The 72,089-nt window shown below is 40.2% G+C and overlaps 1 protein-coding gene across 1 annotated transcript; it reads right to left on the reverse strand.

Annotated features, from left to right (window-relative positions):
* Positions 1 to 14,528: 14,528 nt before the first annotated feature.
* LOC145417097 (ionotropic receptor 21a-like) lies at positions 14,529 to 50,776 on the reverse strand. The gene is made up of 6 exons (XM_080285887.1): positions 50,603 to 50,776; positions 48,937 to 49,202; positions 48,561 to 48,698; positions 47,963 to 48,152; positions 39,265 to 39,453; positions 14,529 to 14,537 (listed from the first exon to the last, which is right to left on the reverse strand). The coding sequence occupies exons 1-6, from the start codon at positions 50,774 to 50,776 to the stop codon at positions 14,529 to 14,531; spliced, it is 966 nt and encodes a 321-aa protein (XP_080142013.1).
* Positions 50,777 to 72,089: the final 21,313 nt, after the last annotated feature.

Here is a 72,089-nt window from a genome sequence, read left to right on the forward strand (position 1 = left end):
GGAAGAAATGAAACTAATATGAATAAAAATGCAAGGAGGCCAAAACAATGAGTGAATTAGTTAAGAAACTTCCAAGGAACGAGAAAAGGAAAAGGAAGGTAAAAAGAAATTGGAAAAGAAAGAAAAAGAGAAAGGAGAAATTCCCTTCAAATCAAGAAGAAAGAAAAAGGAAGAAGAGAGGAGAAAGAATAGAAACAAACACTAATAAGAAATATAAGAAATATAACCTATTAAAAGAAGAAAGAGAGTAGAAAGAGAAATAAAAAAGAATAATACGTAAAGAAGTCACCGGCGACCTCTACAATGGAACTCCAAGCACCAGTCCGTGGTCGCTCCATCTTACTTCACCTTGACTCCTTCTTCCATTGTTGTTTCATTGCTGTAATATAGTGAAAAAATGGAAGTACAGCAGAAGTAAAGGAAGGAAAGAGAAAGGGAAATAAGAAAGAAAAAGGTAGATGGAATGAAAGGAGATTCAGAGGAGAGAGAGGGGAAAAAAAAAAAATAATTGAGAACAAAGTCTAAGGATGAATGGGGAAATAAAGAAGGAAATGTAGAAAAAGAGCGAAGTAAATGAAGCAAAATGAAATGAAATTAAAAATGAAGGAGAAGGATAGAACAGGGAGAGAGAAAGAAAGAAAACTGAAGTACAAATGGTGAGCCAGTTTAGACCAAGGCAGCTCCACCTTACTTAGTTTCGCTTCCTATATCTCTTTTATCTTGTTATTTTGAAATATAGTGAACAGAGAATGGATAAAACCAGTAAACATAATATGTGAGAGGAGAGGGAAAGGAAATAACATACGAAAAAAAGCATAAGATAAAAAAAAGACAGGGAAAGAGAGAAAAAAAATGAAGAATGAGAATGAGAATGAACAGAAAGAAAGTAAGGTAAAAAAGAAGAGAATAGGAAAAACTTTGAAAAAATAGGGGACAGAAGCCAAATAAGAAATACATGAAGTAAACAATGAGATCGTAAGAAATGGAAAAAAAACGGAGACGCGTTAAGGTGTGAACTGGGCACAGGTGCACTGATAGAGCCCCAGGCCGCTGCATCTTAATTCATCTGGCCTCCTACCTCTCTTGTAGCTTGTGATGTTGTAATGTAGTGGTGGCTTTGATGTAATGTGCCTAATGCTGGTGGTGTTACAAGTGAGAAAATGATGATGGAGGTGGTGATGATTGTGGAGGTAATGTAGGTTAATTCTGATTGTGCTAATTACTGTATAACTGTATGGATAATAAATGTGATGATGATAGTGCTGGAAATGGTGGTTAATGTGGTGGTGATGGTGATGGTGGTGGTAATAATGATGTACACAACATCAGTGCTGGTGATAACATCATTTCATCTCACCTCCTACCTCTCTTAAAGCTGGTGATGCTGCAGTACCTGTGTACTATAGAATAGACAATAAGAAGATTGTTGTCGCTGTTGTTGTTCTTGTAGTTAAACCATCGTCTGTCTGACCGAAGCAGACTCATCAGCCGCAAGCAAGCATACAAACAGGGAACAATAATTAAGCTGAAAAAGAAAGAAAAATGAAATAACTAAAACGACTGGGAAGGAAAAAACAAGAGGGAATTAACAAAACATAAGTAAGAATGGGAAACATATAGAGAAGGTCATAAAGCATGAGTGGATAACTAATATGATGGAAGGAGTGGAAAGAAAACAATGAAAGACAAAAAAAAATTAATAAGAAAAATAGAAATGAAACGGACAGAAGGAGTGCAAACAAGAAACAGGGGGCAATAAGCTGAAATGGAAGGAAGGGAGAAAAAAGAATATGGATGAAAAGGGAAAAAGAAAAGAAAAGAAGCCACAGAATGGGGGCTGAACTATTCATTTGTGTCCCAGGTGGCTCCACCCTACTTCACCTTCACTCCTACCCTTCTTGTTGTTTTATTGTGGTTATAGTGAAGAAAGACAGTAAGAATAAATAAAGAAACTGATTGAGGAAAAAAATGATAAATGAGAGGGAGAGAAAGGAAACGAAAGAATGAATGAAAAGGACAAAGAGAAAGAAGAGAAAGGAATAGACAAACAAGAAAGTGGGAAACAAAGAAGTAAACTGAGAAAACAGGAGGAAAGAAAGACGAGAGTGATGCCAAATGTGAAATACAGGACAAGGATTGAAAGCAAGGGTGTAAATAGTAAAAGGAGGTATAAATGGTACATGTGTAATCTGAGTACACCTGTAGCAGTGTCACAGGCCACTCCACCTTGCTTCATCTCGCCTCCTTCCTCTTGTACCTTGTGATGCTGTAATATCGACGAGAAAGACAGAAAGATAAGTAAAGAGGAGAGAAAAAGAATGCTAAAAGCAAAAAGTGAAAAAGAATGAATTTGAAAAGAAAAAGTAGCGACTGGGAATTAGACATGGATCAGGTAAAAAAGAGAACGAAACCTAAATAAAAAAAACTATGAAAAGGGGAGAAATAAAAGTAAATGAGCTAATTCTAAAAAGCAAAGGAAGAAATAATTCGGCGAAAGAAAATAAAGCAAGTAAAACAGGATGTGCAAAGGTATGATGTGGAAGTGTAGACAGGTACAGTAGTCCAGGCCGCTCTACCTATCTCCATATCGCCTCCTGCCTCCCTGGGTGTTTATAATGCTTTAATACTCTGCCCATCATAGCTTGGCATAAAATTGCCATCTCTCCATCTTGATTGCTGAGCTATTACAAGAGATGAAGACTTGAATATGGTGCAATACTCTGTCTGCTTAAACATGGCGCAAAATTGCCATCTATCAATCTTGAGTGCAGAGCTGGAACTCGAAATTAACACTGGATTTCTTACTATATTCTGAACACTTTAACATTGTATAAAATTATCATCTCTGCATCTGCGATAAAGAAATCTAGATTATTGGTCCTGGTCATGATGGAGTGCTACTGAAAGGCATATAGAGCCTCAGTAGTCTTAATCTACCATTCACCTGGGGGAAATTCATTACAAAACTGACGAAAACCTTTGCCAAGTTAAAGGTGGACGAACTGTAATGGTGACCTAGATCTAATGTAGATAATGGTGATGATGTTGATGATGATGATGATGATGATGATGATGATGATGATGATGATGATGATTGATATTTTTATGATAAAGCAATAAACCACAATGCACAATCATGTTGATAATAATGATGCCGTAAATAATGATGGTGGTGATGGTTGTAATGACTGTGATGATGATGATGATGGAGGTTGGTGTTGATGATAATGATAAACGTACCTGTATGCATGATGATGATGATGATGATGATGATGATGATAACTGATATGCTAGTGGTACTGATGGTTATGTATATTAGTAATGATGATAACCTTACTTGGTCCCACATCCTACTTTTCGTGTAGCTTGTGATATAATGAGGAGAGAAAACAGAGGGGAAACAAAAATATAAAAAAGAAGGAAATAATTGGAAAACAATGAAATAAAAGTTGTTAATGGAGAACGCAAATGAAAGAAACGGCTATGTAGACGAGGAAAAAAAATAAAGGGATAAAAAGAAAACAGGGGAGAAAAAATGGAAAGGAAGGGAGAAAGAACGAAAGAAATAAGATTAAAAAAGAATAGGTATATAAATGGAAATTACAGAAAGAAATATAAGGGAAGAAATGGTTAATTATAATAAAAAAATATCAGATGAATGCAGGTTGTAACTCAGGCCGGGTGTAGTGGAGTGCCAGGCCGCTGCACCTTACTTCATATCCCCTCCCACCTCTCTTGTACCTTGTGATGATGTACTATAATGCAGGAGAAGTGGGACCTGGAAAGAAAGAATATGATGATGGTGGTAATGATGACGATTATGGTGGTGGTGGTGATACTGGTTGTTGGTTATTTTTGATGGTGATCATTATAATTCGGAAAGTGATGATAATAATGATGATGACAATGGCGATGTTGATATTATAAAAGTAGTTCTACACAACCAATAATTGCGATGATGTAAGTAACGTTCAGTAGTGATGTGGGTTAACTTTGATGATGATGATGGTGATGATGATGATGACGAGGATAACGAAAATGATGATGATTTTGGAAAAGCTTAGATCTTCACACCTACTGTATAACCTAATGGTAAAGTATCATTGATCTTGAATAATGATGTCAGTTTGCTTTGATAATGATGATAGTGGTGGCGGCATTTTCTCACATATTAGCGGCCCAACCCGGCCCGACCGTAATGCTTTTGAGAAGCTTGTATTTCAGCAACCACAGGGTTGATCACTACGTGGTTTGCACCATATGACAGCTCAATTCTTTAAGATTTGTTTTTGACAGGTTTCATGACACCCAGGTGGTGCACGTGGCATGCACCTTGTGCAGCATGTCGAAAATCTTCAGGGGAGGGCCACAGGACAGATAGTTTGTAGGAAAGGCATGAAACTTGGTAGGTAGACAGCCATCAATAAACTCTAGGCATCCTCGGGGTGTAAGGCCACATTTCAATGCTTTCGGATTTAAATGGCCTCACTCTTACCTCGCCGACAAAGGCGTTTTACTGGTGGGTGTGGCGGCGGTGAGGTAGAGTATAATTATGAAAACAAGAGATGTCTTTGTTGTCTTAAACTCTGTGCCTCCGATGTAGAGAACCAGGTCGTTGGACTCTGCATAGTCTCATCTCCTTGTTTTTAATCTACACTAATTTATCTAATCTGCAGTTGATCTTATGCAGGTCAGGGCAGACTCCTGTAACTGGAGGTGTTGGGTATCGTCTACATTAACACCTGCTCTACTAAGGGGATCTTACCTGAATAAAATCCTATGATGTTAAATAAAAATTACGTCATCGTACTGGAGGTGAGTAATGTCAGTACATTATGTCCAAGTTGAGCAAAGTAGCCAACCAGGCCGCTGCACCTTACTTCATTTCACCTCCGACCCCATTGTAGCTTGTGATGTAATATAGTGATGGCTGTGATCTGATGTACCTACTGCTGGTGGAGGTGATGGTGATGATGATGATGATGTTAATTATGGTATTGGTGATTCTGCTGGTTAGTTATCTTAGTTGCAATGATGGTAATGATGCTGATGGCTATCTAGGTTAGTTTCGATGATAATGGTCACGTTATGGTCAATGATAATCAATCTATTGCCAGACGCCATAATCCCATAAGGGGTGGCCATTTGACTTTGAGTTATTTGTTTTACGGGGAGGGGCACTAACCCTCCACCAACCCACTTGTTGACGCGTAGGGAGCACGTGTATAATGATGATGATATTGATGATAATAATGATGATAATCATGATGATAATGATTGTGGTTTTCGCCGTAGTGGTGGTGTTGGTGGTAATAATACTGATGTCCAGCAGCTTACCCGAATTTCCTGTGGCCTCCTACCCCTCTTGTAACGTTGTTGTTGATGCTCAATCCCAGTCTGACAGCCGAGCAGACCGATCAATCGTAGGCAAGCGACCGGCCCTGCAGAGGTATCCCGTGCAATGTACCGAAGTTTCTTTGAGGTGGACAGCGCTTCACCACAGCTAGGCACATGGAAAAATGTGAAGGTTAAGTTCCTGGGTGGGCTCCAAGTTTGCGCTTCTCCACCCAGCTAGCACGAGCACCATATAATGCTTCAAATCACCCCGCTGCCTGGTTATATGGTTGTCATTCAACGTCGCAAATGACTTCATAGGCTACATGAAACCACTGGACTTGTCACTCAGCGCAGAGTTACTTGAGCGTAGAGTTACTTGAAGATGAAAGATGTGCAATATAAAGTGACAGGAGGGAAAGGGAGAAATAGGAAGAGAGACGGGCAGAGAAAAGTAGAATGAGAAAAGGGATGAGAAATGTATGTAGCACTACGTCAAGTGAATGGATGATGGTCGAACCACCTACCCTCTCTTTTGTCATTGTGCAACATAATGGAAAAAGGCAACAATAAGGACAAACAACTGAAAAAAAGAAAGTAAAAGAATAATTATGCTTAAGATAAAAGACTCCATACGACGAAAAAAATGAAATAAAAAGAATAAAAACAAGACTCAAAAGAATAAAATAGTAAAGAAAAAGAGAGAGAACTAAAGTAGAACATGAATCAAATGTAATATACAGAGAAAAAGAAAGAAGGTAAAAAAAAAAAAAAAAGGAAATGAGAAGATGGACCAATAAAGGAGCATGGTGATGTGTAAGGTGGAACTCCAGACACCTATATTTGTGTCTCAGGCCTCTGCTCCTTAAGTCACGTTGGCTCCTACATCTGCTAATGAATTTTTGCTGCGAAAACAGAGGGAAGAAGGAAATAAAAAAAGTAAAGCACAGAAGAGGTAGAGGAAAGGAAGTGTCAAAGAAGAGTAGGAAAATGAATGGATGAAGGAAACTGAGAATGAAAGAGGAAGATAAGAAGGATCAGAATGAACCAATCATGAATTGAATGGAAAGGAATGAAAGATAGGTATTAATGCCTCTCCACCCTTCATCATCTTACCTCTTTTGTTGCTTATGGTGTTAGTGGAGACAGCAAGGACGAAAGATAACGAGAGATGAAGAAAAGGGGAATGTAAGGGAGGCAAGTGAGAAGGAAGAAACGTAGAGCAGCAAGAAATAAGAAATCGAAGACCCCGCAATGAGGAAATATAGATAAGAGAGAGAAAAAAAAGTATGAACGGTAGAATGAAAAGGAAAGAACAAGGCAGGAGTAAATATGGAAGGGAGAGAAGGGGAAACCAAGAAAAAGAGAAAAAGTAAACAAGGAAAAGAAGAGGGAAATGAAGAAAAGGAGACAACAGAAGCAGGTAGGGTGAAGGTTTGAACTCAGTCCAGGTGTAGTAGGAGTCCCAGGCCGCTGCATCTTACTTCATCTCGCCTCCTGCCTCTCTTGTAGCTTGTGATGCTGTAATATAGTGGTGGCTGTGATCTAACGTACCTAATGCTGGTAATAGTGATGCTGATGGCGATGGTGATGATGATTATGATGGATGTGATGATGGTGATGTAAAATAGGTTATAACTGACGAGCCTAATGTTAAATGTATGGATAATGATGATGATGATGATGATGATAAGGATAGTGGTGATAGTGGTGATGGTGGTGGTAGTGGTGATGGTGGTGGTGATGGTAGTGATGTGGTGATATGTAGGAGTTTACTATGATGGTGAATATGATAATGATTACAACGATGTAGGCTCTGATGAGCAAAATGTTAATTGTATGGATGATGACGATGATGATGATTTGCAGTAAGTTACTATGATGTTGATGTTGATGGTAGTGGTGATATGCAGTACGTTACTATGATGATGATGATGATGGTGGTGTTGATGGCGGTGGTGATATGCAGTACGTTACTATGATGTTGATGTTGATGGCGGTGGTGATATGCAGTACGTTACTATGATGTTGATGTTGATGGCGGTGGTGATATGCAGTACGTTACTATGATGTTGATGTTGATGGCGGTGGTGATATGCAGTACGTTACTATGATGATGATGATGATGGTGGTGTTGATGGCGGTGGTGATATGCAGTAGGTTACTATGATGTTGATGTTGATGGCGGTGGTGATATGCAGTACGTTACTATGATGATGATGATGTTGATGTTGATGGTAGTGGTGATATGCAGTAGGTTACTATGATGTTGGTGTTGATGGCGGTGGTGATATGCAGTACGTTACTTGTTGATGGCGGTGGTGAGATGCAGTACGTTACTATGATGATGATGATGTTGATGTTGATGGTAGTGGTGATATGCAGTAGGTTACTATGATGTTGGTGTTGATGGCGGTGGTGATATGCAGTACGTTACTATGATGATGATGGTGGTGGTGTTGATGGTAGTGGTGATATGCAGTAAGGTACTATGATGGTGGTGTTGATGGTAGTGGTGATATGCAGTACGTTACTATGATGATGATGATGATGGTGGTGTTGATGGTAGTGGTGATATGCAGTAGGTTACTATGATGTTGATGTTGATGGCGGTGGTGATATGCAGTACGTTACTATGATGATGATGATGATGGTGGTGTTGATGGTAGTGGTGATATGCAGTAGGTTACTATGATGTTGATGTTGATGGGGGTGGTGATATGCAGTACGTTACTATGATGATGATGATGTTGATGTTGATGGTAGTGGTGATATGCAGTAGGTTACTATGATGTTGATGTTGATGGCGGTGGTGATATGCAGTACGTTACTATGATGATGATGATGTTGATGTTGATGGTAGTGGTGATATGCAGTAGGTTACTATGATGGTGGCGTTGATGGCGGTGGTGATATGCAGTACGTTACTATGATGATGATGATGTTGATGTTGATGGTAGTGGTGATATGCAGTAAGTTACTATGATGTTGGTGTTGATGGCGGTGGTGATATGCAGTACGTTACTATGATGATGATGATGGTGGTGTTGATGGTAGTGGTGATATGCAGTAGGTTACTATGATGTTGGTGTTGATGGCGGTGGTGATATGCAGTACGTTACTATGATGATGATGATGTTGATGTTGATGGTAGTGGTGATATGCAGTAAGTTACTATGATGTTGGTGTTGATGGCGGTGGTGATATGCAGTACGTTACTATGATGATGATGATGGTGGTGTTGATGGTAGTGGTGATATGCAGTAGGTTACTATGATGTTGGTGTTGATGGCGGTGGTGATATGCAGTACGTTACTATGATGATGATGGTGGTGGTGTTGATGGCGGTGGTGATATGCAGTAGGTTACTATGATGTTGGTGTTGATGGCGGTGGTGATATGCAGTACGTTACTATGATGATGATGATGGTGGTGGTGTTGATGGTAGTGGTGATATGCAGTACGTTACTATGATGTTGGTGTTGATGGCGGTGGTGATATGCAGTACGTTACTATGATGATGATGATGTTGATGTTGATGGCGGTGGTGATATGCAGTACGTTACTATGATGATGATGATGATGGTGGTGTTGATGGTAGTGGTGATATGCAGTACGTTACTATGATGTTGGTGTTGATGGCGGTGGTGATATGCAGTACGTTACTATGATGATGATGATGTTGATGTTGATGGCGGTGGTGATATGCAGTACGTTACTATGATGATGATGATGATGGTGGTGTTGATGGTAGTGGTGATATGCAGTACGTTACTATGATGATGATGATGATGGTGGTGTTGATGGTAGTGGTGATATGCAGTACGTTACTATGATGATGATGATGATGGTGGTGTTGATGGTAGTGGTGATATGCAGTACGTTACTATGATGTTCATGGATATGATAATGATGATGATGATGATAATGACGCTGATGTTGGTTACAATTAACAAATATCTAATAAACAAATAAAAAAAAGATAAAGATAAAGGTCATAAATTAGAAAGAAAAAAAAACGACAGAAGGCTTAATGAGAAAAATAAGGAATGTAACCAGAAAACTGAGAAAAAAAAAAAAAACGGCATTATCTAAACTGTGTCGAACTCAGTGCCCCTCTGTTACAATGTCAGGTCGCTCCGCCTTACATCACCCTGGCTGCCACTTCGCTGGTAGTTTTATTGCTGATACAGCGAAGAAAAAAAAAAGCGTAATAAAGAAAAGGAACAAATGGGATGCTTAGAAGGAAGTGAAAGACAGGGCAAAACAAAAGAAGAAAGGTGGGGAGCGAACGACAGAATTTGAGACTGACAGATGAAAAGCAGGACAAAGAAAAAAGAATTTAAAATTAAGGGAAAGAGAAGTTGATTTTAGGTAAAATTAACACATTCATTTTGATGACGTGTGTGTGTGTGTGTGTGTGTGTGTGTGTGTGTGTGTGTGTGTGTGTGTGTGTGTGTTATCAAAATATCTAAATTCGATTTTAACCAAACAGGTGGATGAATTGTTGGTCAGCGAATGAGATCTAGTTTTAGAGAACAGCAAGTCAAAGGTCAACATCACAGAACTAGGTTAAACACTGACCCAGCAAAATCAACTAGGACAGTCTTTTTCCAGTTTTGACCAAATATGGATGGGTTAAATATTGGGTGAGAATGAAATATTTTTCTTTTGACAAAAACCAGCCTGAGGTTAAAGACACAGGGCAGTGTCAATGTTAGACATGTGTTTGTGATTGTCAACAAAATATCACATAGAGATTGTTCTTACTTTAATCAACAAAATATCACATAGAGATTGTTCTTACTTTAATCAAACCTAGTTAATGACTGAAGGTAATCGAAGGAGTACACCTGTTGTTTTTAGGGACAATAGTGTTGTAAAAGGTAAAGATGACAGGGCAAGGCCAACTTCAATATTATGTCCGATTCAGAACAAACTTTGTGGAATGGTTGAGGCTGAGGCATGAATAAAAAGATTCGACTTTGAGCACAAACAGTCAAAGGTCAAGGTCCCAGGAAAAGGTCAAAGTTCATGGTCAGAGGGAAAAGTCAAAGGCAACGGTTGTAAGGCAAGGTCAACACAAACAATACAGATGTAATTTGAGTAAAAGTTGGTGGAAGGGTTAAGGATTAGACAAGAATGAAATCCTCTAATTGTATTTGTAATCTGTGGCAGGTGGAGGTCACAGGGCCGTGTCAAATATTCGGGCCAAAGACCAGATGGTGGTCGCTGGAGTTGCAGGGTTCCAGTGCTTCTCTTTGTTCATTTTATTCTTGTCACCCTAAGACGATTTTGTTCAGTTTAGGAGCAACTTTCCCAGCCAGAGGGGTTAGATAAAGCCTTCATTAAACCATTTACTACAAGAGGTCTGCACCAAGTTTAATATAATCGTCTGCAGGCACAAAGAATGACACTGAAAAATATGTCATCTGATGGAAGGATAAAAGTAGCCTATAACTGAAAGGCACAGCAGACAGGTATAGATAAATAATTAGGTAGATACGCACGGAGGCAGACAGACAAAGAGAAATAGATATAGGCCTATACCAGAAAAAAAAAAGAAAAAAAAGAAAAAGAACGATGGTGAGGTGACTGAACCCCAGCCACTCAGTGTCGAGCAGCGAATCGATCTATCTCTGTCCTCCGCGCCTCCTGATTACCATTCTTCCTTCAAGTATAATATTATGCTTTTTGTCATCATAGTACTTTTTATCGTGTCTGCCTTATGATTTCTTCATAATTTGTTTTACGAATTCTCTTTACTTACACACACACACACACACACACACACACACACACACACACACACACACACATGATACAGAATGCCTCAGTAATAACCCTACTCCTCCACCCAACATTACACTTCACAAACACATACCCGGTAAGTTACAAAAACACACAGCCACCACATCCATGGAAAACCTGCCGCCAAACTACCGTACATCTTTCCTGAACCACCATCAGACATCCACCCCTCAGATCCTACCCTACCCAGAGAGACACCAGGGCACTTAGACAGACTACGATGTGGCCCTCACCCTTCCCTGCTACAATACCAACCCAACATACAACTGACAAACAATCCACTATGCCCACACCGCAATGCAGCCACCCACACCACAACACACTAACCTCATGCACCTCACTGTCACAACACAAATCATCCTTCAACAAAAACTTGCACCCACCCAGCCAGGTACTGGTGTGTGGTGATTATTTCTTGAAATAATAATTCACCCTTGGGAACGTCGTCATTTTTGGCTTTTCCTCGGGAATACATAAGATAAAATGATATTCACGTACTCTTTGTATGCCATACTAAAAATTTAAATGGAAGGAATTGTGGAGCTGCGTGATTGACAAGGAAAGCACCTAAACATTCCCACACATTTCGTCATGCAACCGTCGGTTTACAAATCCAGGTCCCTGTTCCATTTCCAGGTGCCAACAGACTGGGGTAAAAACACCCTACCAGTGGTGGGCCTGGGTGTCGAACTCGCAACTTCAAGTGTACTGACACAATGATCGCCTTCAGTAATGTAGGCCAGAGTTGTGACAACATTCTTTACGTTAAAGAAGCTGAATAGGTTGTCTGCTAGTTGACCAAGCTTACCAAGGGTTTGACTAACACAAAAATTCCATTGTCTTGAAAAAAGTTCCTAGTATCACTGCAATATTTGACAACAACATTGCTTACGTTGAATCTGCTCATGTCATAGTTGTGTTCAATGATCCTTTTGTTTATAGCCCTAATCATGTCACCAGTCCATGCAAGGAACACTGTACAACCCAGCCCTCCGTCTATTTACGTGTCTTTTTCACCAGGCTACTTGACGCCATCCACGTCCATATGGCCCAGTCGTGTCAGTCCCCGTTCATTCACACCAGGTTTACTCACATCCTTTACATCCATTCAGGTCAGCTCAAGTCCATTCAGGTCAACAGAGATTTCAAGGCTTTTCAAGTCCAGTCAAACCTAATCAGGTCAATTTAGGTTTATCTAATTCATTTTAGAACCATTTAGGTTGCTAGTTCATTTATCACAGTCTGGCTGGGTGTACTCGTGTCTCTCAGGGTAGGGAATATTCTGAGGGGAGTCTATCTACTGGTGGTTCTTGAAGGATGCTGTTTGGGTGCAGGGTTTGGATGGCTGCGGTGGCCAGGGCTGGGGTCAATTCATTTTTGTCATTTCAATTCAATTCTAATTCAGAATATAATTTGAATTAATGAATTCCAGTGCAATTCAATTCAATCGTAAAAAGGAAATCCTCAATTCCAGTTCTGTTCAGTTTATTATGGTCGATATTTCATTCAATTAAAATGTTTTCAACTCAATATCAGTTTTAATCTACCCAGTAACATTAATCTAACGGTTACTTCACTTGATATAGTTTTAACTTTTTTGTGACAGCAAACTGTATATTTTACTGTTTATTTGAGTATATTGTAAGTTAATTATTGTGCAATAATGAATTCGCGTAAAACAGTATAAAAAAATATTTTATCAATTCAGTCATCAGTTCATATCAGTTCATTGATATCAAATCCAATTCATTTCAGTTAGTTTTATTTTTTATTTTTCTCAATTCCAATTCAATTCCAATTAATATTTTTTTAAATCAATTCCAATTCATTGTTTTTTAAATCAATTCCAATTCAGATCCAATTCATAGTTTTTTTTTTAATCAATTCCAATTCAATTCCAGTTCAATTCATAATGGACCCCAACCCTGGCGGTGGCTGTGTGTTTATGTTTGTGAATTACGGTGGTCAGAGACCAGACACAGGTCAGCAAGTCCCACCCAGACGGTCATAGACCAGTCACAGGTCAGCAAGTCCCACCCAGACGGTCATAGACCAGTCACAGGTCAGCAAATCACACCCAGACGGTCATAGACCAGTCACAGGTCAGTAAGTCCCACCCAGACGGTCATAGACCAGTCACAGGTCAGCAAGTCCCACCCGCACGGCCAGATGGCCAATGACGGGTCAGCAAGTGCCACTCTGGCACCAAAATTTAATACAACGGAAGGTATATTTAAGCGTCTAATTCTGCAACATTTTTATTAATAAATTAGAAACTGTGAGGATTCGAACCAGCGCTGGTAAGTACGTGGATACAGCAGCTTACCGACTGAGCTATCCAGCCACCCCAAATTTAATACAACAGAAGCTGTATTTAAGCGTCTAATTCCACAAGATTTTTATTAATAAAGTAAAGCAACTACAAGTCTGCGATCTAGTCCAGCGTCTATTAATTTGTAGTCTCTCACCTCACCCATCATGTCACCGGCCGGTGTGAATAGAAAAAATACACTTTCAGAATTGTATATGAACATTGTTACACTTGCTGTTTACATATTTTTAGTGTAGTATCATGGATATTTACCCAGTAAAATGCCAGCGTCTGTGTGCAGCAAGGTCTACTAAATGAAGGCTACTTGAGAATAAAGGAATGGTTGTTTTGACTCAGAGTGATATGTCCGCGAATGAAAAGACATGAAATGAGGGAAGAATTTTATTAACTCGGATGCAGTGAGAGAAATGAGGGGGAAAGGGAAAAATTGAAATCACTGGTTAACTTTTGGTACACGTGAAAAAAAAAAAAAATAATATAACCTAACCCTTGCATTGTTTTGCAGGTCATTCTTCACGCCTTGCCATCACACTGAGAAACATGAAGGATGAAAATATCTCAGTACTTAGTACAGACAATAATTGTGAGAATATCTAACAATATAAAGTAACTGGGGTGACATTCACAAAAAATACAGTGATGAGCCTGACTGCCATATTGTCAAATATTCTAGTCCGTTCGCCTTTCCTGCCTCCCATTCACCGGTGGTCATACACGCTTGTATGTGACCTAGTGGACTGAGGTGCATATCGTCTTTCCTGCCTCTCATTCATCCGTGTAATCATACACGCTTGTATGTGACCTAGTGGACTGAGGTGCATATCGTCTTTCCTGCCTCCCATTCATCGGTATAATCATACACGCTTGTATGTGACCTAGTGGACTGAGGTGCATATCGCCTTTCCTGCCTCTCATTCATCGGTGTAATCATACACACTTTTATGTGACCTAGTGGACTGAGGTGCATATCGTCTTTCCTGCCTCCCATTCATCGGTGTAATCATACACACTTTTATGTGACCTAGTGGACTGAGGTGCTAAGCATCTTAACTTATGAGATCTGAAAAAAGAAAAAGACATGAACATATAAAACACAAAATTAACAAACCATTGGTCCTTTTATAGTTTAAATACAGAAGAAAATACTTCTGCAAAAATGCATAAATATATAAATAATTCACAAAAATATAACTCACCAATCGGAAGTAAAATCCCCCTCCCAGAACACTAAGCTGACCAGACTAGAGTCCTGTACTGCATAGGGCTGGTAAAGGAAGGTGTACAACGACAACAAAGGACAGGTCAGACACCGACAACGGAACAAAGAGTAATGAACATCTGAAGCGGAAAAGAAACCATGTCAGTCCACTAAATATTGTTTGCAAGATTTAATTCTGGATTAAGCTTTTGATTTAACAGTTTCTCTTTCAAAAATGCATCTCCATGACTCCAAAACCTACCAGTATTTTGAAAATCATTCTCTGTGAAATAATGATAATTGTTCAGTGAGTAAAAGGACAAAAAACAATAAAAGAAAAATGGAAATGAATTTCGGAAGAAGAAGTGTCTAAGGTAAATGATTAAAAAAATACAGACTGAAATAAGAAAAGGGGAAATAAAAGGGGGGGGGGGATTCAAAACCAAAAAAGAAAATAGGAGGACGAATGAAAACAAACACGTAAAAAAGGATGTGTAAAGGTACGATGTGGAAGTGTAGACAGGTATAGTAGTGCCAGGCCGCTCTACCTATCTCCATATCGCCTCCTGCCTCTCTGGGTGTTTACAATGATTTAATACTCTGCGGATTTTAACTTGGCCTAAAACTGCCATCACTCCACCTTGATCTTTGAGCTATAACAAGTGATAAAGACCAGAATACTGTGTAATATACTGTTTACTTAAACATGGCGCAAAATTGCCATCTCTCAATTCTGGATGCAGAGGTAGAACAAGAGATTAACACTGGATGTGTTGCTATATTCTCGCCAGTTTAACATAACCTAAAATTACTAGGTTTCCAATGTTAATGCTGAGCTGTAACAAAAGACTCTATAATATGGTCCTGGTCATCAACAAGTGCTACTGAAAGGATGTAGAACCGTAGTAGCCTTAACCTACAATTCACGTACGGGAAATTCACTGCAAAATGACGAAAACCTTTCCCATGTTGAGGTGGACGAACTGTAGATGTGGCCTAGATATAATGTAGCTAATGGTCATGGTGGGGATGATGATGTAGGTTATTTTTGATGATAAAACAATACATGATTGGCTAATGATGTTGCCAATGACTGTGTGAATAGGCCTAATGATGGTGGTTGTAATGATAGTGATGATGATGGAGACTGGTTTTGATGAAAATGATAATAATATGAATAATGCTGCTGCTGATGACGATGCTGATTAACGTGCAAGTGGTAATGAGAGTGATGTTTATTAGTAATGATGATGATAACCTTACTTTATCTAACATCCTACTTCTCGTTTAGCTTGTAATATAACGAGGAAGGAAAATAGAAAAGAAAGACAGAAAATATGAAAGAAGTAAATAAATGGAAGAATATTAAAGTTGATAACGGAGAAAGCAAAAAAAAAAAAAAAATGACTATATAATGGAGAAATAAATAAGATGATAAAAAGAACGCAAGGGAAAAAAAGGAAAGGAAGGGAGAAAGAATGAAAGAAATAACATTAAAAAACAAAAGGCATACAAATGGAAAATAGAAACCAATATAAAGGAGGAAATAAGTAATTATAATAAAAGTGTAATAAATATATGCAGGTTGTAACTCAGTCCAGGTGTAGTGGAGTGCCAGGCGGCTGCACCTTACTTCATATCCCCTCCCACCTCTCTTGTACCTTGTGATGATGTACTATAATGCAGAAGAAAAGACAACTGAAAAATATAAAAAAATGGTGATGGTGATCATGGTGATGGTGATCATTGTGGTGGTGGTATGATACTGGTTGTTGCCTGTTATTGGTGCTGATACGCATGATTATGGTGGTGGTGAGGAAGATATTAATGACAAAAAAAGGAGACGTCCAACAGCAGTTGAACTCCTGGCCTCTGGTGCAGAGACCCTGGCCGTTCAACTCTACCCAGTCTCATCTCCTCCTTACTTCCTCTTGCCTCCCACCTCTCTTGTAACTTGTTGATCAAGCCCAGTCTGTCTGGCCGAGCAGACCCATCACCCGCAGGCAAGCTCCAACCCTGCAGGGCCTTTTCGTGCAGTGAATCGATGTTCTCTTGCGAAGGACAGAGCCTCGCCACAGCGAGACTTAAGGAAAAGTCTGGAGGTTTGGTTCCTGGGTGGATGCCAGATTTGCATTTCTCCACCCAGTTAGAAGGGGCACCATACCTGGCCCCACATACCCCGTCATTTAGATATATGGTTACCACCCAGCGTTGTCACCAGTTCCTCAACTACATGAAAGAAGTAGGCTTCACACGGTGTGGTCACCTAAAGTAGAAAGAAGAGCAATAAAATGTGACAAGAAAGAAAGGGAGAAGTTAAAAAAGAGGAGGGCAGACATAGATTGAATGAGAAAGAGGATGGAAGAAGCAGGCAGCACTACATCAAGTGCGTGGATGATGGTTGCCACCACCTACCACTTCTTGTAACCTGTGATTCTGTAACGTAATGGAAAACAGTTGGCAGCAAGGTGAAAGAAGTAAAAGAAGAGTAGAAGAAAAAGTATGATTAAGATATAAGAACGTAAAAGACAAAAACAATTTATAACAGAGAAAGAAATGAGATAAGAAGGAGAATGAAGGTAAAAGTACAAGGTAAAGGTGGGAGCAGACGCCATGAGGCGCTTAGCCGCGGTGGTAATCTCGGAAACATAGGCCTTTGAGCCTGTGGCGGGTTGCTCACCCAATATTCTGGGATACAAGGCCACTGCATCATCCAGGTTACCACAGTTACCTTCCCTAGGTGTTACGCTTGGTACTCATTTTATCTGCCAACCCACAAGGGCTGGATGGACACCTGTGTCGAGGAGAAAAATAGAAGTAAAGAAGAAAGAACTAAAGTAGAACAGAAATCAGCAGTAGCGGAATGAAAAAAAGAGAAAGAAAATGGGAGATAAGATGGACCAATACAGGAGCATCCTAGTGCATTGGGTGGAACTCCAGCCACTACATTTGAGTGTCAGGCCGCTCCACCTTACTTCACGTTGGCTCCTACTTCTCTTGATCAATTATTGCTGCAGTATGTGGTGAAGAAAGAAGGAAAACAGTAAAAGAAAAGCAAAAAGAAAGAAAAAGGTAAAGTGAAGACAAAGAAAAAAAAACATGAAAATGAGAGAGAAAAGGGGAAAGGAAATGACAAAGCAAGAAATGGAAAGAATGAAGGAAACTGAGAAAGAAATAGAAATATAAGGACAACGAGAACGAACCAGACCATGAAAAGAAGGAAAAGGAAAGAAAGTCAGGAAGAAAGAAAACTGTGTATAAACTTGGTACAGGTGTAGTAGAGTTCCAGGCCAGTCCACCTTGCGTCATCTTGCCTCTTACCCCTCTTGTTGCTTATGGTGATAGTGGTGAAAGGAAGGACGAAAGAAAACGAGTGATGAAGAAAAGGAGAATGTAAGAGAATAAAGTGAGGAGACAAACATAAAAGAACAATATAATACCCATTCTAGGTGATTTCAGTGTTCACCACCCGCTTTGGCTCTCCTCTCCTTTCACTGCTCCACCTCGTGAGCAAGCCTACATCTTTTCAATCCTTAATGACTTACAGCAACTTGTACAGCACCATACTCGTATCCCTGACCGTCTTGGACAGAGATCCAACGTGTTTGACCTCTTCCTTATGACCACCACAATTTTGCCTCAGGAGTGAGAGAGAGAACGTTAAGGAAATGCTAACGAGGCGCTGGTGGAATGAAGGATGTGTGTGTGTGTGTGTGTGTGTGTGTGTGTGTGTGTGTGTGTGTGTGTGTGTGTGTGTGTGTGTGTGTGTGTGTTGTTATAACCACGACAGGTACAACACACCACCACTAAGCAATTAACCGTAAAGACAAGTACCATCCGAGTCGTAAACGAGGACTGAATTAGGGAAATAATGATCACAGGTTTCAGAATGGTTTTAGTTCCGACTTTTATTTCTATTATTTCCTACCCTGTGAACCTGATGGTTGATATTGGTGTTGGCTTTTACTGTAGCATTCTCTTTATCAATGTACTTTGCCGAGAGAGAGAGAGAGAGAGAGAGAGAGAGAGAGAGAGAGAGAGAGAGAGAGAGAGCAATGCGTAGTGACGGGAAAGAAAGCAACGGAAGGAAAGCGGAAGAGGAAGGGAGACAAATTACCCTGCGCTATTTCAAACCTACCTACCCTACCTTACCCCCTCTACCTTACCAAGCATTAAAAGCAAACACTCTTTGTATTCTTTTAACCACTAATGTCGGGCATTTTTGCCGCATAAACAATGATCCAGCCAAAATCTGACGTGTGATCCGACACGAACAGCTTTATCACTTATGTGGCCTTTTTTTTTTTTTGTTACAGGTTTCAGCTTCGTTGTCGGATACTTTCATATATTTAACCTCACCATTACGATTGTCTGCCCTTAGCTGAATATCGGAGTGTGACTGGCAGAAAAAATAAATATAAATGACACTATTATAATGAAAGGCAAAATAAATATTGCTTCTAACGCCTTCACAGCCAGATGTCTCCTTCTATGCTGAATAAAATCATATGGCGGCAGCAAGAATTATATGAAAAGTTCTCATCCTACTGAGTGAAAACTTGCGTCAGAGAGACCTGACAAAATTACCAAACGTGATAAGTGCAGCTATACAATGGCGGTCTGTAGTTTGTTTACACAACCTTGAAACTGTTTCAGATCCTAATGATATTTGACTAACGAAGCAGCATTATTCAAGCACGTTTGAAGGACTATGATCTCACTCCATTACTTCGGAATCACACACGTGTAAAAGGGTGACTGACCGAAAATTCTAGTTAGCTCTTGCATTAGAGAGTGGGTTAGAAACAGTGGTGCTGGTGTGTGGATAGTGTGTATGGTGAGTGTGTAATGTAAGTAATATAAATTGTCCATCCTGTCGTGTCAAAATCATCACCATCACCATCATCACAAGCCTGCATCTGTAAATGCAATATGTAATATCATTACCACCACCTTCATCATAAGCCTGTACCAGTTGCAGCAATAACTCATACATTGTCTTCTGCAGGATAGTGTTAGAGGAGTTTTAGCAAATAAAAAATCACATACAAGAGAGGTATGAATGGGGATGGAGTGTCTGAACTGAGTGATGCATGTGAAAGTCGAAGATTATTTTGTATTGTGTGTGTGTGTGTGTGTGTGTGTGTGTGTGTGTGTGTGTGTGTGTGTGTGTGTGTGTGTGTGTGTGTGTGTGTGTGAGAGAGAGAGAGAGAGAGAGAGAGAGAGAAGACACGGTGCTAACATATTTAGGCATATAAAAGGACATACTACCAGAACCCCGTTTAATTCCTTTAATATCGGCTGATGACATGTTTTTACTCTGCCTTGCGCCAAACAAGTTCGCTTGCCACTGGGAATCCTTCTGAAATCTAAGACAGAGTTTGGATTTCCAACCCTACTCTTGTGGTGCACATAGGTCGTGAGACAAACACGCCACCACAGAGTCACCGTAGCTCCACCACACTGTATTTCATCCATACATGCAGAGCTATTGCTCTGACTTCCTCTGCCTGTCCATCCATCCTGTCACTCCACCCCATCCTGCCAGTTCATAGGTCATGCCTCCCTAGCTCTCTTCTTTCCCGCCTTCCTTCCACCATTTACTTCTTTCTCCTCGTTACTCCTTCTTCTCTTCCTCTCTTCCTTCACCCTCTCTCATCCATTCTTCTGTTTTCCCTCTTTGTCCTCTTTTTCCTTCTCCTCCGTCTCCAGCTTTGAATTTTCCCTGGCACCTGGAACCTAAACTTATGCCTAAAAGTTTACAGGAAAAAAGTGGGCGGGGGAGAGCTTAGAGAGAAGGACTTTGGCATCCGAAATTAAGTTCAGGTTATTGCCATGAGACTGCTGGACTTTTAATGAACTGCATTATATCTTTGAGGCGGATCTTTACAATTAAATGAGAAACTTGGAAAGAAAGTTTCACATAATATACTTCTGTCTTCTTTGCCCAGATGGATACTGTTTATGTCAACTACATTTTGTAGTCATTTTATCTGCATAACTTCACAATATAAGAGAAAAAATATAAAATTATTATCTGGAAATTACATATATATGGGGATATGCTGGAAAAACGTTGAAGTTTCTGCGAATTATGTCACGGGCTGGGGTTTGGTCAGAGTAGGTACTTGATGACACATCTAGTACTTGAGTTCACTTATTCTTACATTTCTATGAAAAGAAAATTCTTGTCAGTAAAACACACAAAATATTGATTAGATGGATACACACAAATTATTGATAAATCAGGGTAGGTGACTGGTGGAATAATGGCCTCTCTCTGTTTTCCGGAGCTGTCAATATGAAACCTAATGACATAGGTAAGCGTGTAAGAGGCAACGTGGACAGGGAGAGATTGGAACCTCTTCTATACTCATTTCATTTTAACATGTCCTAAAGGTGAGAACTCTTCGTCTTCAGTGTCGAGAATGTAATAGATTAACAATAGATTATGATGCTAGTCACGATGAGTCCTATGGAAAGTTTTAGAGCAGTATATTTAACTTATTTTATCATCAAATTACGTTAAATAAGCCACAAAAGGATGAAAATATCGGCTGAGTTAAGGTGAGTGAACAACAGTAAGAGTTTACTTAGATGGGTGAGATGCGAACGATGGATGACTGAGTTGGGGTGGGGGTGGGGGGTTCTGGCTGGCTGGATTTGTTGGTCAAGTGGTGGAGCACTTGACTGTTACTGGATAAGACACGCAGCGCAAAATAATTGATATTAGAAGTCATAGTCTTCTATGTACATGAAAATATCTGTTTCTCGTAAAGTGAGCGTGATAGAGCAAAAGAAGTGGATAAGTTATTATGAAGGCGCGCTCGCGCGCTCGCACGCAAACGCACACGCACACGCACACGCACACGCACACGCACAGAGAGAGAGAGAGAGAGAGAGAGAGAGAGAGAGTCATATGAAGGACAGATTTAATTCTCTAAAATATGTCTCTGCATCAATACATATTAGGTCCACTACATGACTGGATCATTCCTGAAGAGTAATGGTCATATTTCTCCCTTCCCCATGCTGGAGAAGTATACATGAAGAAAGTGTGACCGTAGGAAGATGAAAGTACAAGCTGGTATTTACTGACCAACGGTATATATGTTCCGAGTCTGTATGTCATCGGCAGAATCGACTGAAATGCAAACAAATGCAAGCATCTGAGTATGACATACAACCAACACCCAGGCCGCCACTGCCAGCACTCAAACCCTGGTAAACAAATCTGGGCCCTCTTTCTGGGCACCAAAATATGAAAACTGTTTAATGTATACAAGTCGGTGTCCCTACCGGAGCACCGCTATGTAAGAAATTTCTGGTATTTACTAATAACAACTCGTAGGTCGTTACTCGTTTATAAGGTTGTTCTTAAGTAGATCAAACAAGTCTCATAGAGTTAGGTGAAACGTAACTTAACCTTAACTCACCTACAATAACTATTTCTCTTCTATCTCATAGCTAATCCCCCCTTGAATTGGCCAATTCGTAAAGGATACTTAGCTAATGAAGAGGGAGTGATCGATAACCGATGACGATGAGGCTGCTTAGTGTAATTGCTTGAGCAAGCAAGCGTCCTTATGGTGCGTATGTACAACCTAGCTTGAGAGTGACAAGGAACAGAGTGAGTGAACGCGGCAATTCTACCTCCCTCATAGAACGGTAGTTGCCAACTTTTAGTTATTTACAGTACTAAATACAGTCAAATTACATCATGATATGTACAGGGCAAATCTAACAAATTAATCTTAGTTCCACTTAAATTAAAGTTAGACCAATTATTCCCTTTAACTATGTAAATATCTTAATTCCACATCTGCCTTAACAGGGGAATCTTTCCCTGCTTGCCACGTCACCTATTGCGCAGACGCAGCTTAGGTCAGTGGAAAATACCACATAATTACATGTATTTACAATGCATAGTTGTCCACAGGGGTTAAATGCAGTAGCATTTAATTTATCAATAACAAGAATTATTAAAGAGAACGTCGTTTCTGGGTTATTAAAACCGCTTGAATAATTAACAACAGTCTCTACGTCCTCTGCCTTTAACCAGGGATAAACTATGATAAATTTAGAGAGCGCAACTGCTCTGGGGGAAAATATTTCCCACAGTTTTGGGGCCGGCGGAAAATGATACGTTGTATCATGTAATATGACCCTTAGCCAAGAGCTCCCTCCATAATTCTCGAGAACCCTGTGCTGCGGCCCTACTAGGTCGCGCCTCTTGACCCGTTTGATCTTCACCATTCTCTGGATCCGGAGTGGTTGCTAACTCAAGGGGTACCAGTTTATCAATAGTTTTTATACTGGTATGTCCCCTGCATTTTATTTTTACGAGTCTCAGCACCCCTTCAGAATCTGGGTGTGTGGAGATCACTTTAGCTAATGGCCACTGGGATCTTGGCTGTTCAGTCTTCACTAAGACCACATCTCCTATGTTAATAACTGATTTGTTGCTGGCAGCTTGATCTCCATAAAACCTCTCGCGTAGGCTCAAAAGATACTCTTCGCTCCAATGTCTATTCCACGTATTCAGCACCCTTTCCAGACGTTGATATCCCTCCCGAAGGTGTTGTCCTAAATCATTAGTTTCTATGTTAGGATCATCAACTTCTTCCTGGATATCCACACAAGGCATCGGATGGAGCTTCCTGCCATGTAACATGTGAGCCGGTGTTAAGGCCTCTAGCGAGTCGCTAGTGTCATCTTGATAAGTCAGAGGTCTATTATTAATCCTGGCTTCAATTTCAGTTATTACTGTTCTTAAATCTTCTCTCGTGATCTTAGTTCTATGTAATGTTTTCCTCAGGCAGTTCTTGACAATACCAATCATTCTTTCGGTAAACCCATTTTGCCATGGAGCTCTTGGAGCTGTGAACTGCCATATACAATTTCGGATTCCCAGCGCCGACTTAACCTTTGGGTCGTTCATTATGTTCAACAGTATGGGAGCTGCTCCAACGAAATTAGTTCCGTTGTCGCTTATTAACTTGCCAGGACAAGACCTTCTAGCGGCAAATCTGCGAAAGACATTGAGGAATGTCTCTGAGCTTAGGTCTTCCGCTAATTCTAGATGGACTGCCCTTGTGTAGGCACAAGTAAATAAACAAATGTAAACTTTATGGGGAGTTTCCTCACCCGTAACAGTTATAGCCCCTGTGTAGTCCACTCTTGTTATATGGAAGGGCCGACTTATGCACACCCTTTCCTTCGGTAGAGCTGGTGGTCCTGGGTAGATATAAGGTCTCTGCTCATACCTCCTACAAATGATGCAGTTTTTGAGATATTTTTTAATAACCTGTCTACCCTTAGGAATCCAGTACCTTTCCCGAATTTGGGCTAAGGTCTGCGGTACACCTCCATGGAGAGTGGAATCATGGGCTTCCTTTATAATAAGTTGTACAAAGCATCCACTCTTAGGTAATAAAATGGGATGTTTGGTTTGGATGGGCAAGTCAGCCTTTACCAATCGGCCTCGACATCTTATCAGACCTTTTCCGTCTAAGAACAAGCCTAAATTCTTCATCAGCTTATTCCTTTTTCCAGTGTCTTGGCCTAAATGTTTATATATTTCCCCGTAAGAATTTCTTTGTACTCTTTTCAGCCAGTATTCTAGGGGATCTAATTTCTGAAACCCCACCTTCTTATTCAAAAATTCAACAACCAATTTAGTAGTATTTAGAAGTTGTCTTATTGATGAAAATCGGCTGATGTCAATCACTTCTGGCTCAGGTACTACTGGATCCAAGTTCACTGCACTAATCTCAGCAATACTGTACTGTTTCTGTTCAGGCCAATCCTTAGTGAGTAACCATTTAGGACCTTTAAACCACAAATTATCTTTGATCAGTCTCCTTACGGTCGAACCCCTCGAGAGCAGATCAGCTGGATTCTGTTTGGAGGACACATGCATGAATTTAAATTTGGAAGACAGCTCTTTAATAGTCTTCACTCTATTACGGACGAAAGGAATTTTACTGTCTTCCTTCCCTATCCAGTAAAGACAAATCTCACTGTCAGTCCATATGTAAATGTCCTCAAACTGAGTATCAAGAGTAATGGTTATATACCTGGCCAATTTAGTTCCTACTTCTATGGAAGCCAATTCCATTTGGGCTAGGGTTCTTTCTTTAATTGGCGCAACTCTGGCTTTGGACATTATAATCTTACTATCCTCTCCTGTTGCGCAATAAGCTACTGCTCCATAGGCCCTTTGAGAAGCATCACAAAATATGTGTAAGTGCGACTTCTCATTACTGTTTATTTTCCTGGGCATACATATGCTTGATGTAGTTTCAAACTCCTTTCTAATCTGTTCCCATTGTTCCACATATGTCTCACCTAATTCAGTGTCCCAGTCTAACTTTTCTCGCCAAGCCTCCTGTACTAAACATTTGCCCCTAATAACTATAGGACTGACCAATCCTAATGGGTCAAATAGCTTGGAAACCTGACTTAACAAGGACCTCTTGGTGAGAGTGACATCAGAGAACTTAAATGGTTTCAAACTTATTACATCAGCTGTTGTATCCCAGTTAAGACCTAACACATTTTGAATTTTGGGAATGTCAGAATCTGGATAGTCCTCTTGTATTTTATTCCTCAAAAGTGGTGAATTTGTATTCCAGCTCTGTAACGGCAAATTTGCCTTCCCACATTCGGAATTGGCTACTTCATAAGCCTTCAAAGCTTCCGACTCTGTATCAGCAACACCTTGCAAATTATCCATATAAAAAGCCTGCCCTATTTCTGGACTTTTGGCATTTTCAAAATGATGCTTTAAAGTGTTGCAAAGTAGGAAAGGACTAGCACAAGAGCCAAAGAGCACCGATCGGAAACAGTAAGTTTTCAATGGACCATCCTCATTTTGAGGATCATGAGGCCAGAGGAATCTTGTAAATTTCCTATCATCATCTCTCAGTCCTATTCTGAGAAAGGCCTTACTAATGTCTGCTGTGTAAGCGTAAGGTTTCTCTCTAAATCTTAGTAACACATTCCCTAACTTCTCTGTTAGTGTAGGTCCAGAGTATAGGCAATCGTTCAAGCTAGCTGATCCCTTGGACGCTTTACTACTACAGTTGAATACTATCCTTATGGGAGTAGTTACTGAATCCTTGCTTACAGCATGATGTGGTAAGTAGTGTCCTTCTTTGTGGTTAACAGGGTATTCTACCTCTTCTATAAATTTATTCTTCAATTGATCCTTTATAATATTATCATATAGGGTCAGATGTTCTGGTTTATCTCTCAACTTTCTTAGACGAGAATTTAACTGAGCTTTAGCTGCTTGGTAATTTGTTGGTAACTCTGAATGGTTTAGTTTCCATGGTAATCCTACCCAATACTGTCCATCCTTAAATTCCACAGACTGGTTATACAGATCCAAAGTTATTTTATCTTCAGGGGTTGGTTCCTCAGAATGTATACCTACACTGTCTAGGTCCCACAATTTGTGTACAGGTTCAATGTTTTCATCCAACAAGTCATTTATCTGAGTAGGTTCTAATTCTGCACCTATTCTAGCTACCATCAATGACTGTGTGGGGGTAACAAACACTGAGTCTACTAGTTTGGCCTCTCCTTTATCTTGTTTTGGAAAAGGCAACTGACCCATAAGAAGGTTACCTCCTGGACTCTTGAACAACTGTACCTTATTCCTTTTAAAAGTCCTATGTAGGAATCTTCCACAATAATCAGAACCAATTATCATTTTTATGGGACCCACAGTATCTGATTCAACATTCCGTTTAGCCAACTTTATCCCTGAGCTTTGTAGATGATCAGAGGTTTCCTTCAATCCCTTTATGTATATACTTGTCTCCATAGTATCAAGCACAGCTGCTGTTATACGGCATTTATATCTGCCTAATTGTATTACAGGTCTAACTAAATCAAAAGACTGAGCTTTCCTAGTTGTTAAGAATCCTGTAATGGCTAGATTTACCTTGCCGATAACTGGTAACTTTAATTTCTCCACAATGTCTGCAGAAATGAAAGTTTTCTGAGCACCCGTATCAAACAGGGTACATACTAATTGGTTTCTATTCTCAAACAATACTTTCACATCTGCTATTGGTACTGCAGCTGGCATTACTAATGGAGCATTCCCTTTTGCAATTGTCATATTGACGCTTGCAGGTTTAGGAACCTCAATTTTCATCCTAGGGCATAAAGCACTATGATGATGATCCTTTTTGCATTTAAAGCAAAGATTTAATTTAGTCTTACAGTCCGCGGCAGTATGTTCGGAGTTCATACAGATTATACAACACCCCAATTCCTGAAGCTTCCCTACTCTAGAAGCATAATCAGGGTAGTGTTGACAAAATACACTGGAATGTTGTTCACCACAAAAGACACAAACTTTCCTGCCTTTTACCATGGAAGGTTTTATTTCCTTAATATCCTCAGCATGTCTATTCCTTATCTTTAATACTTTATCCTCGGCCTTTGTGGAGCTAAGGAAAGTACCTATCTCTTCTTTAGGCACATACTTAGTCTTCTCTGACTTAACTTTCCCTATCAGTTGGTTAGTGGGTTTTTTCTTTACTTCAGTCTTCTGTTTGACCTCAGTAGTGTTTAATGTTCCTTGCAAATGTTTACAGAGTTGCATCAAGCCTTCCTCTATCTCTTCACAGGAGAAATTATCCTTCTGGTACCTACCATACAAAGCATCCTTGGTTTTCGGTGGTAACTTTAAGGACACAATTCTTGAAAGCACCCAATCTGATGTTTTAATATCTTCGTAAGTACCTAAGGCCCTTAATTTACAACTTACTGCAATTCTAAATTTTTGCAAGGAATCAAAATCGTGCCTAGGCATGGGTAATTCTATTAGAGCCCGCAATAATTGATTTATAATTTGTTCCCTGTCTTCGTAATTTTGTCTAAGGATGGTCAAAGCCACTTCATAGTTATTTTCTTCTACTGGTAATTCTTTTATCAGTTGATATGGTGTTCCTTTGACCTGTCCTAACAAATAGGTAAGTTTGGTGACTTTAGGGAGATCTGTTCTATCGTGTACCAAATATTTGAACTGATCCCAGAAGGATTTCCAGTTCTGCTCTCCATCAAATTCCGGAAGCGTTATTTGTGGTAACACAGCTCTACTCTCCTGTGCCACAACATGTGTTTCCGCGGCAGTGTCAGCTAATTCTGACTCTAGTGTCTTTACTACAGTTAAGTATTCTTCTAATTTGTCTTCAAACTTCGTAGTTTCTGACTCTAAGAGTTCCTTATTCTCAGCCTTTACTATAGCCGCTTCTAAAGTTAAGTAACTCTCTTCATACTTACTCCATCGATCTTTCAGAATATTTAGGAGACTATTTATTCTCTCCTTGGACAGAGGTATTTGGTCCAGCGACTGGTTACAATCATTTATGGCTCTAGTTACCCATCCTGCCTTACTACTAGAAGATCTTTGCAATAAAGAAACAGACATGTTGACGGAGTTCTAATTTAATAATTTAATTATGAATTCCAACCACAATTTTACCTCAACTTAGTAATGATTTGATTATTTTAGATTTTTTGAAGAGGGTAGGGATTAAGTCCTCATTGAGCAAATTATCCCCTCTCCCAGTTTCGTAATATTCATTACAGCTCAGCTAATTATTTAATTTAATTTTGAGGAGTGTAGGGATTAGGTCTATACTTTTAACCTATTCCCCAGGGTTATTAAACCTCAAGGGTTTTATTTCATCCCCACACTCAATTGCCAAAACACCCATATTCCCAGAGCTCAGAATTTATTACCTCAATACTGCATAGGCCCACCTATAGCTTGTACAGCATAGAACTCTCCTTTCTTATGTTCTACATAATTTATAAATTTCTGCAGAACCACTTCCCTACCATGATGGTTCCAATGTATACCATCAGATTTCAACATTGCTTGGAAGGGCTTGGCATTAAAATGTATGAAATCCCTTCCCTTCCTGGCCCGTTGCAACTTCCGGTTTACAGCTCTGCTAACTAATTTATATGTTCCATAACAAACTGGAGAGCCATATGGCAGGTTCCTTGGCTCGAGGAGGGTTATGGCTACTGAGGATTTACAAGAGCCCTCTATGGCTCCTACCACTGTTATAATATTCTCCACTACTTCATTGCAACCGAACGTAGTAGTAGCTATGCCCATTAAAAGCAACTTTAGACACATTCAGCGCCTCGGCACACATCGGTTATCCTCACTCGGTCGGGGCACCAAAAATGTGAAAAATGTTTAATAATTCTGGTAAACAAATCTGGGCCCTCTTTCTGGGCACCAAAATATGAAAACTGTTTAATGTATACAAGTCGGTGTCCCTACCGGAGCACCGCTATGTAAGAAATTTCTGGTATTTACTAATAACAACTCGTAGGTCGTTACTCGTTTATAAGGTTGTTCTTAAGTAAATCAAACAAGTCTCATAGAGTTAGGTGAAACGTAACTTAACCTTAACTCACCTACAATAACTATTTCTCTTCTATCTCATAGCTAATCCCCCCTTGAATTGGCCAATTCGTAAAGGATACTTAGCTAATGAAGAGGGAGTGATCGATAACCGATGACGATGAGGCTGCTTAGTGTAATTGCTTGAGCAAGCAAGCGTCCTTATGGTGCGTATGTACAACCTAGCTTGAGAGTGACAAGGAACAGAGTGAGTGAACGCGGCAATTCTACCTCCCTCATAGAACGGTAGTTGCCAACTTTTAGTTATTTACAGTACTAAATACAGTCAAATTACATCATGATATGTACAGGGCAAATCTAACAAATTAATCTTAGTTCCACTTAAATTAAAGTTAGACCAATTATTCCCTTTAACTATGTAAATATCTTAATTCCACATCTGCCTTAACAGGGGAATCTTTCCCTGCTTGCCACGTCACCTATTGCGCAGACGCAGCTTAGGTCAGTGGAAAATACCACATAATTACATGTATTTACAATGCATAGTTGTCCACAGGGGTTAAATGCAGTAGCATTTAATTTATCAATAACAAGAATTATTAAAGAGAACGTCGTTTCTGGGTTATTAAAACCGCTTGAATAATTAACAACAGTCTCTACGTCCTCTGCCTTTAACCAGGGATAAACTATGATAAATTTAGAGAGCGCAACTGCTCTGGGGGAAAATATTTCCCACAGGGCTCATTATCACGATGCTAATACACTAACCACCCAGTCACCGAAGTTCCAAATCACATTTACTCATAATACACCCTTCATCGAACTGAAGGGTGAAAGGGCGTCATTTTAGAATGCTAGTAGCAAGCAAAAAAGAACTGGTACTATATAAAGATGTAGGCACGTGCCCTGAGGAAAGTTGGGTGGGAAAGTGTGCATCTCAGCTTGACGGAAACGCTTAACCGAACCTGAGGAAGACAGGAAATTGCCTTTTATGGCAGTGTTTACATTTGCTTTGAAAGTGAAAGAGAAGTCTTTTGCTCCAGTCTTTTTCTAAAGTACCAACACTATGCTAGACTGGATATTTTAAATATACATTGGTATTTCGTGAAGAAATTAACCTGATTATTTGCAGTGTGAACGAGTTTTAGATGCAAGGTGTGTGTGTGTGTGTGTGTGTGTGTGTGTGTGTGTGTGTGTGTGTACTCCCAGTTCATATGTGACCTAAATATTCAGCCACGATATTTACATTCATTCCTCCTGACTGTCCTTAATTCCCTTGTCAGAGAAGCTTCCCCCAGCTGGATATGAATGTGGGTCTGAAGGTATTTATATACACAGTATTGCCTAGTTCTGTAATTAAGTGCGTTGCAAGACACGCTTATTAACTTATACGTCTCATGGAAATTAGTTGCCTTTCTTGTTTCAGAAATCCCAAGAAAACGTGAGAAGGATGTGACGCAAAGTTGATGATCATGGTGATGATGATGATGATCATCATGGTGATGATGATGATGATCATCATGGTGATGATGATGATAAAGAGGACAGTGTGTGTAAATACTGAAAAAAAAAAAAATCTAGAAACAACAGTTTATAAACAATGTGTGTGTGGCATCATGTAGAGGTAGGCTACCTTGAGGGTACCACCACATTACCTGACCAGGGCATCTTTACCCATTGCTAAGAAGCTTTGCAGTTTAACATGAAATATTGATGCCACTAGCTTTTCTTGCCTATATAATGAAACCGCGTTGAGCTGAGCAATGAACTGTTCCGTCTCCAATTTACTTAGACGTTTGTTAAAGTAACAGTTGCATTGGAGATCACATTTTTTTTTTTTTTTTTTTTTTTAATAACAACGGAGGAAGGAAAAACAAATGTGGAAAAAAAAATAATCCATACACCAGACTACTGGTGTCCTCTGTTCATAAAATATCTGTAACAGTTAGACTTGAACAGTTGTGGATTGAAATTTGGAGGAAAACAACTCTGGGGAAGCGAGTTCCAGAGAGATGCAGTTCGGGGAATGAAAGAATTCTGATAGGCAGAAGTTCTGCAATATGGTTGAGTGACATTCCAGTCATGAGCGCTACCAGATGCCCGTGTAGCACGAGGGAAGGCATGGAGAGGCGGCACCATGGACGCAACCTCGTCTGAGCACTTGCCAAAAAAATATCTGTAAAATAATGCAAGGGAGGCAACATTCCTTCTTACTTGCAGGGGAGGTAGTTTATATGTTAAAAATCATAACACCCACTGTGTTTTCCCTCACAAGTCATAAACGAATCACTAAGTAGTATTAATTGTCCATCTTGAAATTTTTCTAAATTTATCATAACGAGAATGAACTTTTAAATTGTGTTATCCCAGGCACTTAAATCAATTTCAGGAGAACATCTTCAAAAGGGAAACAGCTAGTTTTAGCCAACAGAACTCCATCACAGGCAGGGCTCTCCTCTTCTGTATGAAATCGTCTGGCGGTATCAGGAATAACACTGTTTCTGGAGTCCCCCAAATGAAAGATATGGTTTGCCACAAACAAGTTTGTTCACACAAGTTTCGACCTGAAAGATGTCATGTACAGTATATCAGAATGCGATAAGAATACAAACAGCATACAATGTTACATACAGAGAACAAGTAAATTATATACATGACAGTATTTGACATCCACATCAGTCCTCCTTTGTGATAATATATGATTTGTACTAAATTGTTCATCCTGCAAACCCAGGAATTCTGATGGTATGTGTACAATGTTATTCTATGTAGATTCCACTGAAGAAATTACCAAGCAACAGTATTAGCACTATGCAATAGCCTAAATAACGCAATGTCAAACAACATAGCAAACGAACAAATAAAGATCACAACGTCAGCTCTGCAACATTTGGGAGGACTGTAATGAACACCATTCCCTGTGAGAGCATCGGCCATACTCCAGCTCTTAGTAATCACTGAAACATACATCATCCCACTCAAATACAGGATCCGCTTACCCAGCACTATACATCCACCCAGTTCTAAACAAATATGTAATATATCAGTACATACGAGAAACATGGTAGTCACAAAAAGTACCGTTTGGTATAAACAGTCAAAATTCACTATCCCCATAGTATGACTACCATACTGTATTTAAAATATAACTTAACACAGGACAGTATATACTGAATACACACAGTACTACATGCCGAGTGTGGAATCACTGTCGCCATGAGTGTGCGTTCCTGCACTGTAACCAAAGCAGCTGGAAACTGATGTCAGGCAGTCATTCACAGGCGCCAGCTAACATACTGTTATGAAGGGAGATTTGCCAGTTAGGTAGTCTCGTACCTTCGAGACGTTTCTGGTACCATAAGTTTCGGTACAAGTCGTCAGAGTTGCCAGTTTGCCTGGTGTTTGTGAGCGTAGTTATTTCGTAAGTTAAACATTCATTTATTTTTGTGCTCTTTTTCTTTATAATGTTTTATTTAAGTAATTGCTTGTTAAATTATGCAATTTAAGTTCGTATGGTTAATGATTTAGAGTGTTGTGTAATGTAAGACAACTCTAGCATGTTTTGATGTCTCGTAGTTGGTAACTGTTGTTGCTAGGGGCTGATGCAAGACAGTATGTCCAAGAATGTTGGAGAAGTAGAAGTTTCGAGAGTAATGCAAGCTTATATAAGGATGGGGAAGAGCTTCGTTAGTCAGTCAGTTTGGAGTTTAGTCGGGTTTCGGGTCAGTTTGTGTGAAGTTCAGTCGGTTTTGGTGCAGTGTCAGTGAAGGTTGTATATTTTTGGTATTTGTGAAAACAATGGCAAACAGTGACGGGTTATTGAAGTTTGTATATCAGTGGAACTTGAGAAGACAGTGAAGTGTATTAAGTGTAATTACTGTCAGTGAAGATTATTTTCAGTACTTGTGTAATAAATGAAGTGTTAGCAAGCATTGTGTACTAACTGTGAAGTGTTGCTAAACATTAAATGTAACTGCAATCTATAAAGTGTGTATAGCTCCAGTGCTTGTGAGAACAGTGAAGTTGGAAAGAATTAAGTGGAATTATTTGGAAAAAAAGACAGTGAACTTTAAGGAGCCAGTGTTTATTTTCGCCTCAGCTGATCTTGTGTACTGCACACCTAAGGCTGACCATAAGAAGAACAACTCACTGGGCAACGTCCTTCCTGTACTGTACTACTGCTGTTGGAGCCTGTGGCAGTGTGGGGACTGGGACGTAACAATACTAAACAAATGACGATCTTGATCCACACCCGGGATGAGAAGAAAAAAAAAAACATTAAAGTTACTAGTAATTACACTTTCACACACAAATCCTTATTTAAGTCAAACGAATCCTAATAAATTCTTAAGATCTGCTGTCTAAATCACTCATGTTGTTTGTATGCAGGAATTACAATAAGGTCCATATATGCACAGAGATGACCCACAGCCTAACAAACCATTATCGTCACTGATAAATGATGATACAAACATTAAAGATGAGTCATCATAAGAAAGAGGCTGAACCTTCATTCTACTCCATAGAGATACAGCCGCCTCATGTTTTGCATTTATAAGAAGGCTTCAACCTTAATGTAGCAGTGCAGTGTTGGTTCATACTGGACTGGGTAGTCCTTACAAGAAGCATACTGATACGTCCCCACCCCACACTGCCACAGGCTTCAACAGCAGCAGTTCAGTCCAGGAGGGACGTTGCCCAGTGAGTTGTTCTTCCTATGGTCAGCCTTTAGGTGTACAGTACACAAGATCAACTGAGGCGAAAATAAACACTGGCTCCTTAAAGTTCACTGTCTTTATTTTCCAAATAATTCCACTTAATGCATTCCAACTTCACTGTTCTCACAAGCACTGGAGCTATACAAACTTTAATAACTGCTATTATATTTAATGCTTGACAACATTTCACTGTTATTGCACTTAATGCTTGACAACAATTCACTGTTACTGCACTTAATGCTTGACAACACTTCACTGTTGGTACAAGTTCTGGTGATATTCATACTTCAATAACCACTTCACTGTTTTCACAAGTACCGAAAAAATATACAACACTCAAAAAAATACGCCAACACTCAAACTCAACCGAAACCCGACTGAACTTTTTCTAATCTCTCATCCATCCTTATATAAGCTTGCATTTTACTAGAATTATCTACTCCAACGTTCTAGAACTTGCTGGTCTTGTACCTGCCCCTAGCAACAAGTTACCACCTAGGAGACATCAAAACATGCCAGAGTTGTCTTACATTACGTAACACTAAATCATCTACCATACGAACTTAAATTACATAATTTAACAATCACTTAAATAAAACATTATTAAGAAAAAGAACACAAAAACAAATGCATAACTTACGAAACATCTACGCTCACAAACAGCAGGCAAACTGGCAACTCTGACACGTACCGATGCCGGAACTTACAGTACGTGACTCTATAAAATGATGCAGTGCTCCGATACACAATGACTCTGTATGAAATGATGCAGTGCTCCGATACACAGTGACTCTGTATGAAATGATGCAGTGCTCCGTTACACAGTGACTCTGTATGAAATGATGCAGGCTCCGATACACAATGACTATGAAATGATGCAGTGCTCCGTAACACAGTGACTCTGTATGAAATGATGCAGTGCTCCGTTACACAGTGACTCTGTATGAAATGATGCAGTGCTCCTTTACAAAGTGACTATGAAATGATGTAGGGCTCCGTTACACAGTGACTCTGTATGAATTGATGCGGTGCTCCGTTACAAAGTGACTATGAAATGATGCAGTGCTCCGTTACACAGTGACTCGATGAATTGATGCAGTGCTCCTTAGGTCAAACAGTATTAGGACACATCAACGGAGGACTGAGGCACATGTTAAAAATCAGTTAGCTACGCTGAAACAATACTGTAACTTAATTTTGTCAATATGAATTCTGTTTCAATCCTCGAATGCGAATCCAACTACATGTAACATAGGTTGCCATTGGCTCCTTTTCCTCATATTAATACAGTTTAATCAACTGTAGATGTATGTAAACAAAGCTGATACATCTACCCAGTATGAGTGAACCATGTGATACCACTACCATTACAGTATACTGACATTTTCACGCAGTACATTCTAGAGACGCTTAGAATGTAATTTTTTATTCTCACACTGGTAACCAATGGAAGTGGGCCTCTGTAACCAAGCGGTGGGCACGACACAAGTCGTTGCCTTCATTCATAGATTAATATTACGTCGTGTAGTACGAGGATGCCAGATACCTCCAGATGTGTCCAGGGAATCATGAACTCAAGTGTACAGTAGTATGGTATGATAATAATAGTAGTCCATCCATCCATCATCCAATCCTACATTGCCCCATGAGGAGCATAGGAGCCCGAGGCTATGCATGTTGGTCCCGACATTTAAGATCAGAGCGACCAGCCTCATTCATCCCTGAGTGGCATTACGTGAGCCAATAAACCCCAACCATCCCTTGGATATAAACATTCACTGGCTCAATCCGATTGGAGCGCAATAATTACCCACTAAACCACCAGGCGCCAAAATTTGGTTATATGGTTACCACCCAGAGTAGTAAATGGTTTCCTGGTGTACAGGAAACCATTTGGCTTGTCACTCAGTGTAGAGTCACCCACAGGCAGAAGAGGAATGAATGAAGGAAAGAAAGAAGAGTGAATGTAAAGTTACTCCTAGGCAGAAGGACAAGGAAAGAAAGAAGGAAAAGAAGACAGAAGAGGATGGAAGGAAAGAAGGATGGAGGAGAGAGGAAAGGGCAGACACCCGACAGCAGCACTACATCGAGTGAGTGGATGGTGAGCGCCCCCACCTACCACAAAATAATAGTAATGATAATAATAATAATAACAACAACAACAACAACAATAGTAATAATAATGATAATAACTAGAATTCTGAAATCGCTGAAGCAATATTCAAAGAACTCCATATTCGAGATGTAAATACTTTTGTTATCATTGCAAAGCTAATTTTGAAGGACTTTTGGTATGACAACAATTTTTTCGGACTTTGACCTGTGATCTTGAGATCAAGGACAAGGCCATTCATATTATGGAAAATCATTCATACTATGCAAATAATGCTCACTCATGACCCACTACATTTCCACAGGGTTTGGTCAAAATTGGCCAAATACTTTCCGATTTAGCAATTGCAGGCATGAGACGGCCATTTTGATTTTCCTCTATCTCAAAAAGTATTTGTTGGATCTCAGTGCAATACCCAGGTGCACTAGTATATGTTGACTACTATGTATTGGTACATTTGCAAAGCAATCGATTTCCTATTTTTTGCTGCACAGGAGAGCAAATATTGAGAAAATAACATGGAGGGTGCCATTGTTGTGCTACGAGTAATACTAGTAAAAAAAAAAAAGTCAAAAGAAGCCTGCAGCTAAGATAGGCTACATCACTCCTGAAAATTTCAAGTAATCTCAAACGGTCTTGGAATGCCAGCCTTCTAGATCCCCCCTCTACAAAAAAAAAAAGAAAGAAAAAAAGAGAGTAATATCTACAACATCAATAAGAGGGACACACTGAACAGTCATCAATCAGCCTCTACAGGTTCACTTTTCCATGTTTACAATCGCGTACTCTGTGATACACACAGGCACGAAATCCACAGAAACAATTTTATTATTATAATATTTAAACAGTACAATGGTTTCATCAGGCATTTCATTAAAGAAAATGCTTGAAATATATAGTTAAGTGTTATATTTTCAACAATTCATCCACCGTGTATAAAAAGAAGCAAACATGTATACAGTAAATACTTGTAATTATGTATCTTACAAAATCTGACAGTCAGGAATTGACCTTATAATCTTTAGATCTACAGATAAATATGTTAGCCAAAAATCTGGCTCGAGTAAGCTCGTGAGTCGTCCATCAGAAAGGTGTTTTCATACAAGTTATCATTTTTCTTTTTTTGGTAATAGTGTTACGGTAGTTTTAGAATTCAGGTTTAATGAAAACTAAGCAGCATAGAATCATTTACTATCGGACTAGTTTCTGATGAAAATCCTAAAAACTTTAAAACAGTGAAATGAAAATTTTTCCATTCAGCTAAATGGCATCTCCAAATGGCTGTCACCCTGGGCGGACCACCTCCCCCCCGACCTTCCTTAGAAGGCCACTGCTCCAGACAAACTACTGAGGCAGTAATTCATATAAACAGGAGAGAGGAGTACCACACATATCGTCCATGACTTGTTGGTGTGCATCAAAGGCGCCTTTCCACTGCTGCGGCAGCTGTGACCCGCCTCTCCTCAAAAGCGCTAACGGGGATCATTTTCAAAGATGGCCAAGCTCAGTGGGGCTTTTGAGTATGAGCCTGTAGGGAAAAGTTGACATGCAAATTTGCCTTTGCCACAAAAGCCTCCTTCAAATGTTTTGGGTATCCGGCCCCAGGACTGGTGTACTGATATTAATGGGGATGTTTTACATTGTTCGCGGGTCTTATGGTACAATAGTGAAGTCTATTTTATTGCAATTAAAATTCTGTCCTCTGCCTGTCTCTAAACTTCAAATCTCATCTTTCCCCACTGACCCACACCCTGACCTTCCCATAAAATGTCAGTCTGCCAATCCTCATACAGTCCAACCATAACTACAAGGGTGCTCTCCCCAGTTGATAAGATCATCATCATCATCATCAGCAGCAGCAGCAGCAGCAGCCAGACCTTTTTTCCCACTTATGTCTTATGTGATGTAAGGTCCAGACAGAGAGAGAGAGAGAAAAAAAAAAAAACACTAGCTAAAGTCGCTCTGATTCAGCGATACTTAACCTTTTGGCTGTTGTTACTTCTTGGCACCTCAAGATAGGTTGCTACTGCCCCATCATACTTAAACCGAGAGAAACCGTAGGAAAATAAAATGGTACTGGTTATGTATTTTCCAAGTGATTACACAAACTATAAAAAGAAATCAGTACACTGTTTTCAGCTACATTAAATGTTTCAGTAGAACATATACCTGGTTAGAATACTACTGTGATGAGTGAAACAGTTTTCCTTTAATAAGTTATTTTATGCATGGCACAGTTATAGGCAATAAGCTTCACATGTCATAGTCAATAAGCATCCCGTCGTTGGCTTTTCTTTTTTTTTTTTTTTTACATAGCAGAAATGCCCACTTCACAACGATATGTAGTTGTAAAAGGCATCAGGTTTCCGCGTGCTCACAATGGTAGAATGGTGCATTCTTTACCAAGCTTTATCCAGAAAGTAGCCACATCGTTCTCATGATGATCTCTTTTAGTTTTAAAAGAAAAAAAAAAAAGAGAAAAAAATGACTGAGCAAAGTTCTACCGATATTACTCCCTTGGAAAGGCAAAGTTACCCCTTTGGGGGTAATTACTCCCAAGTTAAAAACCACTGCCTTAATTAGATGGGCCACAGTCTTATTCACTACTCAAGCTCCAAGAATCTTGATTCCAACACATGGGCAATGCATGGCAATTACTAGAATGGCACTCTGTAGGGCGCATCCCTTCTCCGTCAACATTCTGTAATATTCACTGAAAAATTTACGAAAATGTCGAAAAACGCCCTATCTTGCAATGTTAAAGTGAAAAAAAAAAAAATCCTGGCTCCTCACCTTTATCGGGATCCGCACCAAAACTTATTGGAGTCTATTCTGAGCCAAGGCCCATTCTTCTACCAAGTTCCGTGGAAATCCGTCCAGTAGTGTTTATGTAATATTGCCCACAAACAAACAAACAAACAAACGGGCAGGAGTGAAAACATAACCTCCTTGGCGGAGGTAATAAGCTTCATTTTACCTATCTACTGGAGTCAATAAATGAGAAGAAAAGGACCCCCAAAATAGGTAGCAGCAAGAAATATATTAAAAATTACACTCTTGTGGAACAGATTGGCCGTGGGTGGAAATACCTTCAAACCGTGTGCCGTGCTACACTCATTCTACTCTAGCATGACCTAGATTTTCGTCCTTTTTCATCTCATATCACTTAGTCCAGTGGAGGAAAAAGACAACACTGTATTATTGTTCTACAATCTTTTCATGACACTTCATCATGAGTAGCATCATATTTACGTACTAAACTATTATAATCCAACCCAGCATTCAAGATGGAGAGATGGTAATTTTGTGCCAAGTTACAGTAAAAAAAATATATAGTAGTTCCGTAAAGAATACTAGGGTGGCAATGATTAGACCCAGCAGGAGGAGCAGAAAGAGGCCCTGAAGGTGTGATGTGGTGAGCGCTTTTTCACCACCGCCCTCTGTCTTCTGCCCATCTTCAACTTCACATTCCTGCTTTCCCCACTGACGCATATCTTGAGCCTCCCATAAGATATCCTTGTGCCACTTCTCGTACAGTCCAGCCTGTTGATGTACAAGCTAGTCAGTACACAATACAAAGCCTTTACTATTTAATCGGTAGAGAGGTGGCTTGCGGTCCTAACGGACCCAGGTTCAAATCCCGGCTGGGGCAGGGAACAGTTTAAGGATTTGAATTTCATTAAATCAGGCTTTCCTGATCTACCAGAAGACCCGCCGACATGTCGTAAAAATACCCCCGCTAATACCAATACACCAGTCCTGTATGAGACAGCCCTAGCATGTATTCAATATGGACGGTGGGTGTTAACGCCGAAGTGGTGACATGTAGAGGTGTATCGTATGTAGGAGGACTGCTGGGCCTTGATAGCAGGCTGTGAAACCTATGCCCAGAGTCGGACACACACACACACACACACACACACAAACTCCTTCAAAATGTGGTGGTCTTTTTTATTTTATTCTTGCTATCGATTCATTCATTAATCATCCAGGAGCACACGGACTCAGGACTAGGCTGTTCAGTCTAGACAGTATAGGTGTGACTAGTTCCTATTCTCTGAGTGGTTTTATGTGAGTAATAAATCCCAACATCTTCTCACACGTAAAGTCTTGTGGAATATATCTAGTTGGAGGGCCTTAACTCACTAGACCACCAGGCATCCATTTGTCATTTGTTACCAGCCAACATAGTAAATGGTTATCTAAAGACAGTTTTATTTGCTTCATGAGAGATTTTTAAACTGGAGAGGTCACACATAGACTTCATTAACTCCTTCACTGCAAAATATCTCCCCAGAGAAGAGTACAGTACAGTATTATCATCCAGCAGCAGCAAGACCATAATAAAAAGGTATATCCCCAGGGTAAAGGGATCAATAACTTTCTTATGGTAAAATTATTGGCATCCCCTCATTTCCCTGCCCAAGCTTCTTTAATCACCTGCAGACCTACATGTAAACCAAGTATTATGGACTTATAAAAATTGATTGTCTTAACACTTGCAGTTAGATGATGTAGTTTATATTATTTCTTGCTATGTCCAGATTATTTTACGCAGTTTAAAAGAGATTTTGTAAGTGGAGTAGGTCTTCTATAACCTATCCAGTATTACTGGGTTCTCTTGAAATGAATGGCAGCTTCTAACAGTGGTGAGGACAGAAGATGAAAAAGACATCGTTGTATTGAAAGAGTTAATGACCCTCGTGAAGTAGAAAAGAATAAATCTAAGTGTTCTTCTTCCTCCATAAAGTTTATAAACTAGATGTTTGGAAGTGAGACTTCTGTGCAATTTGTCCACCCAAATCTAGATATATGCAGGCCTCATTATTCGATATATTGTTCCATATTGTTTATAAAGGTTGCAACATGCTTGCATGCATCGGCCTTGGCCTCCTAATGGCGGCTTTCAACGGTGACGGATCGCTAGCAGCCTCCCTATCCAGTCCCTTGTCCCTAAGATTGTTCTGGTGCCGGACATCGTTTCCATGATGAGTTGAAGTCTCACACAATTTTTACATATTACATACAGAAATGTTAATTCATAATTAACCCGAGGCATCCCATCGACGTATGGGTACATTGCAACATTTTGTCACAGATAGTCCTGTCAACGTACTGATACATTGCACAATTGCAAGGTTCATAATTTGCACAATTTTCAATATTCGCGCATGATTTTTGGTACGTATACGCAGGACACCTTCCTCTATTCCTCTACAAGATGCCAGGCAGGGACAATGCCTTACACTGCATAACCTCCCCCCCCCCGCACGCCATTGTCTCAGCAATTCACCTGTTACCAGTGACCTGGCCAATAAAGACATTCAGGGCCAGAGTGATTCCCCAATCGATGACAATGTGGAGGACAAAGTTTACATAGCATTAGAGGAAGAAACAGTCAGAAATGATGATCAGGTAATGTCGCAAAAAAAGGTCAGGTATGTTGATGAATTAGTGAGTGAAACAATGCTTATAATGCCAAAATTACTGTTTGAAAACCAATATACTCTCGTACTACATATAAATTCGTACCAAATAAATAAATAAATTCCGTTTATGAGTGGTGTGAAATAGTTACCCTCCCATAGAACTCGTTTTCTTTGGAGCCAGCCTGATAGAAAACCCATTAAGGTAAGGAGGTACTACTACTTGTATCGAGTATTTTAAACCTCAGGTGAGCAATTTCTCTATGAATTTTCGATGTTTCTCACCAAAAGCGGAGGTTTTAGCAAAAAAAAAAAAAAAATCCAAAATAGCTCGGGATTGAGGGGTGTCGGAGGTGCGAAATAGCTCGGGACGTGACTGGTTAAAGAGTGTGTATTATAGTGTGAAGATAATCAACTAAACACAACTACACTGTATGTGTGGCATGGGAATAGGATGGGTGCCCAGACCTGCAAAGCCAACATTTTTCTGACATATGCAGTGAGGGTGAAGGAAGGCGACAGAAGTATATGAACGTGCGTATGTTTAAGTCTTGGAAACATATATCTGTACTAATGTATCTAATGTAGTTAATACTGCTTTATTGAGATGTATAATGTGAATGGTAGATTGTAATACACGCCTACTCATGTATATCTCTCGTTGTCTTTGAGAGAAATGGCATCTCTAAATAAGCTGACCTAAGCCTGCTCCCAGAGCGGGGTGGATTAGAACCAGCAGAATACTCTCAACCTTCGTAAGAGGGAGACACTCTACTCTGAATCACTCTCTTGTTGCAGCTGCATCTTTTCTGGCGAATAAAGAGAGATAAAACACATCTGCTCCAGTTTCTGTTCACCTGCACGCTACCATTCTTCTGATTACAGGATCTACACCAATAATCCTGCCACCTGCCATAGCAGAGCGACACTGGGGGGCGTGCCAGCTGGGAACTTAGTGACTTCCAAACAGCAGGAACATAACATAAATTGATGGTCTGTTGTGGAACTCAGTGGAGTCACGCCTAAGTGGCTACAAGATCACGCTCAGTGGCCTCGTCCCAGGTGTTGTTTTTGGTCTGTCTCTCGCAACCCTACTCCCGACACTTTCCGCACCCAATTATCATCCTCCATCCTCTCCACATGCCCAGTCCATCTCAATTTATCCCTCTGCATCACAACGCCATTACATTCTAGTCCCATCCTTACTATCAACTCTTTATTTGTAAACCTTGTCCCCCCCAGTCTTCGTCTTACATCCGTCTAATTAATGTCAATTCCGTACATTTGTGGCAATGGATATCTTCTGCCTTTACTGCCCAGGTTTCACTACCTTACAGCCTTACACTTCTAAAACATGCCACACATAACGATCTCTAGCACGGATGTCAGGAGAGGCAACAGCTCCCTGAACTTCCTCCAATCACTCCTTACCAGCCCCAGCTCCAGCTCATAACATTCCCCCCAGTGACAAAACTCTTCCACACACTCAAGAGACATACCAGCAACATCAATCCATCCACACCTGATAATCTCTACATACTTTCCCCGACACACCACACACACGAAAGCAGCATTATCTCGTAGTCTACCTCAAATAACACTACATCTATTATGCACCAACTTATCGCAAAAACTGCACAAGGTGGAGTTATTATAGACACCCTTTTGGCAAACCGCACATGGTCACCCTCTCTGTGCTTTGACAGTACAGACACCAGCCCTAGATATCATCACTTTTGTTTTACTTGAATTTACTCTCAAATCCTTGTGACCCCATTCCATCTCTCCACGGCCTAAATCTTTCCTCTGTCACCCTTACACTCCTGCAGTCATCACCAAATCATCAGCATACAACATTTCCCATGGAAGTCCATTTCTAAAGGCACATGTGAGTACTTCAAGCACCATGGCAAACAATAAGAGATCAAGACTAACCTCTCATGGACATCAACATTAACGGAAAACTAATTACTCAAATCTTCATTCACTCTCACCTGAGTGCGAGCACCGACGTACATAGCCATAAATACACTGACTGCTCTATCCCAAGCTTTCTAATTGCCCACATCACCACTTTCCAAGGAACTGGCAGAGCCCATCTCTAAATCAACAAAAGCAAAGTACAGCTCCCTTTTTCTTCCTATATCTTTTTCCTGAAGCTTTCGGACATTGAATATGGCATCAATGGTCCCTTTGCCCGGTATAAACCTAAACAGCATCTCATGAATATTCATTTTTTCTGTAATCATACTTTCAAGAACTCTCCCCATTACCTTCATTATCTGACATAAACGTTTTATGTCTCTATAATTTCGTCTTTCCAGGGTATCACCCTTCCCCTTGTAGACATTCATAGTCACACTTTTCAGCTAGTCATGTTGGACAACACTTTCATATTTAATCGTATTATCAAATCAGCAACTAAACCCAGTCCTATATCTTCTGAGGCCTTCAGCATTTCAGCAATCAACTCAGACACACTTGCTGCCCCCCAGCTGCGTCCTGCCTAATGCCTTGCTCACAGTAGCAGCATCAGTCAAAGAACAAGAGCCAAACACTGGACCCGTTCACTCCAACATTCCCTGTTCCAGTCAAACTCTTCATTAGACAACCGGTTAAAATGCTCTCTCTAGGCGTCTTTAGTATCCTTACTCTCCATCACTACGTTCTTTCATCATTTTTCACACATTGCCCCCCTAGAACATCTCTATTTTCCCTCTCCATCTTATTTGCCGCCTTAAATACCATATACTTCCTTTCAGCTCTGTTTAAATTTTCCAGTAAAAGTCTCTGAGACACAGATTTTGCCCTGTACACCTCCTTTCTAGCCTTTCACATGGTAGCCAAGATTCCTCACTGTTACCATTCCTTTTCCATTCCTGGGAACCTTCTTTTCTTCTTTACCGCAGCTTCTTCACCCTAACGCCCACCATGTTACTTTATGTCTTGGCTGGCTCCTTGTCCATCCACACACTGAATCAGTAATTCTCAGCAGATTGTTCTTGAGAGCCAAGTTCTTTTCATTAACACTTCTGTCAACAGCTTCCTGTTTACTCACAACTCTGATCGTCTCGCTGCAGAAGACATCCCTTACTTCTTTGTATTTTCAATCTCCTTATTTTCCTCCTAGGTGCATAGATCCTCTTCTTCACCACCCACTCCTTAAGCACCATGTCACATATCAGGACATTAACATCCCTAACAACTTCCTATCAGCCCTGCTGACCAGGTTTTTTTTTTTAATGCGAGGAAGAAGGAACCAGAGGCCGCAGGCCTGCAATTACTCTTCTTTCCAAGAGAAAAACAAAATACAAAAGAGACCCAGATTCAAGATCCGATCATTTCAAGATGCCTGGACACACTGCGTTTGAAGGACTGGAGATCATAGGAAGCAGGAAAGACAGACAGAGGGAGACAGTTCCAGGGTTGACCTGTTGCATAAATGAAGGACTGGGAGTAACGGTTAACTCTTGCATTAGAGAGTTGGACAGAAAAGGGATGAGAGTTTGTTGCTAGTAGGTGCTACACTCCCATCGTAGAGAAGGAGGAATGAATGCAGACAGTTCAGAGGAGCTGTGTCCATTGAAGTGACGATAGAAAAGAGATAAAAACAACCAGATTAATTTTACTCCAGTCAGTGATACGAGCCAAGTCAGACATTAGGCGTGCCATAGCCTCATCCCTTGTTTGTTGAAGTAACTGCTGAGATGGACGTTGCAGGAATTGAATGGAAATATGAAGAGTCATCAGCTTTAGAGTGGATAGAGATAGATGTACAGCTTAGAAGGTCATTGATGAATAAAAGGAAGAGAGTTGGTGATAGGACAGAGCCCTGAGGAACACCACTGTTGACAGATCGAGGAAAAGAACGATGGCCGTCTACAACAGCGGCTGTAGAACGACAAGAAAGGAAGCTAGAGATGAAGGCACAGATAGAAAGATAGAAACCGTAAGACGGCAGTTTGGAAATTAAAGATTTATGCCAGACTCGAGCGAAAGCATTTGAGATGTCAAGTGCAATGGCAAAGCTTTTGCCAAAGTCCCGAAAGGAGTCAGAGAGGTAGGTGAGAAGATCGCCAGTGGAACATCCCTGACGGAACCCATACCGGCGATCAGAAAGAAGGTTGTGATGGGAAAGATGCTTTAAAATTTTTCTATTAAGAATTGACTCGAAAACGTTTGAGATACAGGATGTTAAAGCAATTGGACGATAGTTAGAGGGTTGGGAATGGTCACCCTTCTTTGGGACTGGCTGAATGAGAGCAAACTTCCAGCAAGAAGGAAAGGTACAAGTTGACAGACAAAGGGGAAAGAGTTTACCTAGGCAGGGTGTAAGCATAGAAGCACAGTTCTTGAGAAGAACAGGAGGGACTCCATCAGGCCCATATGGATTATTAGTATTGAGGCCTGTGATGGCAGAAAATACATCAGCTGAAGAAATTTTAATGTCAGCCATGAGGAAGTCAGAGGGGGGAAGTGATGGAGGAACAACACCGGAATCGTCTGAGGTGGAATTGGAGGAGAAAGTCTGAACGAAGAGATCTGCTTTATCAGTAGATGAAATAGCTACGGAGCGATCAGAGTAGAAAAGAGGAGGGAAGGATGATGAGGTAAAGTTGTTAGAAAGGTTTCTGACAAGGTTCCAGAAGGAGCAGGAAGAATTCGAGTTGGAGAGTTGAGAGCATTTAGTATGGATGAAATTATTTTTAGCAGAGCGAAGAACAGACTTAGCACGATTCTGGGCAGAAACTTATAAAAGATGTGATTCAGGGGTGGGTTGGCCCTGGTACCTTTTATAGGCCCTCTCCTTGTTGCGGACAACATTAGAACAAACGTGAGTAAACCAAGGCTTTTTTTACATTAGTCAAAGGAAATGCGAAAGGAATGCATGCTTCTATGCCCGAGAGAATAACCTCCGTAATGCGCAAGGCACACTCAGATGGCTCCCGGCCATGGAAGCAATGAACATTCCAGGGAAAATCAAAGAAGTACTGCCTGAGGGCCTCCCAATCTGCAGCTCCAAAGTGCCACAGACGACGTTTCTTTCGAGGGTCCACAGGCCGTACTAGAGAGATAGGTCAGGTTAAGGTGATAAGGTTGTGATCGGAGAAGCCCAACGGAGAAAAAAGATTAACACTGTAAGCAGAAGGATTAGTTGTAAGGAAGAGGTCAAGTATGTTGGAGCTCTCTCCAAGGCAGTCAGGGACACGGGTAGAGTGCTGTACAAGCTGCTCTAGGTCAGTAAGGATAGAAAAGGTGTAGGCTTGTTCACCAGGTGGATCAGTGAAAGGAGAGGAGAGCTAAAGGTGGTGGTGAACGTTGAAATCTCCTAGAAATAGCTACATTTCCCCCTAGAGTCATATGTAACCAACCTACCCTACCTTTTCCTAAAATGTGTGTTACATAGTCTTGTTCACTCCCTCCCCAAATTCGAGTATCTTTTCACCTTTCTCATTCCTTGTACGATATGCACATCCCCCATGTGCCCCTTCATACCTTGAGTTGCTTCGTCCACATGACCATTTAAGTTCCTTCCCTAAATTACGATCTCATCATCCCCCCATTCCACTTATTACATGTATCAAGTCACCCCAGAATCTATATTTTTCAACATCATCCAAGCCAGCCTGTGGTGCTCTCGCCAATATAAATAAAATCATGGGTTTACTGAACAACATTTTCACTGTCATAATACTTTCATTCATTCTCATTACACTCACCACACATTCTACCCATTTTTCCTCAACCACCGCACCCGTACCACCATATCCGTTTACACTTCCCTGCCAAAATAATTTATATGTACAGTTCCTCTTGGCAAACATTGTGACTGATCCTTCCCTATATCTAACTTCCTGCACGAAACCAACATATATATAAATGATGTGAAGTGCCAAAACCAACTAACTACTTCCCAACAGTTGCTGTAAGGTGTTGGTGAAAACAAGAAATTCGAGATGTTTAATCAGATATGTAACAATATGGGAGTCTCAGCTTGACTTTGACTCTATGCACAGTCCAAAAATGATCGCCAAATGACTGTACTTGCTGCTGAATGATACCTGCCTAAGAGAGATGACTGAGTGGGTAGTTACAAAACTTGTAGCCATGTTGAACTCTCATGGTACTACTTCCCAATGTCTATGGTAGTCATTCATCTAATACTTACAAGGCCTCATTATAGATCAAGGCATAAAATGGGAAAATAACGTTATTAATCTGTATCTACTTCCCGTTCTAAGGAAGATGCAAATAAGGCTGAAAATGTCTTCCAATGCCTGTTAAATAAGTAAATGAGTAGGTAAACATCAGATTATACCAACAATATCCTCCAAATCATTATCATCAGCTCCATTGCCTGGCTTCTTCCCGGGAACCCTCTGAAGAGATGACCATGACAGTCTACTTCGTCCTCACACACTTTTCTCACTCCCTTAGGCATTGTTGTTCCTCTTCCCTCTCACTCACTTGTGTCCAGTTTTATTTTCTTCTTCCACACCAGCCTGACCCATTTTATGTCTATTTCAAATGAAGGCATAAAAACATTAATAAAGGTCACTGTATTCACCATAATATAGAGGTATATATAATTCCTGACTTGTGAACTGTGTTATCTTATGTGTTACCTCTATGACGGCCATGATCCAGTGGTTGAGATCTGGCTTGTAGGGTGCTGAGTGTGGGATGGGCCACGCTGAGGGTCCCGGGACTATAGGCTCTCGTCCCAGGTAGAGGGGGCTGCTGCCATCACAGGTACTGAACTGCTCCCTAATCCGGTGCTCCAGATATCGACCCAGGTCTATGTGTGCCTCTTGGCTGTACAAAGAAATTGTATTAACATGGTGATATAGAAGAAGATGTAATCATCACTCACCCATCAACCGACTAACCAAAGTCTGCCCAGCTCACTATTCAAGCCTTTGGAATCCTGACTCCTCCTCTCAGGCATAAACATCCACACGTATGCACCTCATGCCACCCATCAGCTAGAGTCAGTCTGATGACATTCACTTCCCTGGGAGAGACGAGGGGCGCCAGATCCTTGTCCTACTCTCTGTTCAAATTCTTCTAACCAGCTCGATCCACTATCAGTTCACTAGCTGCTATACACCAATATAAAGGGCTACGATGACAGTAACTCTCTACCCACCAATTCGTATACCGTTCCTTCCCCCCCCCTCCTCTCTTTCTTTCTTTCTCTCTCTCTCTCTCTCTCTCTCTCACCTTCCATTGACGACAGCATTTAGGGCTTCCTCTGTACTACCTACAACTTCTATCTTCTCAGCAATGGCCCTCAACACAGATGAACTGGACTGCATGTAAGCTTTGCGGTGGATGTCCGCGTAAGGTAACAGAGTGATTCTGAAATACAAGTGACCTGATTAACCTTTTTGCAGCCATGGACATACAGTAGTTGGGTATTTTAAGAGGCAAAATCTAGGGTCTTTAATCAGCTGATGGAATTCCTTGCATTCTAATGGTTAATGGAGAGAGATTTCTGCACTTTACCAGAATTCTCATCAGCTAAACAAATACTGGTTGTTCTGTGGCATCCCCAGCATATGAAACAGTTAATTATTTTGGCTTACGGTGCAGGTACCTGTTGGCAGTGGTGATGAGTTGGTGGAGTGTCTCAGGGCGGGGTGGGTACCTGGGCAACATGAGTGCAGCGGTGAGGTTGCCACGGTAGGCAGACCCCAAGATGATGGCGAAGATCAGCCAGGCAGACACCAGGATGCGGACTGGGGTGGTGGGGGGCAGGTGCGGCGGGAGGTTCTGACCCAACAGTATCCTTGTCACATCTTGAACCACCATACCCATGCCTCTTCCACTGCCACTGTACCCCTCCTGCATCACACCACTCACCTGCATACGTACATCACATACTGTACTACTGGCAGTAAGTCATATCACCTCCTGTGCTTTTTTCTCCACAGAGCCTTCGAATATGTGCTGGAGAGCAAGGGAAGATATTCATTTCTCCATTTGTACTCATAAATATAGCCTAATCATACTGGTTACCTGACCTGCTTATATTGGCTGTAAAATACTCATATTCTGTACATTATTTCTGGACCACAAATTTAGCTACACACCAGACCTGCCTGGAACAATATTAAGTGTAAACAGCTTGCTGGCTAGCAGCTCATAAGCAATTCAAGGCCAAAGGATTCTTTTTATTTAAATCAGTTTGTTTTATTCATATGTGTTTTGTCAGATGAGATGTCTGAGGAGTATGTGTGGAGTGACGCGTATGGATCGGGTGCGAAATGATGAAGTGCGAAGGAGAACTGGAGTTGTTCGGGAGATGGCTGGTAGAGTTGAGCAGAGGGTGTTGCAATGGTTTGGACATATGGAGAGAATGGATAATGAGCGATTGGTGAAAAAGATAACTAGATCTGATGTGAGAGGTGTAAGGCTGAGAGGAAGACCACGAATAGGATGGATGGACAGTGTGAAGAGAGCGCTGGATGCGAGAGGGATGTCTGTTGAGCAAGGAAGAGTGGCTGTGCGTGACAGAAATAAATGGAGAGAAATTGTGAATGAATAAGTGATGACGCAGCCCTGAGGGGATATTCTCCCGCATTTGGTCTGATCAGCTAGTCAAGTCAGGTGTGGGTAAGGGGATGGGTCTGTTATGATGTGGCAGGGGTAAACCAGTTCTGCTGTCGGGCCCTGCTGCGGATGTCACTGATTGCATTGCCCAGTTGACCCTTGTGCGGTGTGGTGCGGTGAGGATCTGTCCGTTCTCCCCTTTGGGGCTAAGATGCAAATGAATGTGTTTGAATGGATGAGTAAATGGAGAGTGAGTCGTCCTGTCTCGGCTACCTCCCTTTCCTTGGGGGAAGCAGCCTAGGTATATAGATAGATAGATAGATAGTTTTGTCTATGGGTTAAAACTTGACCGTTCATTCCATGAGGCTGAACAGTCCTCCTACTTGTTGCACACCTTTACGTGTCAACATTTGGGCGGCGCTAATGCTCATTTTTCCATACTGAATACATGCTAGGGCTGTCTCTTTCAGGACTGGTGTAATGGTATTAGTGGGGGTGTTTTTGTGACATGTTGGCCGGTCTTATGGAAGATAACAAAATCTGTTAAACGAGATTAATATCTTCAAACTATTCGCACCCCGGCCCTGAACTGTAGTCTTGAACCCACTTCCAAATCATTAGACTTCCCTGACCGGACTTGGAATCGAAATATCGTCCATTAGAACAACATACCACTTCCTTAAACACTTGACCACTACCTCACCCCTTACCATATAATAGACGACAGGCAGAATGACAAGACAGGCCAGGAGAGCAAGCCACACGTAGATGGGCAAAGGTCTCATGAGACTCTGCCAGTGGGGGGCCAGACCCGGTTTGGCCATGGTGAAGGATACGATGCCAGACTCGTGTGTGTAGGTGAAGTCATGGTACCTCAGACGCATCGTTAACATGATATGCGGCACGGCTGTCAGGTACGACTCTCTCCTTTCTAGTTTTTTTGGCAGCTGAGAAAATGATTGATGCTGTAAGTTATTCTGTCTTTAATAGTATACACTCGGATTATGTTACTCATATTCTCTTATTCTGCCTAATGGATAGGTCTGCTACTTTTTGTTTGTACTAGAGTACTTTAATTATTACTCAGAGATATCACTTAGGCCTCTGCATACATACAGTGCAGTACATGCAGTATTGTAGGACAGCTTTCCATACTTGTTTGGGCAGCTCTTTCCAAGACACGCTTCCAAGACACGGAGTTCCTTCAGAATTCTAGTGAAGGGCCTATGAGGTCCCTTTTCAGAACCTCAACACACCTGTCTGTTAACAGGAGGTGTTTCTTCCACATTCAGGTCTTCACAGCATTTCACATGGTTACTTTCTTGTATTTTCTCCATATATCCAAACTACCTCACCATACCCGTGCTGTGGTATAAATCTTATATCATGTGCCTTCTTTCCTGTTTCTTTCTACAGCATAATAGGTGGTCATCAGATAATTTTGTGAATGTCTTACCTGGCCCAATGATCTCACCAAAACCTGTTTACAACACTGTCTTTAAAGAAGAGCCAAGTTTGCCTTACTAGCAATTTTGAAAACATTTACTGGTCCAAGATTCAGTTGCTAAAGGCGGCCTCCTCGTAGTGTTCATCAGCACCCATTGCTCTTGAACATGTCTGACTACTGCCGTTGTTTCGACCCTGCAGAGGACTGGTAGCATAGGGCTGGTGGAATATGTTGTGATGGTATTATTGTTAAAAGGATACCTCGCAGTGCAAGCTTATGATAATTTTATGAACGGTAAAACACTAATTCTAGGATTGAACATCGCTATATTGTAAGTCAGCACTAACCTGGTTCCATGATTCTGTGGGAAGGACATGGAAGGTGAAGTTGAGTTTGGATGCGAGGGTCATTAGCAGGAGGTAGTCGGAGCCTGTGTACCTGGTGACTGTGCCCCTCCCCTCCCTCACCTTCACCTCACCCCAGTACGGCATATAAGGTAGTGCGCTCACGTTTATTTGATTGCCATGGAAGCTGCAGGAAGAGAAGAAATGATGTATGAAAGTGTATACTTGGAAGATATTCTAAATTAGTTATGTTCATGAATTTTATTTTTGTATGAGACTTAGTAACACACAATAATATTATTTTTCATTTCATATTACTCTCATATGAATACAGAAAAGAAACACCGTTTTTTCCTAAGACTTTCAGTTCAGCTGTGTGTTTTTAAAGCACAGTGCAAAATGACCTGCGTGTTTACGTAGTAGGATTAATATCGGTAGCTGTGTGCTTCCTGAAGCACTGCAGCAAGTGCAGTTAAATCTTCTATAGACAGCAACAGTAGCAGTCAGTTCCATTCTACCTCCTTCAAGAAGTGGGCCTGAGTTTTGCGTGCCATAGTCGGTACCTGTTAGGGCAAATGACCAGCCAACTCCCTTAGGTGGCATTTCATGACTGAAAAAATCCCTTGAGGTTAAGGCTGATGGAAGGGCCACAGAGTTCTTGTTTTGATGAGCCTGGGACCATAACAACAGCAGCAGCAGCAACAACAATACCATCAACATCGATATAGTTATGAATGTAGCTACTTAAAAGAAAACTATATTAAAACTATATTAATTCTTCTCACTTTCCAAACTTATGAGGGAAGAGCGTGCAGTGAGGGTTGAGTTGGATGCCTTCAGGTGGTGAAAATGATGCTAAGTGTTGCATACTGCGTCTTGCAGCACTGTGTGGCGTGTGGCTGTAGATGTCATACACACACTCTGAAACACTACTGTATATACAAAACTACATGTTAATAAAAGGCAGTTTTGAACAATGAATACAAAACTACAGGTGAACACACACACACACACACACACACACACACACACAGAACTACCCAAGAAGCCATACATAATACCTGGTTTTTAGGGACGGAATAAATGTAGGAATCTCTCTCTCTCTCTCTCTCTCTCTCTCCAATATATATATATATATATATATATATATATCTATATATATATATATATATATATATATATATATATATATATATATATATATATATATATATATATAATAGAGGTAGCTACTGTCAACCATCATCCACTCACAAATTGTTATGTTGCCTACTTCTTCCCTCACTTTTATCATTTTTTGTGTGTCAATCCTCCTCTGTTCCTACTTCTCCCATCTCCTGTTACATTCCCTTACTCTTCTTTCTTTCTCCCTTGCATTTACATTGTGTGACAAGCCTAATGCTTTCATGCAAGCCATGAAACCTTTTACAAAGCTGGGTAGTAACTATATAACCAACCCATTCGTGGACCCTGCGTGTCAGCAAGTGGGTTGGCGGAGGGTTAGTGGTCCTCCCTGTAACGCAACTAATTCAAAGACAAACGGCCACTTCTTACGGGAGAAACACACATAACACGCATGTGTACAAAATTAATGTTTTTTATATTCCTGACCGGGAATCAAACTCGAGACTTCTAGATGAAAGTTAAGCATTGTTACCATTACACCATAGCGTGGTAAAAGCTGAGCCACCTGAATTTTTGGATGAATTAGGTAAATCAATGATGGGAGGATATATTTCAATCACAACACAACTGAATTATTGATCACCCCAACGCAACTCGGCAAGTGACAGAGCAGTTTTAACCCGCCCAATGCTGGCGATATACATGTACTTCGACCCGATATGCGCAGACAGTGCCAGCGAAGGACATGTATGTTGGTGATTTGATAAATTTGCCAAAATTCGATATTTCAAATTAGGCGCCAAAAATCGGTTGGGATATTCCCGCGCCTCTCTAGACCTCACCCGCTAGGTATGAGTCATCACTGCACAGCTGAGCTTGTTTAGGAGACCGCCACGTCAGCAGTGTCAACCATGGGGAATTATCCCTATAATTAGGGAAATCAGGGTACAAATGGGGAAATGGGGAAATCAGCTTTCAATTTGGGGATTTTTTGCCAATGGCAGGATACTTAACCCATAAACTGAGCTGCAGAAATTGGAATAGGTTATATATAAATATCGTAATTTCAGAGCGACTTTATATTTTCTAAAATCAAACAGTAGTGTGCATCTGTTTTTCTTCATCATTTAAATCAATATTTCGTGTGCATTCGAATGAACGAAAATGAGTGACAACAACAGCAGTAGCAGCGCCAGCAGCAGAGATCAGCTGACTAATAATAATGCTAATGATGCCTTCCACAAACTGTACCCACTATTATTTTTCCTGTCCAGAAGTAACTTTACAGAAAAAAGAAATTAGACATACCCTAAGAGAACTCGAGTAATTTAAGTGGTTAGTTTGTGTAATGTTTTTCTTCATAATTCAAGGATACTTTGATGAAGCATAATCTATTTGTTTCGTATATTGCATATTCCAAAGCTAACCCAAAAGCAACATGGGTTATATTGTTTCTACCATTCATATGTGAAGTGTAACACTACCCAAGAGTATATTGCTCATACTGTATGCTTAATGTTCATCATAACCCCAAAAGTACATTACTTCTACAGCCATTGTTTTTTATTTCCCTCAATAGTATACACAATTAGAAAAACCTGTATTTTAATCAGTCAGTTGTGAATAACCATTTTCTTAATATGTTTGCCATATTCTGTCTATTAGACTGAACCTGTACGATAATAATTAGAGATTATACATACAGTACTACCGAATGGGGAATTTTGGGGAATTCTAGCCAGGAGCTGTGGGGTACTTTGGTCGTCACTGGTTGGCAACACTGCACGTCAGTCTGATTTTGCCAGTGGGTGAGTGAGGGCCATGGTGCATTGTGACCTAGCCCAGCACGATGTTGATTCTCTCCCTGAGGTGTGCTACGATGAGGAAAGCGATTCTTCATTAGATGACGATGTGACTGACAAGGATTACTTTCAGGCAGACTCAGAATCTAGCAAAAATGAGGAAATACCATCCCCAGGAAGGCCAAATATATGGCAGTGAGGATGGTATCCTTCCTATACCTCATACCAATTAATCTGGCCAGCATGTATGGCAACACTGTTCCTGCCAAGATTCTGATTGGCTGGAGGTGTTTGTTCGATTTCGTTGTTGCATAAACCGAAACGCTCTTTAATATCAGATGTGAAACTGAGTTTGTCGACAGTACAATCGTCAGAAGCAATAAGAATTCCGTTATACTTAACAACAATGAAATTTTCGTAGGAAGATAGAGATATGAGTCAACAAAGTATTATAACAGTGCAAGTCAAGGTCAGCATTCGAACAATTTCTTTAAATCTCCGACACTCAGTAACATAACAGAAAATTAAGGAAACCTGCATAATACAAGCGTTGGTATAACACATTTAAATTTTAAGATCAGTTCATACTGTGATAATAGAAGATATAATGAAATAGTTTTCCTTTAGCCTACTTTGATTTTCGCAATTTTTTCAAACCTCCCTCCCCGGCGAACTCGTCTTTTCATTAGGATTTTTAATTACTCAAAGTTGTGGCACGAGTCAAGGGTGCGGACTGATCTTATAATTTAAATGTGTGTTACCAACGCTTAGATTAAGCAGGTTTCCTTAATTTTCTGTTATATTAAGGAGTGTCGGAGATTTAAAGGAATTGTTCGAATGCTGACCTTGACTTGGACTGTTATAATACTTTGTTGACTCATATCTCTATCTTCCTACGAAAATTTCATTGTTGTTAAGTATATAATGGATTTCTTATTGCTTTTGACGATTGTACTGTCGACAAACTCAGTATCACATCTGATAATAAAGAGCGTATCGGTTTAAGCAACAACGTAATCGAACAAACACCTCCAGCCAATCAGAATCTCGGCAGGAACAGTGTTGCCATACATGCTGGCCAGATTAATTGGTATGAGGTATAGCAGCCCCACTACCACCACCCCCTCCCTCCACCCCACGCTGCCCTCGATCCTAGTGTTAGTGATTTTATAACAGTAAATGATTCAGAATAAGTTAAATAAGTATATGTGTGTGTGTGTGTGTGTGTGTGTGTGTGTGTGTGCGCGCGCTCGAGAGAAAATGTACGAAATGAAAAAAACATGGCGTGAATATCTTCCTGTCCGATAAAAGAAAACGGTAGGGCGTTGAGTGTGAGAAAAAACACAAAGAGTGCTTACACTATGAAAAGAATTACAAGTTATGTGGAAAAATATATATATATATATATATATATATATATATATATATATATATATATATGGAATATATATATATATATATATATATATATATATATATATATATATATATTGTTACATAGCCTATGATTTCATCATCCTTTGTGTAATTTTAACGCACAGTATGCTGCATGTTTGATCACGAGCGTGTTCTGCCTCAGTCCCCCCCTTCTACCGTTATAGTAGAGTAAGTCGTCCTTTCTGTTGTTCAGAGCGGGATTGTCAACTCTTTGTCCCCATGGCTTCATTTGCGCGTCCTTACAAGTTGTATCAAGCTCTGCCGGCCCCTATATAATGAGCTCAGTCTCTACATTAATTGCCACTTAGATCTCCTCATTTTGTTCACATCTCTGTCCTCCACTGTACAGTTATTATTATTGTGAGTTTCTCAGGAAGTCTCCAACCATCTAGCAGCTGTGTGTAATTTGAGTATAAGTGTTGTGGCATTTTGTTCTTGTACTGTGTAGCATAAGGTTGATTCTTAGGCCTAGTAAGGTTTTCGTAATTTATGTAGGATTCATTTTGTCAGCCAGTTTTAATAATATTTTGTATCTGTAATATTTTATCTTGCATTAACTGAGCATTACCCAGTGTATTATCATTTTATCAGGGCTGACTTAGGTAAATTTACTCTTGCTAATTTCGTGTTAATAGAGGCTATTGCAGTTAACCATATATTTAACCTGTTTTTTGCCATTACATTATCCTTATGAGTCCTGAATGTTTTGTTGTTAGTTTGAGCATTAAACTTTAACTTGTAATTTTACCTAACTCTTTTTGTTTGAACCTGGAACTTTACGGGACAGTAGTGATTTTTAGTATTCTCACTTAAAGTGTACATTATCTTTCTCTGTTCCGTAACATAAATTTGGCGACCTCTCATCAGGATATTCAGGATATTATCATAAGGATATTGCTCGATATTTTGTGACTGTTACTTATTCATGATGTCTACTATTACTACACTTGATGAAGCCAAAGTTTTGTTGTCAAATGTGCAGTGTTGGATGTAGAAAACAGAACAAAGAATGAACTTAATCTTGTTGCTCAACAATTGGGAATTGCAGTTCACTCTCATCATTCTAAAGATCAAATTGTTGACATGATTAATGAAAGCTTGTTTAATGTAACTCCTCCAAATGAACAAACACAACAGCTAGCCCTGCAGGAGGCAAAAGCTAAGGAGGCTGAATTTCAGGCAAATGCTCGTATTCAGGAGGCACAGATACAGGCACAAATTGAACTTGCCAGGATTCATGCAGACCATGAGTATCGCATGAAACAAGGTGGAATTGGATCATCTAGCTCTGATGATTTTGATGTGGCTAAAAATGTTAAACTTGTCCCTCCTTTTAATGAATCTCATTTAACAAAGCATTTTCAGTTGTTTGAGAGGGTAGCTACAGGTTTTAATTGGCCTAAGGAGTATTGGCCAGTACTCCTTCAAACTGTTCTCACCGGTAAAGCTCAAGTAACTTATGCATCTTTGCCTCAGGATCAGTCTGATAATTATGATGTAGTTAAGAGCTTGATTCTTAAGGCCTATGAGCTTGTTCCTGAAGCCTATAGAGTAAAATTTAGGACAACTTACAAGCAAGATAAGCAATCCCATGTTGAGTATGCAAAAATCAAAGAAGATCTGTTAGAGCAGTGGTTAAATTCTAAGAATGTGGATTCTGATTTTGGTAAATTTAAGCAGATGATTTTGCTGGAGGACTTCAAGAGGTGTGTTAATAAAGATGTAAGCCTATATCTTGATGAGAAAAGAATAGATAATTTGTCTGATGCTGCAGTTTTAGCTGATGAATATGTTCTCACTCACAAGAGATATTCTAAAGAAAAAGGGAAAGCTGAGAGTAAGTGCGTTGCCTCTACTCAGAGTACAGGTAACAGGAAAGAGAATAAAGATGATGTTTCTCAGGAAGCAAATACCAGCTCCACCTCTAGATTTCAGAAAAGTAAATGTACTTATTGTAGTAAGCTTGGTCATACTACGGAGAAATGTTTCAGGAGACAGCGTGATGTGAACAAAAAGGAGTCTTTAAATATTCAGTCAATTGGTCTAGTGTCCACCCTTGAGAGTTCCCAGATTTCTTTAACTGAGTTAACTGAACCTGCTTTGAGGGGTAAATTAAATCCTCATGATGAAGCTCCTCTCTTGAGCAGTAACGTGGGTGACACTGTCTAGAGTTCATGTGCTAATTTCTTGTCTGATGGTTTTGTCAGTTCTCTGGACAGTAATGACAGGAAATCAGTTCAAATATATCGTGATACAGGTGCTTGCCAATCCCTGATGCTGACCAGTGTTCTAGGCTCTAATGTTAATTCCTCTGATGAAACTGTAATCTTGCAGGGTGTAGGGAATAATTACTTCTCTGTCCCTCTGTGCAGAGTGAATTTAGAGTCTGGTTTTGTTAATGGTTCCGTTATGGTTGGGTTGGTTGAGACACTCCCAATGTCAGGTGTAACTTTCTTACTTGGAAATGATATTGGTGGAAGTCAAGTGTGTCCAGCTCCTCAGTTGTCTAGTGAGCCAGTGGCTGCGTCCCAGGATTGTGATGTCCCTGATGTGTTCCCTGCATGTGCTGTCACTAGGGCTAAGTCTAAAGTTACTGGTGACTTAGAGGATAATGATGATGATGATGTTATCCTAGCTGACACTTTTCTTGCTAATTTGGACCACTCACCAGATGAGGCAGTACCCCGTAGTGTTGATAATTTGTCTCGTCAAGAGTTGGTTGAGTTGCAGGTTGCTGACCCTGAGTTGAAAGGTCTAGCTAACTCTGCTTACAGTGAAGAAGAGTCAGCCGGTGCTTCTACTTGTTATTATATAAAGTCAGGAGTGCTTATGAGGAAGTGGAGACCCCCAACAGCATCAGCCGACTGTGAATGGGAGGTTGTACATCAAGTTGTCATCCCTCGTGTTTGTAGGCAGGATATCATTAGAGTGGCTCATGATTCCAGTTTGGCAGGACACCTTGGAGTGAGGAAGACTGTGACACGCATTTTGAAACACTTCTACTGGCCAGGTATCTTCAGGGATGTTTCCTGGTATTGTAAGTCTTGTCACACCTGTCAAGTTGTGGGGAAGTGTAATCAGACCGAAAAGGTTGCACCTCTAGTTCCCATTCCTCCTTTTGAGGCGCCTTTCACCCGTGTGTTGGTGGATATTGTGGGCCCTCTTCCTAAGACTTCTTCAGGATTTTCTTATGTGTTGACCCTGATTGATATGGCTACTCGTTTTCCTGAAGCCATTCCACTTAGAAATATCTCAGCAAAGAACGTGGTTAAGGAGATGCTAGGGTTCTTCACAAAGTTTGGTCTGCCCAAGGAGGTACAGTCAGACCGGGGAAGTAATTTCATGTCAAATGTTTTCAAGCAGTCTCTGAAAGAGTTGGGCATCACCCAGATCACGTCTTCAGCTTACCATCCCCAGACCCAAGCAGCGTTGGAGAGATATCATCAAACACTCAAATCGATGCTCAAGAAATACTGTTTGGAACATCAGAAAGACTGGGATAAAGGTCTTCCATTCGTTGTGTTTGCCGCAAGAGAATCTCCAAATGAATCACTGGGCTTCTCACCTTTTGAACTACTGTTTGGCCATGAAGTAAGAGGACCCCTTAAGCTACTCAAGGAATGCTGGCTGTCGGAGGAAGATGACGTCAACCTGCTGGAGTATGTGATGAAGTTCAAAGAACGGCTGTCCACTGCTTTACAGCTGGCGAGAGAGAATTTAGGAGCTGCTCAGGAGAAGATGAAGACTTGGTATGATAAGAAGTCCAGGTTACGCCACTTTCAGCCAGGAGATCAGGTTTTGATTCTGCTACCAGTGCATGGGCAACCTCTTCAAGCCAAGTTTAGTGGTCCTTATTTCGTGGAGAAGAAACTCAGTGATGTCAACTATGTCATCGCCACACCAGATCGTAGAAAGAACAAGCAACTTTGTCACATCAACATGCTAAAGTTATATCACAGGCGGGACGAAAATAATCCAGTCTGCACTGTAGCTGTTCCACCCGAGTCTGCAAGTGAAGCTCTTCCATGCAGCATGAGCCTGAGTGATAGTTTGGGGAAGAATCCTGATATCATGAATGATCTCCAGACTAAGCTTTCTCATCTGCCTCCCGAGGAAAGGCAGGAGTTTTCGGCATTACTGCAGGAGTACCCGCAAGTGTTCCGTGCCACTCCAGGAAGAACCACTGTGTTGATGCATGATGTCGATGTTGGAGACGCAAAGCCAATTAAATTGCCTCCTTACCGTGTGAACCCGGTGAAAGTTCCTCTCATCCAGAAGGAGCCTGGCTACATGTTGGACCACAAGATGATTGAGCCCTGTCAGAGCGAGTGGAGTTCTCCTGTCACTCTAGTCCCTAAGCCAGGTGGGTCACAGCGGCTTTGCATTGACTACAGACGTGTTAATCAGATAACCAAAACAGACACTTACCCTCTCCCTCGCGTGGAAGATTGCCTAGACAAGATCGGAAAGGCTAGGTACATAAGTAAGTTTGATTTGTTAAAGGGATACTGGCAAGTACCTATGACTGAACGTGCTAGGGAGATCTCATGTTTTGTAACACTAGGAAAGAAAATGTTATTGCAGATTGCTTATCTAGACTTTAGACAGATTGTTTTAGAGTAATAAGAAATTTCCATTGTAAATTTCTTTTTCTTTGCGGGGAGGTGTTACATAGCCTATGATTTCATCATCCTTTGTGTAATTTTAATGCACAGTATGCTGCATGTTTGTTCACGAGCGTGTTCTGCCTCAGTCCCCCCCTTCTACCGTTATAGTAGAGTAAGTCGTCCTTTCTGTTGTTCAGAGCGGGATTGTCAACTCTTTGTCCCCATGGCTTCATTTGCGCGTCCTTCTTACAAGTTGTATCAAGCTCTGCCGGCCCCTATATAATGAGCTCAGTCTCTACATTAATTGCCACTTAGATCTACTCCTCATTTTGTTCACATCTCTGTCCTCCCCTGTACAGTTATTATTATTGTGAGTTTCTCAGGAAGTCTCCAACCATCTAGCAGCTGTGTGTAATTTGAGTATAAGTGTTGTTGCATTTTGTTCTTGTACTGTGTAGCATAAGGTTGATTCTTAGGCCTAGTAAGGTTTTCGTAATTTATGTAGGATTCATTTTGTCAGCCAGTTTTAATAACATTTTGTATCTGTAATAATTTATCTTGCATTAACTGAGCATTACCCAGTGTATTTTCATTTTATCAGGGTTGACTTAGGTAAATTTACTCTTGTTATTTTCGTGTTAATAGAGGCTATTGCAGTTAACCATATATTTAACCTGTTTTTTGCCATTACATTATCCTTATGAGTCCTGAATGTTTTGTTGTTAGTTTGAGCATTAAACTTTAACTTGTAATTTTACCTAACTCTTTTTGTTTGAACCTGGAACTTTACGGGATAGTAGTGATTTTTAGTATTCTCACTTAAAGTGTACATTATCTTTCTCTGTTCCGTAACAATATATATATATATATATATATATATATATATATATATATATATATATATATATATATATATATATATATAATGTACGGAATGTACGGTACATTAAGTGTGGACACAAACTTTCTACCTCAGAAACAAAAAATAAGAACTTTTATGAACATTATACGGGTAATCCAACTCACTCACTAGCTTGTCATAATGTGCCAATGCATATAACTATGCTTGGGGATGCTTCCTATATCATCTATATATCCAACAAGAGTGTCCATGGCTCGAATAGCCTAGTTAACGATGAAAAAAATGCAGAGCTTCTGCCTCCTCTTGCTCTGTGGCAGCAGCGGCCGGTGAAGACTACAGGCGTTACTCCGAAGTTTTCAGCCGCCTGCTCAGGGAGAATTGACCTCAAAATCGACCTAAATGGCTTCTTTGAGTATTTTTATGGTTTTTCTCCATGTTTTCTACATCTGATACACACACGCACCCCGACCCCCACCCACACACACATACCGGTATATTTTTTTGATGAACCAGGCAAATATATATATATATATATATATATATATATATATATATATATATATATATATATATATATATACATATATATATATATATATATATATATATACATATATATATATATATATATATATATATATATATATATATATATATATATATATGCACACATACACACACGCACCCCGACCCCCACCCACACACACATACCGGTATATTTTTTTGATGAACCAGGCAAATTATATATATATATATATATATATATATATATATATATATATATATATATATATATATATATATATATATATATATATACACACCCCCCCACACACACACCGGTATATTTTTTGATGAACTAGGTATATATATATATATATATATATATATATATATATATATATATATATACACGCACCCCCCCCACACACACACCGGTATATTTTTTGATGAACTAGGTATATATATATATTCTTACGGAACAGAGAAAGATAATGTACACTTTAAGTGAGAATACGAAGAGTCACTACTGTCCCGTAAAGTTCCAGGTTCAAAACAAAAGAGTTAGGTAAAATTACAAGTTAAAGTTTAATGCTTAAACTAACAACAAAACATTCAGGACTCATAAGGATAATGTAATGGCAAATAAACAGGTTAAAAATATATGGTTAACTGCAATAGCCTCTATTAACACGAAATTAGCAAGAGTAAGTTTATCTAAGTCAGCCCTGATAAAATGAGATACCAGATAATACTCAGTGAATGCCAGATAAATTATTACAGATACAAACTATTATCAAAAATGACTGACATAAACCAACATTAATCAAAAACCTCACTAGGCCTAAGAATTAACTTTATGCTACACAGTACAAGAAAAAATGCAATAACACTTATACTCAAATTACACACAGCTGCTAGATGTTTGGAGATTTCTTGAGCACTCACAATAATAATACAGGGGAGGACAGAGATGTGAACAAAATGAGGAGCAGATCTAAGTGGCAATGATGCAGAGACTGAGCTCATTATATAGGGGCCGGCAGAGCTTGATACAACTTGTAAGAAGGACGCGCAAATGAAGCCATGGGGACAAAGAGATGAAAATCCCGCACTGAATAACAGAGAGAACGACTTACTCTACTATAACGGTAGAAGGGGGGGACTGAGGCAGAACACGCTCGTGAACAAACATGCAGCAACTGTGCATTAAAATTACACAAAGGATGATGAAATCATAGGCTATGTAACACCTCCCCACAAAGAAAAAGAAATTTACAAAGGAAATTTCTTATTACTCTAAAACAATCTGTATATGGCATTACAGAACATGCAAAAGTGTTTCCTAATGTTACAAAACATGAGATCTCCCTAGCATGTTCAGTCATAGGTACTTGCCAGTATCCCTTTAACAAATCAAACTTACTTATGTACCTAGCCTTTCCGATCTTGTCTATGCAATCTTCCACACGAGGGAGAGGGTAAGTGTCTGTTTTGGTTATCTGATTAACACGTCTGTAGTCAATGCAAAGCCGCTGTGACCCACCTGGCTTAGGGACTAGAGTGACAGGAGAACTCCACTCGCTCTGACAGGGCTCAATCATCTTGTGGTCCAACAGGTAGCCAAGCTCCTTCTGGATGAGAGGAACTTTCACTGGGTTCACACGGTAAGGAGGCAATTTAATTGGCTTTGCGTCTCCAACATCGACATCATGCATCAACACAGTGGTTCTTCCTGGAGTGGCACGGAACACTTGCGGGTACTCCTGCAGTAATGCCGAAAACTCCTGCCTTTCCTTGGGAGGTAGATGAGAAAGCTTAGTCTTGAGATCATTCATGATATCAGGATTCTTCCCCAAACTATCACTCAGGCTCATACTGCATGGGAGAGCTTCACTTGCAGACTCGGGTGGAACAGCTACAGTGCAGACTGGATTATTTTCGTCCCGCCTGTGATATAACTTTAGCATGTTGATGTGACATAGTTGCTTGTTCTTTCTACGATCTGGTGTGGCGATGACATAGTTGACATCACTGAGTTTCTTCTCCACGAAATAAGGACCACTAAACTTGGCTTGAAGAGGTTGCCCATGAACTGGTAGCAGAATCAAAACCTGATCTCCTGGCTGAAAGTGGCGTAACCTGGACTTCTTATCATACCAAGTCTTCATCTTCTTCTGAGCAGCTCCTAAATTCTCTCTCGCCAGTTGTAAAGCAGTGGACAGCCGTTCTTTGAACTTCATCACATACTCCAGCAGGTTGACGTCATCTTCCTCCGACAGCCAGCATTCCTTGAGTAGCTTAAGGGGTCCTCTTACTTCATGGCCAAACAGTAGTTCAAAAGGTGAGAAGCCCAGTGATTCATTTGGAGATTCTCTTGCAGCAAACACAGCAAATGGAAGACCTTTGTCCCAGTCTTTCTGATGTTCCAAACAGTATTTCTTGAGCATCGATTTGAGTGTTTGATGATATCTCTCCAACGCTGCTTGGGTCTGGGGATGGTAAGCTGAAGACGTGATCTGGGTGATGCCCAACTCTTTCAGAGACTGCTTGAAAACGTTTGACATGAAATTACTTCCCCGGTGTGACTGTACCTCCTTGGGCAGACCAAACTTTGTGAAGAACCCTAGCATTTCCTTAACCACGTTCTTTGCTGAGATATTTCTAAGTGGAATGGCTTCAGGAAAACGAGTAGCCATATCAATCAGGGTCAACACATAAGAAAATCCTGAAGAAGTCTTAGGAAGAGGGCCCACAATATCCACCAACACACGGGTGAAAGGCGCCTCAAAAGGAGGAATGGGAACTAGAGGTGCAACCTTTTCAGTCTGATTACACTTCCCCACAACTTGACAGGTGTGACAAGACTTACAATACCAGGAAACATTCCTGAAGATACCTGGCCAGTAGAAGTGTTTCAAAATGCGTGTCACAGTCTTCCTCACTCCAAGGTGTCCTGCCAAACTGGAAAGCATGAGCCACTCTAATGATATCCTGCCTACAAACACGAGGGATGACAACTTGATGTACAACCTCCCATTCACAGTCGGCTGATGCTGTTGGGGTTCTCCACTTCCTCATAAGTACTCCTGATTTTACATAATAACAAGTAGAAGCACCGGCTGACTCTTCTTCACTGTAAGCAGAGTTAGCTAGACCTTTCAACTCAGGGTCAGCAACCTGCAACTCAACCAACTCTTGACGAGACAAATTATCAACACTACGGGGTACTGCCTCATCTGGTGAGTGGTCCAAATTAGCAAGAAAAGTGTCAGCTAGGATAACATCATCATCATCATTATCCTCTAAATCACCAGTAACTTTAGACTTAGCCCTAGTGACAGCACATGCAGGGAACACATCAGGGACACCACAATCCCGGGACGCAGCCACTGGCTCACCAGACAACTGAGGAGCTGGACACACTTGACTTCCACCAATATCATTTCCAAGTAAGAAAGTTACACCTGACATTGGGAGTGTCTCAACCAACCCGACCATAACGGAACCATTAACAAAACCAGACTCTAAATTCACTCTGCACAGAGGGACAGAGAAGTAATTATTCCCTACACCTTGTAAGATTACAGTTTCATCAGAGGAATTAACATTAGAGCCTAGAACACTGGTCAGCATAAGGGATTGGCAAGCACCTGTATCACGATATATTTGAACTGACTTCCTGTCATTACTGTCCAGAGGACTGACAAAACCATCAGACAGGAAATTAGCACATGAACTCTTGAGAGTGTCACCCACGTTACTGCTCAAAAGAGGAGCTCCATCATGAGAATTTAATTTACCCCTCAAAGCAGGTTCAGTTAACTCAGTTAAAGAATTCTGGGAACTCTCAAGTGTGGACACTAGACCAATTGACTGAATATTTAAAGACTCCTTTTTGTTCACATCACGCTGTCTCCTGAAACATCTCTCCGTAGTATGACCAAGCTTACTACAATAAGTACATTTACGTTTCTGAAATCTAGAGGTGAAGCTGGTATTTACTTCCTAGGAAACATCATCCTTATTCTCTTTCTTGTTACCTGTACTCTGAGTAGAGGCAACACACTTACTCTCAGCTTCCCTTTTTCCTCCAGAATATCTCTTGTGAGTGAGAACATATTCATCAGCTAAAACTGCAGCATCAGACAAATTATCTATTCTTTTCTCATCAAGATATAGGCTTACATCTTTATAAATACACCTTTTGAAGTCCTCCAGCAAAATCATCTGCTTAAATTTGTCAAAATCAGAATCCACATTCTTAGAATTTAACCACTGCTCTAACAGATCTTCTTTGATTTTTGCATACTCAACATGGGATTGCTTATCTTGCTTATAAGTTGTCCTAAATTTTACTCTATAGGCTTCAGGAACAAGCTCATAGGCCTTAACCCGCCCCGTCCCGACGACGTATGAGTACGTCACCACGATTTGCATTTGCCAGTCCCGGCGACGTACCAGTACGTCGTGCAATTGCAAGGTCGCTAATTTGCACAATTTTCAATTTTCGCACGTGATTTTTCGTATGTATACACGGGACACCTTCCTCTATTCCTGTACAAGATACCAAGCAAGGACAATGCCTTACACTGCATAACCTCCCCCCTCCCCCCCTCACGACATTGTCTTGGCAAAGGACCTGTTACCAGTGACCTGGCTAGTAAAGTTATTCAGGGCCAGAGTGATTCCCCAATCGATGACAATGTGGAGGACAATGTTTACATAGCATTAGAAGAAGAAACAGCCAGAAATAATGATCAGGTAGTGTGGCAAAAATAGGTCAGGTATGGTGATTAGTTAGTGAGTGAAACAATGCTTATAATGCCTTTATTACTGCTTGAAAACCAATATACTGTCATACTACATATACATTCGTACCAAGTAAATAAATAAGTACCGTTTATGAGTGGATAAAATAGTTACCCTCCCATAGAGCTCGTTTTCTTTGGTGCCAGCATGTTAGAAAACCCACTCAGGTAAGGAGGAACTCCTACCTGGAATGGGCACTTTAAACCTCAGGTGAGCGATTTCTCTATGAATTTTCGATGTTTCTCACCAAAAGCGAAGGTTTTAGCCAAAAAAAAAAAATTCGAAAATACCTCGGGACTGGGGGATGTCGGAGGTGCGGAAAGCCTCGGGACGTGACGGGTTAAGAATCAAGCTCTTAACTACATCATAATTATCAGACTGATCCTGAGGCAAAGATGCATAAGTTACTTGAGCTTTACCGGTGAGAACAGTTTGAAGGAGTACTGGCCAATACTCCTTAGGCCAATTAAAACCTGTAGCTACCCTCTCAAACAACTGAAAATACTTTGTTAAATCAGATTCATTAAAAGGAGGGACAAGTTTAACATTTTTAGCCACATCAAAATCATCAGAGCTAGATGATCCAGTTCCACCTTGTTTCATGCGATACTCATGGTCTGCCTGAATCCTGGCAAGTTCAATTTGTGCCTGAGCCTGTACCTGTGCCTCTTGAATACGAGCATTTGCCTGAAATTCAGCCTCCTTAACACAAGCCTCCTTAACCTGAGACTCAGCCTCCTTAGCACGTGCTTGAAATTCAGCTTCTTTCACACTAGCCTCCTGCAGGGCTAGCTGTAACTTAGCTAATTCAATCTGCGTTTGCTCATTTGGAGGAGTTACATTAAACAAGCTTTCATTAATCATGTCAACAATTTGATCTTTAGAATGATGAGAGCGAACAACAATTCCCAATTGTTGAGCAACAAGCATAAGTTCATTCTTTGTTCTGTTTTCTACATCACACACTGTTTGCACATTTGACAAAAAATCTTTGGCTTCATCAAGTGTAGTAATAGTAGACATAATTAATAAGTAACAGTCACAAAATATCAAGCAATATCCTTATGATAATATCCTGAATATCCTGATATGAGGTCGCCAAATTTATGTTACGGAACAGAGAAAGATAATGTACACTGTAAGTGAGAATACGAAGAGTCACTACTGTCCCGTAAAGTTCCAGGTTCAAAACAAAAGAGTTAGGTAAAATTACAAGTTAAAGTTTAATGCTTAGACTAACAACAAAACATTCAGGACTCATAAGGATAATGTAATGGCAAATAAACAGGTTAAATATATGGTTAACTGCAATAGCTTCTATTAACACGAAATTGGCAAGAGTAAATTTATCTAAGTCAGCCCTGATAAAATGAGATACCAGATAATACTCAGTAAATGCCAGATAAATTATTACAGATACAAACTATTATCAAAAATGACTGACATAACCCAACATTAATCAAAAACCTCACTAGGCCTATGAATTAACCTTATGCTACACAGTACAAGAAAAAATGCAATAACACTTATACTCAAATTACACACAGCTGCTAGATGTTTGGAGATTTCTTGAGCACTCACAATAATAATACAGGGGAGGACAGAGATGTGAACAAAATGAGGAGCAGATCTAAGTGGCAATGATGCAGAGACTGAGCTCATTATATAGGGGCCGGCAGAGCTTGATACAACTTGTAAGAAGGACGCGCAAATGAAGCCATGGGGACAAAGAGATGAAAATCCCGCACTGAATAACAGAGAGAACGACTTACTCTACTATAACGGTAGAAGGGGGGGACTGAGGCAGAACACGCTCGTGAACAAACATGCAGCAACTGTGCATTAAAATTACACAAAGGATGATGAAATCATAGGCTATGTAACAATATATATATATATATATATATATATATATATATATATATATATATATATATATATATATATATATATATATATATATATATATATATATATATGTGTGTGTGTGTGTGTGTGTGTGTGTGTGTGTATGTGTGTGTGTGTGTGTGTGTGTGTGTGTATGTGTGTGTGTGTGTGTACATACACACACAGACATGTCTATCTGAAACACTTTCCTGTAGATATAAAGCGGTGTTTGACGATAGTGCTTGTCAGAATAAGAATGGTTTTAAATACTAGTGTAAGAAATTTATTGAGTATGTTTGTAAAGCTAAGATGATAGGAATTTACAACACAACTGATGTTAATAAAACAAATGGTGAGTTAAAAGTGTTATTGGCTATGATGACATTCACTCCAATCACTTAAAGTTCAGTCCTATGACTGTAGCAAGACTGGTAGCTTTTTTTTTTTTTTTTTTTAAATGCGAGGAAGAAGGAACCAAAGGCCATGAGCCCGCAGTAACAGTTCCCTCCAAGAGAAAAACATAATACAATAGAGAGCCAAATTCAAGATCCGATCATTTTGAGATGCCTGGACACACTACGTTTGAAAGACTGGAGATCATAGGCAGGAGGAAATACAGACAGAGGGAGACAGTTCCAGAGCTGACCTGTTGCATAAATGAAAGACTGGGAGTAACGGTTAACTCTTGCATTAGAGAGTTGGACAGAAAAGGGATGAGAGTTTGCTGCCAGACGGGTGCTACGCGCCCGTCGTAGAGGTGGAGGAATGCAAGCAGACAGTTCAGAGGAGCAGTGACCATTAAAGTAGCGATAGAAAAGAGATAAAGATGCAACAGTGCGGCGAAGAGACAGAGGTTGAAGGGAGTCAGTAAGAGGAGGAGAGTTAATGAGACGAAAAGCCTATGACTCCACCCTATTGAGAAGAGCTGTATGTGGGGAGCCTCCCCACACATGAGAGTTGTACTCCACACAGGGGCGGATAAAACCCCTGTATAGAGTCAACAATTGTGCAGGGGTAAAGAAAGAGCGGAGTCGGCTTAGCACACCCAATCTCTAAGCTATTTTCCTTGTTTATTGTACATGGTTATGTGCCAGACGAAATGACTTTTGGTGTTATCTTACCTCTTGTCAAGGATAAGACTAAAGATCAGCTCAGCTGAAAATTATAGGCCCGTTATATCGTCTTCTGTTTTCCTAAAAAGTATTTGAATATTGATTGAAGTATAAAATATTACATTATGTATCTCAATGAAAAACAACATGGATTTCGACCTAATCAATCCACTTCCACTGCATGTTTGTTTTAAAGGAAACAATTTTAGAAAACAGATCTTCATATTCTAATGTATATGCTACGTTTCTTGATCTTAGGAAGGTCTTTGATAAAGTCAACTACTTTAAACTTTTTTGTAGGCTTTTAGATGCTGGTATCCCTCATTTCTATGTTAATGTGTTATTTTGTGTGTACAGTAATCAAATGGTTGTAACTGGGCATAAGGATGCGATATCTGAACCATGGAAAATCATGAATGGAGTATGTCAGGGTGGAGTCTTATCATCACTGCTCTTTAATGTGTACCGGTATGTTGATAAGCTCATTGAAAATGTGTCAAATTCTAAAATAGGATGTGCACTTGGTAATAAGATTAGTAATATAATTGCTTACGCAGACGTTTTAGTTATTCTAACTCCTTTTGCAGCAGGTCTACATTTGCTATTGAATATATTAGAGAAGGAAGCCAAAGATAGATTAATACCATCAAGTCGATACGCATGTATTTCAAAGGTGAAAATGACAGGTCCTTGGAAAGATGAATGACTGACCAAATAATAGTTGTTGTTAAGGAAAGTAGGTATTTACGTTTTATTCTGGACAACCATCTTAACTGTAAGGATATAATTAGGTGTAGGAATAGATTTTATGACGAATTTAACTGTACTGTACCGTTATTTTGAGAAATTTAAAGAGTTGATATTAGAGATTTTACAGAAATGTTTGAAAGTTATCGTCCTTGTATATATGGCTCAGAAGTATGGTTTTGTAATACAAAGTGCCACATTCCCTATAAAGAGTTTGTAGTTGGTTATCACAAGGCAATAGAAAAGATATTGAAATTAAAGTACTGGGGAAGCAACCAAAAAGTATGTAGAATGGCACACATTAGGACGTTTAACCATTTAATTAATTGGCATAGGATACGTTTTCCATATGAAGTTCTTAAGAAACCTAGTGTATTTTTGGACAAAAGTTTGCTGAACACATATGATGCACAGTTTCTGATAAGAGAAGCAAGGAATATATTATTAACAGTCTATGATGTTGAGTGTTTCAGTGAAAATGATTTTGATGCTATTAAATCTAGAATTATGTTCAAAATCATGAGCCTACTATGAGGTAGTTGCAAGGTAACTAGGAACAGCATATACCTACGTTTCTTTGTGTTTAGGCTAGTTGTATATATATGTGTAGTAACATAACATGTTGCATCATGTTAGTGCACCACTGAGGGTGTATAAATTTTCGTACTGTACAGTATATGTAAATAAGTTGTGTGTTCAGATTTTTATGAAGTAAAGAATTGTCTGTCTGTCTGTCTGTCTGTATACACTCATACACACACACATCTATCTATCTATCTATCTATATATATATATATATATATAGGAGCCTCTGTGGAAGTGGTACAGTGTGCTTTTCGTACACGGGTGAACCAGTGTTCGCGCCTCGCCAGGGTAATAAACTTTGGGAGTGTTAACCCAGCCACATACTGCATTGGCGGACACAAGGGGTGCTGCGGTTGAACCAGTGTCGCTTACTCTAAAGTATGCTTGCACCCAGTCGGCTTGCGCTGGCCGATTACACTTGGTTCACAGATTATACACACATTCAAAGCCACTCCAACACTACAGTTACACTTACAAGCACTTCTCACCCTACATACAATCTCTACCAGACAGCCTATGCCACTTGGTAGAGATACATTGGCTGTATCGTCCCGACTTCGGTCGGGATAGGCTGGTCCTGCAGTGGATACTCAAACAGCTGATGATGATGATATATATATATATATATATATATATATATATATATATATATATATATATATATATATATATATATATATATATATATATATGGTATGAGTATACTGTATATAAATATGTATGTATACATCTACCTGAGGGTTATGGAGTGACCTTTTTTGATGACCTGCACTGGACTGCCTGCCTCCGAACTGATCCAAGATGACAGCCCTAAACCGGTAATGAGGGGTTGGCGTAGTGACATCTTCATGCTGCCCTAGGAATTAGTGTACATCTTCTAATGAAGGCAACAATTCCATAATTGGAACAGGCCTGTTTGCGTCCCTTGA

This window comes from Coenobita brevimanus, chromosome 109 (assembly GCF_032717465.1).
Source record: "Coenobita brevimanus isolate Jiangsu-jjx chromosome 109, ASM3271746v2, whole genome shotgun sequence".
NCBI classification, from domain to species: domain Eukaryota; kingdom Metazoa; phylum Arthropoda; class Malacostraca; order Decapoda; family Coenobitidae; genus Coenobita; species Coenobita brevimanus.

Coding starts and splice junctions, on each gene's coding strand:
- LOC145417097 (XM_080285887.1), bottom strand. CDS start 50,776: ATGCGTCTGAGGTACCATGACTTCACCTACACACACGAGTCTGGCATC. Junction 49,203..50,602: donor TGCCTGTCGTCTATTATATG/GTAAGGGGTGAG, acceptor GTACGTATGCAG/GTGAGTGGTGTGATGCAGGA. Junction 48,153..48,560: donor AATGCTGTCGTCAATGGAAG/GTGAGAGAGAGA, acceptor TTCTTTGTACAG/CCAAGAGGCACACATAGACC.